Source organism: Phalacrocorax aristotelis, chromosome 6, assembly GCF_949628215.1.
Source record: "Phalacrocorax aristotelis chromosome 6, bGulAri2.1, whole genome shotgun sequence".
In the NCBI taxonomy this organism is placed as follows: Eukaryota; Metazoa; Chordata; class Aves; order Suliformes; family Phalacrocoracidae; genus Phalacrocorax; species Phalacrocorax aristotelis.
The window spans coordinates 57,843,873-57,910,313 of NC_134281.1; the positions used below are offsets into that span (position 1 = coordinate 57,843,873).

The 66,441-nt window shown below is 39.4% G+C and overlaps 2 protein-coding genes across 2 annotated transcripts; both read left to right on the forward strand.

Annotated features, from left to right (window-relative positions):
• The first annotated feature begins 415 nt into the window (after positions 1 to 415).
• EPHX4 (epoxide hydrolase 4) lies at positions 416 to 18,055 on the forward strand. The gene is made up of 7 exons (XM_075098112.1): positions 416 to 788; positions 3,556 to 3,641; positions 7,110 to 7,267; positions 9,332 to 9,460; positions 11,499 to 11,602; positions 12,540 to 12,688; positions 17,124 to 18,055. The coding sequence occupies exons 1-7, from the start codon at positions 552 to 554 to the stop codon at positions 17,356 to 17,358; spliced, it is 1,098 nt and encodes a 365-aa protein (XP_074954213.1). The 5' UTR covers positions 416 to 551; the 3' UTR covers positions 17,359 to 18,055.
• A 1,818-nt stretch (positions 18,056 to 19,873) lies between these two features.
• Positions 19,874 to 57,328, forward strand: BTBD8 (BTB domain containing 8). Its single transcript, XM_075098113.1, has 18 exons — positions 19,874 to 20,214; positions 20,291 to 20,476; positions 30,838 to 31,103; positions 31,994 to 32,111; positions 35,187 to 35,276; positions 37,457 to 37,537; positions 38,698 to 38,794; positions 39,428 to 39,516; positions 39,736 to 39,838; positions 43,591 to 43,773; positions 44,584 to 44,721; positions 45,823 to 45,952; positions 48,520 to 48,581; positions 49,652 to 50,288; positions 50,625 to 50,712; positions 51,284 to 51,423; positions 52,537 to 54,873; positions 56,224 to 57,328. The coding sequence occupies exons 1-18, from the start codon at positions 20,102 to 20,104 to the stop codon at positions 56,691 to 56,693; spliced, it is 5,328 nt and encodes a 1,775-aa protein (XP_074954214.1). The 5' UTR covers positions 19,874 to 20,101; the 3' UTR covers positions 56,694 to 57,328.
• Positions 57,329 to 66,441: the final 9,113 nt, after the last annotated feature.

Below are 66,441 nucleotides of genomic sequence, written 5' to 3' on the forward strand. Positions count from 1 at the left end.
GTTAGAATAAGTTAAATTTTAAAAATGATAGATGATATCTATATGTAATATAGATACTTAGGGATATTTATAGATATGTAGAGATATATGTAAGAAAATATCTGGCAAATATCTCTTAAATGTTAAAAACTATAAGTTTTGGGGCTGGAGCGCAACATTTGTATCTCGGTAGGGAATATTCACCGGAATAGCCAGTAATAACTGGAATTGTGATGCATTTGCAAAATCCCCTTTAAACGGGTAACGGGGAAGCAAGTCTTGCAACGGACTGAACTGCGACCAGGCAGCCGCGTCCCTCACTCCTTCCCTTCTCATGTAAACAAGGTAAGCGGGACCGAGTACGTGACCGGAGCGGGCGAAGCGCCGGCCTGCTCGGGCCGGGCCGGCACCGCCGCTGCGCCCGGCGGGGCGAGGGCCGCGGGGCGGGCGCGCCGCCGCTCCCGGTGCCGCCGCCGCTCCCGGTGCCTCCGCTCGAGCGGCTCCTGGCGGCGGCGCTCCCAGCCCCTCCCGGTGGCGGCGGCGGCGGGGACGGGGACGGCGACGGCGGCCCGATGGCGAGACCCGGCTGCCCGCCGCCCGCCCGGCGGGTGCTGGTGGCCGCCCGGGCGCTGCTCTTCTGGGCGCTGGTGTACAGCTACTGCGGGGTGTGCGCCTGCATCGCCGGGCTGCGGCTGCTCTGGAGCATCGGCCGCCGGCCCGGCCAGACCTTCCGCTGGGTGGTGCGGGAGAACCCCCCCGCCTGCCTCAACGACCCCTCCCTGGGCACCCACTGCTACGTCCGGATCAAGGTGAGGGGAGAGGGCGGGGGGTGCGGGCCCCGCTGCGCCCACGGGCACCCCGGCCCGCCTGCCCTCCCTCGCATGCGTCTGGGCGGGCTCCCCTGTGCAAGCTCCCCTGTGCATGCTGCCCTATGCACGCTCCCCGGTGCAAGCTCCCCTATGCCTGCTCCCCCGTGCAAGCTCCCCTGTGCATGCTTCCCTATGCATGCTCTCCTATGCAAGCTCCTCTATGCATGCTCCCCGTGCATGCTCCCCTGTGCAGGCTCCTCTATGCACGCTCCCCTCTGCAAGCTCCCCTAGGCAAACTCCCCTAGGCAAGCTCCCCTACGCATGAAGCCCTGCCGTGCCTGGGGGTCCGCAGGCAGGGCCCTGCCGGGCCCGGCGGTGTGGGGAGAGCTCGGTGGGCGGGAGGGGCGCTGCCGGTCCCCGGGGACGTGCCCCGCAACCTCCCCTGCCCTGCCCGACCCTCCCCGTTATTTACGAAAATAGGCGCAGTTGGAGCGGGGAGCTCCTTTCGTGCCTCGGGGTCCGGGGAAGAGGCAGGGGGAAGAGTCCCGTCCCTAAGGGTTGTACAGTTAAAGCCACCGGTCAGGTTTTATACTCGTCTCACATCTCTGCCTGTGGTGTGCTCCTCCACCAAATGCACGAAGTGCGGTTGTGTCGGCTTGGTTTCTTTCGTAGTTACAGGTGAGCAAAGAACGTGCTGCAAATTTTGTCAAGTGTTATTTTTAATAAAAGGAGCACAAAGATCTCAGTTCTGAGGGATCTGGGTGGGTGATTTTGTGTCACGCTGTACTAATATAAATTACTGAGCCTCCCGGTTCCTTATGATTTTTGATTCCATCATTACGAGGCATGTGCGTGCTTTTTTACTTATATGCCACATTCTTCCTATAGCATCAAGCAATAAATGAATAACAGTCTGTCACTTATTTCAGGGAATACGAAGCCCTCTTGCCGTTGGATAACAGGAGGCTAACATGTTACTTTCCAAACATGTGTGCTACAGACCCGTACAGATTTCAAGAAAACAAAAAAAGCATGTTTCAGAAAAGGTGGCAATGTCCTGTGTGTGTTTGGGGGGGCAGAAAAAGGGGACAAAAAGGAGCAACCGGAAGGTAGAGGATGGGCTTAGTTTGGGGCATGTGGCATTTAAGCTGCTGCTGTACCAGTGGTGATTGAATTTGTAGGAGGAAAGGGGATGTCCTTACAAGCAATAAATAGATTAAAATAAAAACATTGAAGGTAAATCCCTAGAGGACACTAACTGAAAGAAGCGGGATGGAGGAGGTCTTACCCAATACTCACTAAATCGAGAAGAGAAACTGTGGAAGGAAACTGAGAAACTTTTCTGAATATAAGAGGAACAAAGGCAGAGTGATACGGAGAATGGTGAAGATGGTGTCATGGCCCTAAGATTTACTAAGAAGAGATTGTTAAATACCTAGAAATGAATTGATACTTTTACCTCTAGGGACTTTAGTTCATTGGCAGAGGAGAAATATCAGTGCAATTTTGGGCAAAACTGAGCAAAAAGTCTGTATTATATCCATAGTGAGTATAAAACCCCCAGATGTTCCTTCTTCAGAGCCCTTTCAAGAATCAAGCTGTAAGTTAATGGTTTTGTAGCTGGTAAGTGACTTAGAAGTGCCAAGGTAGCTCAGGGAACTTGAAGCATCTCTGGCAAGAAAAACTTTCTCTATACATTTGTGATCCTTGGCGTGGTATAAGCTCTTGATGTAGAGCAAAGGCCTGGGGGTTTTCTTCTCTCTTTAAAATAGCAGAGGCGAAGCGCTGGCTCTGACATTTGTTCAGGAGCTGTACGACCTTTCTTCCTGCAGTTTCCTTCACATGACTTCTGAACAGCATGTTGTATTTTGTGAGCTAGCTCTTTCCCAACTTCTGTATCTGCTTCTGTGCCAGAATTGAGTAAACCCTCTAGGTCATAATTTCAGTTTATTTAAATTCTGCTGGATTTGACCTTGAGTTAGGCTAAGCTTGTGTGCATCCCTTCATTTCAATGGCATTTCAGTGTTCAGCCTCTGCACTGCAAACAATAAGTAACTTGCCTGCTGGTAATTCTCCTAAGACCCATTTTCTTAAAAGGTGCATCAGAAATCGTGGCTATAGACAGGGCAGAAGGAAGATTATAACATTAAGGCCTTCTTTTCTGAGGCGAGTCTAAAGCCTCGAACAGTAAAACCGAGCAAAACCCACTTGCTTTCTAGTTACTTAGTTTTGTTTGCCTTTGGTTCTTAAGAATCCATGCAGGCCTTTACTGTGCCAAAATGCAATGTGATGGTTTTAAATAGTTGCATAACTTTACACACTAACTGAAAGATTGAAAGTGCATTTAAAGTACACTCTGTCTTAAAGCCTTCCCATGAAGCGCATGACTGGTGTCTGTGTGAAAGCAAGGCGCCAGCTTCGACAGTGATCTGCATTTCCCAGTCACCGTGCCAGGCGGTGCTCTTTCAGAAAGGGTCGCATGCCCATGGCTGGACTGGCCCATAGTCACTGTAGCCTGACGTGTATTAAACATCGGCTTCCTGGAAGAAGCTGTGGCACCCCCGGGGGGGATACTCAGCATTGCTGGGGTGTAGCAGGTCTCAGAATCACAGAAGACTTCAGCTTCAAAACCTGACCATTTGATATTTTTGTTCCAGGGGCAATACATTGTTTCTTAGAATATTGTCTGAAACCGCATTCGTCCTCAAATCTCAGTGCAGCGGTTCTGTGCAGCAATAAAAACACACTTCTTTTTCTCTCGTTTTAGGATTCAGGGTTAAGATTCCACTATGTGGCTGCCGGAGAAAGGGGTAAACCACTCATGCTGCTGCTTCATGGCTTTCCAGAATTCTGGTAAAACTCCCTATGCACTTTTCTTGTATAAAAGAGGCTGCTTAAGATACCCGAGGGTGATCATCTCAGCTTAAGTATCCCCAGCGTGATGCGTCTTGTGTAGCTATGAGTTCTAACTAATGGCCTGAAGTTTTAGTAGGGAACGTTTTTTTAACTGCAGCATCCACAAAAAATTCCTGCAGGCTGATGCAGACCAACTATCTTTTTTGCATTGTCAATCCATTTTCCCCCAAGTATGTACACTTTTCGGCAAACTTTGGGAAGGAACTGCTAACTTTTAATGAATTTCATGTTTGGATAACATTTGTACTAATATGGCTGAACTTATGAATTACAGCAGAGGGTGTTAAAATGAAGATTCATTATATGTTGAGTGCAATACGGATTGCTGCATTTGTTAAAAATACTATATGTTAGTTTTTAACAGGGGGAAGGGAAGAAGAACTATGAGTTCTATAGGCTATTGTGCAGCCTAATTTCAGAATGCTACTCAGGGAGAAAGGTTCTATTATTAGCACATCATAAGATGAATGATGACTCAAACCCAATCCTAAATGTTTGTTTATAATAATGAAAAGCAGTCATGTGTCTAATGACTTAACCAGATTGCTCGGGCCGTCATTGCCAGGTTTAACTAGTGAAGCATGGCTTACAGAACTTGCACCTAAAAAACATTATGGGAATAGTGGAAGTCGTGATGCCAGTAATTCAGCAAGTTAAACGAGCCTTTTCCTTCCTAAGCTCAGATACGGAGCTAGGCTCCGCTGTCCGCACTGTGATCTTTCAAGCTGGACCCAGGTCATACCATGATAAATTGACCCAGGTAAAACAGAGGTCTGTTCTCTTCCCTTAGCAATTTCCTATAGATACTAACGGCCTGGAGGATGGTGGTAGAAAGACGTATTTATTTTAAGATAAATTTTCAAAGAAGTAGATTGTTCTAATAATAAATCACTATCTAAAAAGATTAAAAGTGTAAACTTTGATTAAAAAGACAGTTAGATGCGGGGTTGCGTATTCTGGGCAAACATGCATACCTTGCATAATGCATACTCTAACACAACAAGACAGCTGAGATTACAGCTGATTTCCCCTACAGTGGGAATAGTAACAGAAAATTTAGCATTTTCTGTGCATATTCTACTGGGATCTTGTATCTTATCTTCAAAAAGCAGAAGGCCATTCTTAGAGTTTAGAATGGTGAGTCATGCTTTAAGTGACAGTTAATGTATTGTATTATCTGACCGTTGAAAAGGAATGAATGAGAAACTGTTGTGTAGGTCACTGGGGCCACAAGTACCATAGTTTAAATAGCTGTTTTTAAAAAGAAGACTACCTGCCAATAGTCTATAAAATAGTCACACTACCGATACTGATGTTGGTTTGACAATTCGATCAGTGAAGACTTTTTTTTATGCAAGAATAGAGATTGTCTGAGAGCACAACATAAAATAATCACAATTTAAGAGATAATTAAAGAAGCATCAAATTTGTATCATTTGGCTAGCAAAAAAACCCAACCCCAAAACCAGATATGATTCACAGTTACAGTTCTTAATTATAACAAACCCTCTGCCTTCAAACATTTCAAGGTTATAAGTAGGACGACTATAACCAGACAATACTGACCTTAGTGAGTGAGTGAGGCTGTCTGAAGATGAAACATCATGTAAGAATATAATGCACCAGAGCCATTAAGTGCTTTAGATGCATAAGAACTTGAAAATTAATACCAATGTGATGGTAATACAATAAAAAAATGTTTGAAATTGGGCATAATGTGTTGAGAAGACAGCTGGGTACCTGTAAGACTTGTGTGTGAGCTGCTAAATTTTGTACAAGCTGCCTTTCAGAAGTAATGGGATCAGAAAGTCACAAAATAGTTTCCATTATTGAATCTTACAGAAATGAAAGCATCAACCAGCATTTCCAAATTCTCCTTGCAAAGCAATTGTCCATAGTTATATTTCAGATCTGATGAAAGGATTTCTTTGAATATAAAACCTACCCATTTGGTAGGTCAGACATTTGGTGACTGATGGACTGTTGTGAAAACAGAAGATGAGGATAGCAAGTCGACACTTTGTGAAAACAAAAATAGTTTATTTATTTATTTATGGGCCTTGTTATTCCTCCTTACTGAAGTATATAGGATAGCTACAACAGTTACCATGGCAAATTCAGCTTCCAAGCCATTGTATAATGCCTTTAAAAACTTCATTCCTGGAGATCTCAGCTAAATCTTTTATTTGCATTATATGGCAGTGAAATGAAAAGGTCCTGACTGTTCTGTTTATATGAATACAAATGTCTATAATTAATGAGTGTTACTGTAATATTACTTGCGTTCAGAATCCCTAATAGGCTGGAGGCAAAGCTGAAGTGGAAGAGCCAATGGTCTGATATAGACACCGAATTTAGGTAGAATTCTGTGCACCGCTCTTAAGATCTCTGACGATCCAAATATAATTTATCTGAGATTGTTGAAACAAGAGCAGAAGTAAAATCTAGACCCTAGCACAGAGGGATGCAGCCATTATTATATAAGCCTAGAAGGAACATGTTTTTTTAATATCTTTCCATTACAGTATAAGATAATGCCATGTCTGTCTTGGTGCTGGCTGTTCTGAAATGTATTTGGTTTCAATAACAGTTGAAGGGCAGGTAGTTCTTGCAGGGTAAGACCCACCATTTTCTTGTTATTTTTGCTTCATAACATCTGGGCACCACATACTATTACAGGATAAGGAATAGCCCAGGCCTTTGCCCAAGTTCTTAATTTTTGTGTCTTTTAATTTGTGTAGTGCTACCACTCTTTCCCATAGAAAGACAAACAATGAAATATTCTGTGTGGTACCAGCACATTGAGAGACTGTTCTGGAGCAATTCTGCTAGTATAGAGACCCAGATGAAAGTGTACTTTATATAAATCGTATGAACTTCACCAAGATCATTTGTTGTTCATTGTATTTCTTTCTTTGGTTTATTTAGTGTATGAATTATCTGACATTCCTTTTCTGAAAAACAAACAAACTAACATGCCTTGAGGCACGTTCCCCTACTCCATGAACAAGCTAGGGAGAAAAGAAAGCTTTTCAGACCTTTCTTTTTTGATGATGCTATGGCTCCAAAGATAAAACAGGGTAGTCCTCTGTGTGCTCTGTTTCATGCCTGCTTCCTTGGTAGCAAAGCAACTATGCCAGACCCCAGGAACTGTTGAACCAGCCATGCTCCGGCCATGTCCCCTGTCTGGCAGCTGCGCTTCCTTACTGGGGAATTCAAGAAGGGAGCACAAAACTACTATAGCCACAAAAGACCATCAGCGTACCACAGAAAGAAAAAAAGAATCTCATTGCAAACAAAGCCATGCTAATTTACCCTCAGCTATTTGGGAGGAGAAGCATTGGGTGCATTTTGATATCATGCTGCTTGACCTTATAACTCCAACTTCTTTTTCCCCTTTGTTAGGTATTCTTGGCGCCATCAATTGCGGGAATTTAAAAGTGAATATCGAGTGGTGGCCCTGGATTTGAGAGGTTATGGAGAAACAGATGCTCCTTCTCACAAAGAAAATTACAAGTTAGATTGCCTGATAACAGATATAAAGGATATTTTGGAATCTCTAGGTGCGTTAGTAGAAGACAATCTACTCAGCTCATAGGTGACTTGATTTTCTGGGGAAAAGAAAATGTAAAGAGCTACCACTGATTTTTATTTTTTTTTAAATTGCATTTTCTTTAATATCTACACATTACAGATATGTATAGATATAAATCTAAGAATACTGGTATTTTATGGACTATTATCAATGAAGAAGGTTTGTTTTCTAATTATGATGTGTATGTCTGTATAAACGATATGTAAAGATGATTTTCCATCATGAGTTTTAAAAGAACCCTTCCCTATGTGCTCTGAAATCCAGCAGTACAAACCTAGGGCCTTTTTCCCTAACAAGGTCTTCACTTACTCCTAACCATTGCACTTAGTGGATAATGTTCTGAATTAGAGTCTAATAGCACTTCCAGACCAAAGAATTTAAATCAGGTGACATATTTCTTGCATAGACAAGATAGAATAAATATTGTGGGCTTTATAAAGATGATGAAGTACATCTGCTGTATTAAAAAAAAAAAATCCCAAAATACTACTCCTGCACAGTAGCCAGTTCTCAAGAGCTGAATCACTCCCTCTTACACAACAGTGAGAAGAACAGAAGGGAGAGCAAAGGACACATCGCTCCCTGTGGCAAATACACAGTGGAACGGTCTAGAGCCTGAAGCAAGTCTGCAAAATTTGCCCTTCCAGCCCGGTTTGAAGCATATCTGTTCTGGCGATAAATTGTAACACCTAGTGAAGGGTATTTCCCTTCCATACCAACAGCAAGACAAGGGATTACACTGTCATTCTCTGGATCATTTTAATCCCCTGGATACTCTATGGATAGTGAAACACTGTACTGCATTTCACATGAAGAAATAGTAAAGCAGTGATTCCAGTTCTAAGGTTTGAACTTACGATTTGCCTTGCTTGTGATGTTTGAATGTTGTCAAAAGATTGGGCAGGCAGTCCCCACTCTGTGTTCACATTTTCCAACCTTTGCTGGTTGTGCTAATCTCCATGGTAATGCCATGGTTATGCTCGAGAAGTACTCTCATCATAATGCAATTCAATAGGGATTTAAAATTTTTTCGAAAAAGTATTTCTGAGGTTTCTGATCTTTGTTTGGTTTAACCCCAGGTTAAATTCTTATGGAGAACTTGATTATACCTGAAGTGCTCCAATAGATCTCTATTCGAGAGGGGTTATAAGGTGCTTTCACAACTGTGTTCAAATTTATGTCAGAATTCTAAACAGTTTAGCTTTTTATACATTTCAGTTGTAGCATATGTGCTCAGCAGTACAAACCTCAGTGAGGAGAGTGATGGTATCTGACCCTGTAGTATGTATTCCAGCAGTGGTTAAGGGGGGAATGGTTAGGCTTTCAAAACCAGTCATGATTTTTCTCCCTCCGTTTATTGCTGTTAAATTACCATTTTTACCGATGGAAGAATAAGTAAGTGAATGCCAAGAACTTTAAAAATTGCCATCAAAACAGCATATGGTGAAAAGCTACAGGCCTGCTAAGTATATAAATGTGTGTAGATATGCGCTATATATATATAGCTATTAAATATAACACCCACTTTTTGCATAATGATGATGTTCAGTGCTTAGATAACCTCCCATATTTAGAGAAATTCATAAGGATCAGTTTTGTTCGGGAAAGGCTCAGGAGATTGCTCAGTCTTTCTGTCTGCAGCTTCAAACTCCAAACTCCCTAAACATGACAAATATACACGCATTATAGTGACAGCAAGTTGAATTGTATATCTGACCCTGCATCGGCCAAGATGTGAACAGGGTGGCTGTTTGGATACTGAGTGACTTTGGTTTGACACTGAGGTAGTATAGTTAGAGTGTTTTGGAAGTCCAATTAAATAATTTTAAGTATTTATTAGTTTTTTAAACTATAATTGTGCGCTGTTTTTTCTGGCCATTAGTAACGGAAGCCATGCACTATTAAGTAGTGGCATTAATAAATGTGCTGGACCACCTGTTCTGCCCAATAATGATTTTTTTGTTGTATGTGATAATTTGTATGGATACAAATTCCACTGAAATAAAAGCACAAATCTCTGTTTATGTGGTAGGATACAACAAGTGTGTGTTGATTGGCCATGACTGGGGAGGAATGATCGCTTGGTTAGTGGCTATATGTTACCCTGAAATGGTGACTAAGCTGATTGTGGTTAATTTCCCTCATCCTTCTGTGTTTACAGGTGAGTTTTACAGCACTCTCTGTTAATCCAGAGTATCTGCATTTTCATTAAGATTGTGTTTGCTTTGAGGTTGCTAAAGAAGAACCGACTGCTTGCCCCTTCAGGTGTTCAGTAGATAAGCTGCCAGTACTCAGCGCCTCTTACGTTCTGGGATGCATTTTAGGAAGCAGTAAGGTATCAGGTATTTGACTTCGGGAAATGATTTATTGTAGGAAGTGGGAGTGCTTGCAGCCAAAGTTACTCATGTTTTTCTTAATCCTTAAAGGTCCACAAACATAATTTTCGTATACAAGAATATGTTTTATACCGCTTTGGCAGAATAAAATTCCCTGAACACGGGTGTATGTTGCATTACACCTAGGTTAAGGCCTCACTGCATTATTAAGTCTGCATAAAACAGCCTTTGTGTAAATGTGAATCAGACATTAGTATTTAATCCCAATTTAGGTGACAAGCAACAATTTATGATCTTGTACAATATGCATTAGAACAAGACAGCCTTTCCAGGCTAATTACTAGAGGCCCAGGAACGTACTAGTAGCGAGCTGAAACAAGGATTTAGGTGCACTAGCAAAATTTGTGTGACAGGCTTTGATCTTGTCTACTACCCACGACTGCGGTTTCACAGGGATTAGATCAACATTCAGAAATTAAAATGGAAGTAGTCTCTTACTAATTTTAATTTCTTCAGTCACTGACCTTACCCTGTTTCCATTAAAATGTCACCCCATTTCCCATTTCCCCAGAAATAGTTAAGAATATTCAGTGCAGCTTTAATTTCCATTTTAGTTGAATGTAAACCTGACCTTAGACCACTGTGGAATCAGAACCATTTGCACGTGTTGTTCTCACAGAGTTCTTGGGCACCTTCCTAAGATATTAAAGAACATTTTGCCAGGAACTTAAGCCTCACTTACCCAAGGAAAGGCCTGTCACCACCACCTGAGCAAGCAGGAGCTTTTTGCTGTGTTTTCACTGAGAGCAGGAGCCAGGCTGTATAGAAGACAAAGACATTTTATTATAGTATTTCTTAGTATTTGCATATTTGTTAAAGTACAAAATCTGTTCTGTAGCTTAATAAAGTCTCCCTGCATCAACTTTGTTCTACTGTGGATTAAATGAAAATACACAGCTGTGGAGAAAAGTAAAGTAAGCAGTGCTGATGATGGTCCATCAAGGAAAAATATAATGAGTGATGCAATTTAAGAATGTATGAGGTATGAATTCTTAGAAGATAGCTGACACTTCAGTTTACTTTGTTTTAAAACCCATTTTTATTCACTGTCAGATTTAATATTTCAGAGATTATCTCCTATGTTGGGAGTGCAATTTTGCCTTCCTGAATTTGCATCTGTAAAGGATAGGTTCTAGACTTCCTAGTACCGGCACGCATTCTGTGGTAGCTTCAAGGAAGTTAGATATTTGAATGTCAGTGTTGGCTCTTGCAACTCACTGGAGACAAAAACTTACAATTAAAAAAAAAAGAAAGACTTAATAGAAATGGGGCTGAATCGTTTTCTTTTGTGACACTATGTAATCTTGATTATGGTTCTTGAAATTGCCAAGACAAGTGTTAGAAAAATTCTGTACTTTTGTGAACAGGATTGATGCTCTCTTTAGAATGGAAGTGGATTAGCATCTACAGATTTCTGCGCATCACATCCTTGATGAGAGAAATATTTGAAGACTTATATCTATGCCTCTTATTCCACAGCTGAAAAAATGCTTTGGGCTAGCTACACAAATAGATCTCTTAAGTGAAAACCTATCATGCGATTAAACTCTCCAATGTCACTGCCCTCGCCTAGGCTTTGGCAGGCTTCTGGTTTGCTGACTGTTTCTATTAACAGATATAAAAGAATTGTGTTTTAATGGCCACATCATATACTTACTCCTGAAACAATAATCATCTTTTGTCACACGGCATGCTCTAACGTAATAGTTTTAAAACATTCCTTTAAGTTTAAAAAATAGTAATATTAACGGTAATTTTGAGTCATCAGTTTTCATTTTTAATTCATGGGCATTTTTGTTTCAGAATACATTCTACGACATCCATCACAATTGATTAAATCTGGTTACTACTTCTTTTTCCAAATGCCATGGTTTCCTGAATTCATGTTTACAGTACATGATTTCAAGGTGAGCAAAATGAGTGCTCGTGTTTATATATTTAACTGTGAGTGATGGAAGAATTGCCACCTACGTTGATCCCTTCTGATTTAGTTATAATTACTGGAAAAAATATGGAGCTTTCTGATTTTTCTTCTTAAGCTTTACGTATTTTTATAAAGTAGGGTATAAGTACATAGAAACTCTGAGATTAACTCTTGCTTTTGCATTTCTGGGAGGCATTCAGGTACATACCTTTAACCTCCAGCACTACAGTGCATTACTTCACCTAGACAGTCAACTGGTTTTACTTGTGCCCACACCAGTGGGACACATGTGGCGCCTGGGGAACTCCTGCTGACTTATCTGAAGCTCCTGTGTGCAGTGGGACATCCTCTTATCCCTCAGAGCCTGCTACAGGGCAGGCCGCCTGGGAGTCTGAGCATCAAATTCAGCCGCGTGATTAATTCTGCCTGAGGAACCAACACGGCCAACACCTTGTATAACCCTAAAAAATAAGTATAAGCATACAGAAAGGGAAAAAGCAGCTGCAGGCGTGCATCCTCCTACATGCATACAGCCCGGTGCTGTAGGCACACAGGGGACAGCAAGCTGGGGAGGTCCTGAATCATTCTCCCTCCCACCCTGTCAGCTGCTGGGGTCCATCCCAAAGGCAAGTATGTACCTGCGCTTGCCTTTGCCTGTCACAGGAGGCAGGTCAGGGTGCAGAACTGAGTAACTTGGTAATACCGGTATTCGCCTGTACTTGGTTATTCTGAAGTAAATTATATCAGAAATAAGTTTACCGTGTGCTTTTCACATAGCAGTCTAAAAAAAAAGCATTTAAACCTTTCTTTATACTCTAAACAATGCATAAACAGATTTTAGAAAGGTGTGTCCTATTGAAGGAGAGAAATCACATTTTCCAGCTACGTTATGGGGTGGCTTTTTATTCTTCCTTTTGTAGGTTCTGAAAAGTTTATTTACCAGCCAGGCCACTGGAATTGGAAGGAAAGGCTGCAGATTAACAGCAGAGGATATTGAAGCTTATCTCTATGTCTTTTCACAACCTGGAGCATTAACTGGACCCATTAATCATTACCGAAATATTTTCAGGTGAGTGGACCGTTCTGAAACAAGGTAAAATATTCTAGAGACCCCTGGAGGCCACACAGGTTATTGCATCTTCTGCTCCTAAAGAAGGGAAAACCGCAGATCTGTTTCTGGAGTCTCAGCAGGTAACGGGTGTATTCAGTGTCAAGCCGTGTGACGCAGAGTGAATTGTATGATTTCCACACAAACCAGTGACACCACGAGAGTGCAGATAAGGAAAGTCTTTGTTTCAAAATCTAATAAAGCCTAATAAGCCCTTCCTCATCCACAGAACCCATGGCAATCACAAAAATCCATCTCTAATATCTACGATGGTAACATCTGTTAATGATTTTCCTTACAGCTCATATTATCAAATAATGGTCTCTATGAAGAGCTTATTATTAGATAATAGTACTAGATAATATGGCATCCAAGTAGGTTGCCCTCACTTGTAACTTCACAAAACCACATCTGACTTTTATTGTGTTTGGGCTGTGGGTTTTTTTTATAAAAAAGGTGGGGTAGGGTTTTTTTTGTAACTAAAACCAACCCTAACTTGGGTTTTGTTGTTCCTGCATTGGTCTCATCAGACTCCCTGGCGGCAGAAAGCACATATAGCAGGGAGCATGCATAGACTAAAACTGAGAGATAGTATCATAATAGGAAATATTTTTGCAAGCTTAATTTTTATTTTATTTTCTCCAGGGGTTTTCTAATAGTTTTAACTTTCCTGGGAGGAGTAGACTAGGCCTCATAGACTGACACTCCCTTTTTATCTACCAAAAACTTAACAGGGTCAGAAGGTCTTTAACTCTGCAAATAAGCTACTTAGGATTTGTAGCCCTAACTTGAAGGACTGTACCAAGAAGAGTGGGTCTGAACTCTCTTTTCCTTTACTGCCTCCAGTTTGCAACAGTGCTAAATCTCCTGCATGCTTCTGTAACACAAGACCAGCTTCCCAATATTCTTTAAAAATTACAATTCTTTTCCTTCCCTAAATTCAGACAGTTGATTTTTGAAGAGGATTAACTTTTTTTAGTTTCCACTGGTTCAAATTTAGTGCCACCTTTTCTGCTTATTCTGTGCCTTCCACGCTATCGCTGTCAGGAGAGCAGTCAGCAGGGAAATCCTGGGAGGAAAATGGGAATCTGAGCTAGGTGCTGTCTTGTACAGGGTAAGAGACAAAACTGGAACAAGAAAGTAGGGAGATGACATATTTTCTTCTAAACGAGATGATACCAAACACAGACACTAATGGGGAATGAATGAGATGGCTGTGCTGGTAACAGTATACTTATTTAAAGGTACACAAAGAGTGGTGATGGCATCAGCTGGGATGTCCAAGGGCAACGGGGAGCTGTGCGGCTGCACGGCGGCTCCCTGGCCCTGCCACTGCACTGCAGGAGCCCCCAGGGTAGGGCTAATGAGGAGCTGGAGAGGCAGGAGCGACCGGAGCCTTGTTTGTGACATTTTCTACAGCACTTGGCATCAGCGAGTGTCCGCGTTAGCCAGATGCTTCTCTGACAATAACAGTGAAATATCTGTGATAGCTGATAGCTGAATTGCTGTGGGATTCAGATGAGACGAATGTAAGAGTTGTGTATGTTTAAACTATTGTTTAAGGCCTTTTCAGGCTCAAAAAAAGTGCCTAGTATCAGTTATTAATCAGAAAGTATCTTCACAGCTAGTAATTCTTCTCTGTGTGTGTATGTTTGTGCATTGTTTGCTTCATTTTTCTAATGAAAGTATACCTATACTGAATTCAGAGAATATTACAATAGGCGCTATCGATCAGCCACAATGCAGCAGGCTTTGGACTGGAAGGAAAAGATTGGTCTTTAGCTTATTCAGTTCTTGCCATCAGTTCTGATGGTCACACCTTACAGGATGTGAATCATTAAATATTAAAACTGGATTGAACTTTTTACTTCCTCTCATATAAGCCATTGAGCAGCACTTAGATGCTAATGACTTGTTTTCACCATAAGTCCCAGTGGGCTGGCGCTGGTGACCTGCGCGTTAAAGGTTTCCAACTCATTACTATCCACCTGGAGTTTCATTCTTCAGAGCTTAATTTTTCTGGAAATTTATTTCCAAAGACGTGATTGAAATCACCTACTTCCATCCATCACAAACACCAGCTTGTATAAATAGCACAGCAGTCATTCCCTTCACTATACTTCAGGTACAAACACTTCTGGAATAAAAATCCTAAAGCTTTTTGTATCATGCTTGGTTGAGAGAGATGGGTAAGCAGTTAAAGCTTGAATTTCCTCTGATAGGCCATTTTTTTATAAAGTGGGATTGCTTCTTTTATAGCAGTTAAGAAGTACTTCAGTATTTGTTTACAATAATAACTAATTGCTGGTCAACAGTGCTGTATGAAGGTTTGAGTCTGTTTTTCAAAGACTTAAACTTCCCAAGTGGAAGGTCCCTTCCTAAATGTGAAATTTGCATGTTAATCCTTATTAGAGGAGATTTCTAGAGACTTCAGGCATGGTATAACGTGCCATATTCCAGACTGAAAAGAAATACAGTATAGCATATAGGCAATGAAAAATGACAGGTTGTTTATCTCTTCAGTGTGAGTAAAAAGCCCAGTGGAGTTTTCCTAAGTGAGGCTACAAATCTTGTATGGCACTTAGCCACAAAAGAGTAACAGTAAACCCTACAACAGTGAAAAAAAAATACACACAAAAATAGCAAAGAGATCCAGGATACTGGATTTAAAATGTAAAGAGATTAGCCTAAATGTGCTGAATCAGATCATCATATTATCAATTTTTAAAACTCGTACTATGAATAAGCTGTGATTCAGTAGGTTAGGTCAGTTTGTTTGAAAAATGAGATTTTAAATCCACTGCTACAAAAGCAATTTTAAAAATGTTCCTAATTCATCAATCAAAATGAAATTAAACTACTGTTTAAAGTGACCTTTTGTTAATATTTCTTGACATTAAGTACAGATGAGGAATGTCTTCAAAGTCTCCATTTCTTTGTCTTATCTAAAGTAATGCATGCCACCTTCTTCCCCTTTCCACAGAGCATAGGCTCTTGACTAGCTCCGAAGTTTCAACCTAGCACTTCAGTTTATCATAAAAGTGTGTTTAGAAAATCTTCTTTATACTTTAATGTTTTAAAATAAGAATGTTTGAGCATTAGTGTAATAAAGATTTGTATCTGATCCGATGGAATCTGATTTGAATTGTCACAGCTAGTCTATTACAATATCTGGCTAACAGGCAATTCAAGCACAAATCAGATAAACTTTGCAGCATCTCTGAAATAGATGAGCTGGAATAAATTCTGGTGGGTCAATATGGTTTAGGTTGAAATAGTCTTTCGTTTCCAGCTACCTGTATCTTTCCTAATGTCTACCTTTAATGTGAGGAAATATTTATAAAATATTACATTTAAAGTAATTGTATTAAGAAAAAATAATAACTTTTTACTGAAAGTTTAAATAGGTCATTGTGGTGGTATATTTTTAATTAACATTTTACTTTCTAAGGGCTTTTCCTCAAAGTGTCAATAAAATGTCTTGTAATGTATTTATCTTTAAACACTTTCTAGTCTGCCAAAGCTCTGGGTTGTGATGTTGCAGTTTTAAAGAGATTATGACTCCATGAAATTAAAATTTTCAAGGAACAGTTTTCTTTCACTGCATACAGATGTAGGTGTGTAAGTCCAAGGCCTTCAAAAACATACTCTAGCTCTTTGTAAAGAAAACCCTGATGCATTTTGAATGTTAGCATGAATTCATAGATCAGTGAATGTAACTGACTTCAGCATTTCAGACAACGATGTTCTACAGAATAGCTTATTCTACAAATATTTTTCTTTTTAGCTGTACTACATGATATTTAATTTCAAGTAGGTCTGAAACACTCTAGCTGGTATCTTCCAGAGTGTCCAAAAATGGCAGCCCACCATTTCAGAGACGACCATTTTTTGGCAAGGCAGTTGAGCTACTCGGGTAGCTAGATGCCTTGAACACTGCGGTCCAAATGTGATCCGAAGCATCATGTTTCATTAAAACCTACTTGCAGTAAATAATGGAGGTTCAGAAATTTGCCATAGCATTCATCAACCAAGGGAAAGCCACTACAAAATTCTGGCCGTGTTGTTCCGCATTCCCTATTACAGAGATCATGGGGCTCCTGACCTGTGCACCATGCCGAAGCATCATTCATGTTCCAAAAATATGACTCTCTTGCAATCAACTGCTGATTACGTGATAGGAAAAGTATCTTCTGACAATTTTACCATCCTTAAAAAAATTGAGGTACCTTGAGTCACAGGAGTGTTTTCTTGGTATTACAGAAATATCTTCTTGGAACCTAGAAAGCTTGCAATGAGATTCGCTGTGTTGATTTCAAAAGCTAAGCTGGCTGAAATCTGTCTTGGTGATTTTTGTGAAAAAAAAGACCTAACTAAGTGTGTTTTATTTTTAAAGCTGCCTACCTCTGCAGCACCATGAAGTCATCATGCCAACCCTGCTGTTATGGGGAGAAAGAGATGCGTTTATGGAAGTTGAGATGGCAGAAATTACACGGATTTATGTTAAAAATCATTTCAGATTAACTATTTTGTCTGAAGCCAGTCATTGGCTCCAGCAGGATCAACCCGACATAGTGAACAAGTTGATATGGACCTTTCTAAAGGAAGAGACAACAAGAAAAAGAGAATGACTGTTTGTCCATGTTTTAAGGGGTCTACGTAAAAGCTTTTCAGATTAAAAAACCTAATTGTTATCAGGGCCATATTTCCAGCCTGCCTTCTATTTCGAGCTCTGTTAGGGAAGTGTTTTCAATGTACTGTACATTTGGACACCAATGTTACTGCTAAAAGAAGAAGTGAGTATGAGTATATACGATACCAACATTGGTTTTACCTGTACACTTGTATTTTGCACATAAAAACACCTGCCTTAAGATATATATGTATTTGTACAGAAGGAAAATCATGGAAGGTTGCTTGATTTTGTTTTCTCCCTTGCTTTACAGTTTTAATGTGTGGTGCCTTTTACAAATTTATAATGAAACAATAGAGTGGTGCCATACTGAAGAAAGTAATGAGTTTTCATTCTAGGTTCACCTGAATTTTTTTTTAATGTATTTTACCGTTGAACAGTGACTAACTCTTTTTATTATCTATATTTTAGCATACCAAACGATGGAAAAATTTCTGGGCACATTTCTAGTCTTCAAGTGAAATGATCTTGTATTGTTGAATGCAGCTGCTTTGTGCGATATGTTTTTCTTTCTTGACTAAAAAATGGGAAACCTGTACACTCAACTTGTCTGAACAAGAAGAATGGAAAATTAAGATATAACATGTATCAAATCCACCTCTGTCTAATAAAATGCGACTTACACTACCCCTTTATCTGACTTCCTATGGGGAGATTTCTTACTGAAGCTAAGAACTGGGTTTGAAGCGTCTGTCCACTGTGCAGCCTTCCTCATGCTATGGTTGTTGTTTTCTCTTGGAAATAATGCCTCATTGTTGGCATTATCCTTCCTATGTTAGCAACTACTGTTCTTGTCTCCAAGAACTGCTGCCAAGTTCCTGTGTTTATAGGAGGAAGAGACACAGTGATTATGGAAACAGAGGGTAGAATTAACTCGCATGTGATGGCAGGGGAGAAGAAGAGTGGATGCTAACTAGAAAGGAAAAAGCAGCACAGAAAAGCAGCAAGTCCCCAGAAGGGGTGAGTCACCTGCCTACACGATTTCCAAACGCTCCACCTGCATAGCACATGTGTTGCCCTGGGAAGAGGCAAGGATCAACAGCGACCCATCAGAGGAGGCATCGGAGCCAGGTGGGCCTGAAACCAACTGTCCACACCAAGAGTAGAAGACAATTATTACAAAGCCCCAGGTCCAACCCTACCGTGTGCGTCGTCTCTTTCAAGCCACGGCCTCCCGCACAGGTACTTGGCACAGTGTCTGCCGACATCTCACTCGACATAATCCTCACAAGAAAGTGGAGCAAGGGGTGCTGTTAGCCTGTGGCCGGCAATCTGCTTCCTTTTGTGCAGGTCGCGAAATCTGAGGAAGAGTCCACTCGGTATTGTGATAATGGTGTTGATCTCGCCTTTTCCATCCATGGCTGGTACCTGCCTTTCAAGGATATTTTTTCCACAAACGTTTTCAGTGTTCATTGATTGAAGTAGTTACATGCTGCTTTTACTTAAACTATGAGGTTGGAGAGGCTGTTCCTTGTCTCAGAAGGGTGTTGTAAAGCAACTTTTATCATCTAGGCAGCAGTTTAATTTCTCGGCAAGAAAGGTGTTGCTGGGGACTATGGTTTTTCCTGAGGAGCACCTGCTCACTGGGACCTGCTGGCCGCCAGCCCAGCCACAGCAAGCTGCCTGCCGGAGCTCCGGTTTGCAGGCTGGCTCTCCTTGTTCCCTCTGACAAGTGTAACGGGCCATCATCGCAAGGCAGATTCTGCTTGTCAAACAGCTGGCGCCGCTGTCCCGGTTGGAGCATCACTGATGAATTTGGTGAAGTGTTTGGAGGGGAAGCCATATGAGGAGCGGCTAAAGTCACTTGGTTTGTTCAGCCTGGAGCAGAGGAGGCTGAGGGCAGCCCTCATCGCAGTCTCCAGCTTCCTCACAAGGGGAGGAGGAGGGGCAGGAGCTGATCTCTTCTCTCTGGTGACCAACGCTAGGACCCGAGGGAATGGCAGGGAGATGTGCCCCGGGAGGGTTAGGTTGGGTATTAGGGAAAGGTCCTTCCCCCAGAGGGCGGTGGAGCCCTGGCACAGGCTCCCCAGGGAGGCATCACGGCACCAGCCTGGCGATATTGAGGAAGCACTTGGACAAGGCCCTCAGAGACACAGTGTGAATTTTGGGGCTGTCCTGTGCAGGGGCAGGAGTTGGACTCGATGATCCGTGCGGGTCCCTTCCAGCTCAGGGCATTCTATGGTACTACGATGACGTACAATCGCGTCACTCTTCGGTAAGAGCGCGGCAGGGACATACGTGCCTTGAGGGGGGCCGGGGGAAGGCGCCGGGGCCTGCCCGCCGGCGGCCGGCAGGGGGCGCCCTCCAGCGGAGGTTCGGGGGGCGGGGCCGGACGCTCCCTCCCGCTGGCCCCGCCCCCCCGCAGAGAGGGACCGCCGACTCCCCGGCCGCCAGTGGGCTGGAGAGGGGAGGGGCGGGGCCAGGCGGAGCGCCGCTGGCCTTCATTGGCGGAGGCCCCACGTGGCCACGCCCCCCGCGAGGCAGCGGGGAGGGCGCGGCCGCCGGTGCGGCGGGGCTCCCGCGCCGGGCCCTGAGGGGGTCCCTGGGCTCTCCGCGGGGCAGGCCTTGGCGGGAAGCGGCGCGGCGGCGGGCAAGCGCCGTCCCGGTTGTTTTCGAGGGTACGGCGGGCGGCCCCTTCTTCGGTGCCGCCGTTAGGGGACCGGCGGAGCGGCTGGCGGCACATGGCGCGCTGCGGCGGCGGCGGTGCCGCGCCGAGGGGCCCCGGCCCGGCGGCGGCGGAGCGGCGGCAGCTGAAGGAGGCGTTGGCCGAGCAGCTCCGGCGGGACCTCGGCAGGTAGGCGCGGGGCCGCGGCCCCCCGGGGGTCCGGGGGGCGGTGGCTCCGGACGACGGTAACGCTGCCGTCCCGCAGGCTGCTGGCGGAGGGGACGAGCTCCGACGTGACCATCCGTGCGGGCGAGGCGGCGATGCGGGCACACCGGGCCGTGCTGCTGGCGAGGGCCCCGCGGCTCTTCGCCGGGCTTGCCGGGGGGCCGCCGCCCCGCCAGGTGCTGCGGCTGGACGGCGTGGGGCCCGCCGAGCTCCGGCGCTTCCTGCGGTGAGTGCGCGGCGTGCCCGCTGCCTCCTCTCCTTCTCCCGGCACTAACACCTGCTTTAACTCTTTCCCGTTGCAAGCAGTATCCTCGCGTTTGCAGGACCTCCCTGTAACTTATCTTCCCTCTGCCGTGGTCCCTCTGCTGACAGCCCGTGAGTGCGCTCTCCCCTGTAGCGTGTTTTTGGATGCTGTGTAAAGGGTCTGTAATAGAACAAGGGAGAAAGCTGCAAAAATCGTGAATGTATCCTTTAAAATTGCCTGTGACTGCTAATACCCTCGTTAGCATGATCACCTAATGAAAAACAACGAAGAAAAAGCACTCTAGTGTCATGCTAAAAAAAAAAAAGTTCTGGATATGGAAACCTAGGAGGGCTTCATCAAGTTAGATGGAAGATGCATCAAGTTATGAACTGCGTGGTCATTGCCAAAGTCCTAACGATCCACGGCTTAAGCCAAACAAAGCACAGTGTTACCAACCTGAAAGGAGGTTGATAGGGAGGTGGGTGTTGGTCTCTTCTCCCAAGTTACTGTGATAGAACAAGAGGAAATGGCCTCAAGTTATGTCAGGGGAGGTTTAGATTGATTATTAGGAGAAATTTCTCCACTGAAAAGAGTGGTCAGGCATTGGCACAGGCTGCCCAGAGAGGTGGGGGAGTCACCATCCCTGGGGGGGTTCAAAAAAACATGTAGACGTGACACTTCAGGGCATGGCTTAGGAGGCTGGGGGCTGTTGGGTTGATGGCTGGACTTGATGATCCTAGAGGTCTTTTCCAACCTTAATGATTCTGATTCCCACTGCTCTGGGATCCCAGAGCAAGGTGGCGTGCCACACCGTCTGTGCAGTGCGTGGGCTGGTGTGAGGGCCAGCGTGTTTTCCCATTGCCAGCTATTAGTGTGTATCCAACATCTCACTGGTCTTGCTCCAAGCCTTTGGTGAGCGCATCGGGGTGCTGGCTGGTGCCACCACCAGACCTTGCAATCCTTGCCTGCAAATGCCTCTAATCCTTTCAAAGAACTGGGCAGAGCTTGCTTTTCTCTAGCAAAGCTGCAGTGGTGCCACCTACCTTCTGTAAAACCAGGTTGACTAGAGCCCATCGGCGCTTTGGGGCATGCACAGGAGCACCGTGGCAGGCGCTCTGGCATTGTAGGTGAATTCAGGATGTGCCTAGAAAATGTATGCACGTGCAGGGTCTTGAGAGTGTTGACAAGAAGAAGGGGAAGGTGTTGCAATTTTCAAGTTTAGTGCCTAAAATGTAACCTAGCTGACTTCACCCTATTGGTTTCGCGTATTCTCTCCTTAAATTTGTAAATGAGGCAGCAGATGACTAAAAATATGTATTCAGGATACTAAACTTATGGTAAGTATGAAAGAAAACTTTCTGAACTGAGAGTAATATCTAAAATGCAGAATCATTGTAGTGGAACAGGCTGATAAACTGGCATTTGTTAGGTTACTGCCAAAGTCTGACAGGAGCATTAGCAAAACAAGTGTTAAGAAACAAAAGAGCGTGGTTTTTGTCTCTTACTTTTGTTCACTCCATTATTACTTTGATTTCGTTAATTTGCTTCTTAATCACGTAAGTGGTAGTACGGAAGACTTTCATGCAAAGTGGTAGTACAGAAGACTCATGCAGAAGCATAATAATGCAAATTTTAAAAATTCCAAATTATTTTAATTTGTAAATTGGGAAATAATTATTGGGAATAGTTATTTTGATTACTTATATACTGTTATATCATTCTTTGTTTTCCTAAAGTAAACGCTTAATATGCCTACTGTTCATTGATACTTGCTTTCAGTTTTGTCTGTGTTGGCTGCAAGGCAACTCTCTAGAGTCCTGCATGTTCTCCAGAAAGCATGGTATTGCAAAACACCTTTAAACTCAAAACAGCTCATCTAATTATAAACCTTTTACCTTTCCAATGTCAGTTTAGATTCTTCAGATGAACCTGCCTGTATATTCTAAGCTATGTATGAAGTGCATTTTGCAAGATGGTGTTTTGGCTTTTTTTAAGCTTAGTCTTTGGTGCTGTTGATACTTCAGCTTTTGAATCCTCTAAGCTAGCAGATTCTGCGAGAATGTGTCACAGAATGCACTGGAGTTCGACCACGGTGAACTGCTTTGGACCCAGGAAAGGAAGCAACTTCAGTTGAAAAGAGCCTAACTTCACTGCTGGAGTGATGACTTCTGCTAACGTCTGTGACTGTTGAGTCTAAGCAGTTTTTTTACTGTTCAGATGCAAAGGAATTGGATCTTCACAAATCCAAAACAGTGCCTTTAATTACAGCTTGAGTTTGACTGAAAGGTAGCCTAGTTCTTGGAGCACATGAATTGCCATGCGGAGTTGTAACAAAGACCTGTAGCTGCAGCTGAGCTTCCGAGAGAAAGCTGTTGTCTTCTACAAAAGTTCTAGGTTTTCTGATTATAAATACTGTTTCCCTGCAGAGTAGGAGTAGAATACTAGTATAGTACTGAAGAGCTCATCAAAGCTGTAACAAAATCTCATTCCTCTTCCTGTTTATATTTAGCTGTTCTTTCAGTTTCCCAAGTAAAATTCATCCTTCCTTGGGGATTTTTGGGATTTTTTTTTCTCACAAGCTGTATCTGGTGTGCGTCTCAGTGAGACACGCTTCCTTTGGGCCTCTGTCTGTCTCAATCAGGACAGATGCAGGCTACGTGTCACTTGTGTGCTGAAGGCTGTGCAGTTCCTCCTGCCAAACTTCTGAGCGTTTTGGAGCAGGATGAAGGACATGGTGAACTTCATGCTGATCCTTCTGCGTAGGTTCAGCGCAAAATGGATGAGTAACTGAGCACTGCTTCGTTTCCCTCCCTATACTTACACTGTCTGAGGACACCAGCAAGAAACTGCTGGTCACCAGGGAGCACAGCATCCATATTGCTGACACTATTCACTCTACGCTTTTGCCCTGTGAAGCTAATGTAATATTGACTCTGCCCTCCAAAAGCCTTCTGTCACTCTTCGTAACACAGCTAGAATAGGGTCAACAATTGCAAGTATGTCCAAGGTGGGAGACGACTGCTCAAGCAGGGTTCTGCAGTCTGCCTCGGGAAGCCAGCAACTTGGCATCCCTGAAGGCCAGTAGTCTGTCACAGATCATTAGATCATTAATATCTTGTGTTTTGAGAGGCAAACTGATTGTACCCTTTCAGTCAGAAAAATATAGCTTTAGAAATAAAAATGTAGTCAGTATTCTCATTGTCTCCTGGTATTTGTATTAAAGGGATGTGATTTAAGAAAGGACAGAGAAGGACATGTCATGATCATGTAATGATCATGTAATGACAGTCAGATCCAGCTAAAAAGCAATAAATACGGATCAAATGCAAAGGAATACAATTGTCATTGTGACGTTTACTGCCATGGGGGTTAATTTGCAGCACTGGCAGTTGATTCAAAGTAGATTGGCCAAGGCTTCGACCGTGTTATGTTTGTATAGTTCTGTATCAGGCAGTAGAGGATGCTACATCTAGCTGAAGTGCAGACGAAAATGTTTTTGAAGGTAAACTCCTAGACAGTGTGATGACAGTAACTTCTTTCTGTAGACTCTAAGTGCGCTTGTCCTTTGTAGAATAAATTTTAGGCTGTAGCAACTGCTATTAATACAACATACCCTATAGCATTGTTCCAGTCTCATCTGTCACTTAGTCACACCTCTTGCAATCTCGTTGTTGCTCATGTCTGTCAGACTCTTTCCTGTGTGAAGGGTGGGAAAAAAACAAGCCAGAAGGTGGGGTACCTGTTAAAATTATATGACATCAGGCTGACACTGCAGAAGATGATAGCTCTATTTTCAGCTTGACCCACTCTTGCATGTGAGGCTTTCATAAAGCAGTTGCACCAAGTACAACACAACTTCTTTGTAAATATTTGTTCATTAAATAAAATTCCCAGTTACAGTTCTATAACATTGGGTTACAAAGTAGTGAGAAAGGGAAATATTTCTTTAAACAACTTGTCCATGAGATTATTCTTACTGATTTCTAGATTGTCATAGTCCCCATTGGATACTGGCTATTTTGGAGGAAACAAATGTGGCTCTGCTCGTGTACACTGAAGTGCATTTATGCTTATGCCTCAGCAACCTTACCCTTAATATTTAGGCTTCCCCATTCCCCTCTGATGGGTTATGATTGCAGACCACTATTTCAGAAGAACAGCATGCCTCCCATGTTCTTGAAATTTTGTGGGTTGTGCGGTTTACTCTGATGTGATCCTTCCCTTTTATCCTCTATCGCTCGTGCCTGTTGATGTGGTGTACGCTACCATACAGTGTCTTCTCTGCATGACTGATTCATATCACTTGAAAACAAGCAAACTGCAAAAAGGGCTTTTTGTGGTACTTGCGGGTGCATTTTGTGGCTCAACAACTATTCTTTCCCTTGCACTAAGACGTAAAGGAGGAATCAGCAATGCAACTGAAAAAATCGTCCCTCCCGAAACAAATGGAATTAGCAAACCCAGCCCTATAAATATGGGCAACATGGGAAATCTGATGTGACTGTCTTAAACTTTGTGAAATGATAAATCCTGAATTGTGGAAGTTAAAATGCTCTGTAAAGCCTTATCTCCAATGAACAGTCAAAACTGAGAGGAGGCTGAGGACAAATTATTGTGAATCGAAGTGTTTATTTCCCAAGTTAAGGGTGAAGGAATTTGCTCCTCTGAATAGCTAAGTTTTCTAACTCAATGGCTTTCGTTTGTTACTGCAGCACCAGGTGAGTTTGTTGTGGTTATAAATATGAGCTAAGCTAGTCATTGAGAATAATTAGACTTTGCTAAGCCAGGAAGGTGGGAGGGAGGGAAATAAGTAAGATACTACATGCAGCTTGTAGTTCAGACTTTATGCTCTATCCTGTTGGGGGAAGAAAGCCTTCACCACGATGACTTGATTCTTTTAATGAAAACAGGCTTTAAACACATGCCAAACAATGGTGACCTTATCTCCTTTCCACACACATAGAAACAATGAGTTTGTCTTATTTCTTATTGGAATCTTTTTTTTTTAATCCATATTTATATCTAATCTCAATTTCTCAGAGGAAGTTGAGAAGCTAAACTGTCAAGTTGCAGTATATTTGGTGTGTGTGTGATATTAACATCTTGCTTTGGAAAACATAGAATCTTAATGCCATGGATTTATGCCTCAAGCAAAAAAAAATCAATTTATGTGAGAAATGGGTAGAAACCTTTCACTGGGACCATGATTGCTGAAGGGCCAGATTCTTCTTCGACTGAAATGGATAGCTTTCATAAGAAATAAGAAAATTTAATTGGCATCTGTGTGAGGCAATGAAGCAGTTGATGTTGCATCTCATGAGAAGAAATTTACTGAAATACTTGTCTCAAGAAATCAATTAAGTTAAACTAACCATCTCAGCTGCAAAGATTAAGCAGATGGTTCTTCTAGGAAATCTAAAGGGAAATAGAAGAATCTTAAGTGATTAAGCTAGGTCAAAGTTATGTGTATGACATGCCTAACCTGCGCTAGCAAAGATTGACTGCTATAGGTGTATTGCTGAAATATTTTTGCAAGTCCACCAAGATTAAATGCAGTGCGTGAGAGCGTTTGCTGCAGTTGCGTTTCCTAGAGACATCAGTGCATTAAAACCGTGGGCAGAGAGTGGTTCAGTCACTTCCTACATTCTCGGTGGTTTTTTTACTAACAGAAGTTAGCAGATATTGTTTTTATTTTGGCATTTAATTGTGATAACATAGCTTTGTTAAAGTAAAACTGTATAATATGGTATTTTATATGTGTACAGAAGGTATTTCAGTGCTAATCTGGTTACTACCTGAAGTTCTGGTGTGTATGTGCTATACCAAGTTGCTATTGAAAACAACACACAGCATCTGTACAACTTGTAAATAAAACAAAAACATAATTTGTTTTGTCTGTTTTCACTAATTGTATTATCCCCTACACTACCAAGTAAGTATCCTGTTTTGGGCATCTGTACTTGTCCCACCAGTCTAAAGTTACCATAGTATCTTTTTTTTCAGGGCAATTAAACTGATGCACGGTCAAACAGCAGAATTTCCCCTTTTCGTATGTGTCAGACTCTTGTGCTGACAGTTTCATGCTATCCATAGTATTTATGATGAAGTTTCTGATTTTACAGATTTTAGCATTAACAATCAGTCTGTGTTGCTAGCTGATAGAAAAAACACATCAAGATAGAGAAAAAATACCTGTTTCTCTGGCCTTAATGGCTTTTGCTCAGGCCTGCTTTGTAATCTCTTTACCAATGCTCTGCAAATCTGGGCATATACGCAACATATCCATAACAACGTGCACAAGATCCTGTCTGTTTAAACAGCGAGTGTCTAAGAAGTCAAAAGCGCTTTTCTGGTGACCTCAGTGACATGCGTGTACGTGTACGTATAAACTTAAGGAGAAGATGGCAGATGGGCTCACAGTGAAGAGCTCTCACTCCAAGCAAGTGGAAGCTGGCCTAGGGAGCATTTTGAAAAGTGGATGCTTAATTTGTTGAGAATTTTTTATTTGTATTTATTTATTTTGTTAACAACTGCTTAGGGACAATGGGCGAGGCTGTCCTAACAGCTTTCAGTAGAGTTTGGTGATGATGGTGTTAATTCCAGTGACTTCCGGTGTTTTCAGAAAGAACAACAAAAATGGGTTCCTCATGCTTTTAAATATGGTATTTCATTAAAATAAAACCTGCCCTTTCCACTTCCCTTCTTATTTGTGTTGTCTCCAGGGTCATTAGTGGCATCCAGCATTTCTGTCTGGGATTTTGTCAGTCTTGCAGAGAGCAGGTGCGGCCCACAGTAAGGAAATGTATCTCTTACCTTGAAGGACCAAAGTAGCGGATCATAACTCAAAATTCTTTTTTGACCCAAATATTATCTTAAGATTCTTTGTAATCATGTTTTTTATACTTTTAGTAAGCATAAAAATGTCTTGCTGATTCTAGTCAGTATTGGCTTTGTGGCTGGTCCGAGAACAGAATTGTATGGTTGCTCTTCTGATGAGACTATATGGTTTTCAAGACTGTCAAGTATCTAAAACTGATAGAAATAGATGGGCCTTAAAGACAGCTGTAAGCCTAAGATACTTTCCAAAGAATTTAGCCTAAGTGATTTGGAATGAGAGGAGAGAGAACTTCAGGACAACTTTAAAAACAAGACTGAAATCTTTCAAGGCACAAAAGTAATTTTGGTTGGGCTACTTCATGTTTTCTTAGTACTTTTCAAGCTACCCACGAAGTACGTGCTGTTTTTCAAAGTGCATTTGGAGATGCCTGCGTAGGCTATGCATTGTTATAAAAATAAAATAACTCCATGCTTATGTGTTCTAGGAAGCTGTTTGGTCACAGTGAATACAATCCAGCACTTCCCTGATCATCATCAGGGATGTTGGAAGAACTGGAACATTTTTATGCCTCCTTAGATTGCTTGATGACTATGAAAACTGCGTTCTTGTAAATACTTAACTCAGTTCAAAACCGTTCAAGCTCTAAGACTTCCTGATGATACCTCTATCTGATTCAAAGAACAACTTATAACTTTATAGACCTGTAATCTTCTGCGCTTTAACGTATTAAGCTAAGGCGTCACATTGAATGATGCCTACTCGAGGTCTGGAACAGTACAAACTCTTCGTATCGTACTTCTGCAGTAAGGGTCCTGGTTTCTTACAGCAGCTGTGTTTTAAAGACATGGTATTACATAGTCACTAAAACACCGGAGCTCCAAGGTCTGAGCTATGCATTTTGCTGTGGATGAAAGATTTTATTCATGCAGGAAGGTGCCATTTGATGCTCTGTAGAAGACAGTGTAGAAAACTTCACTCCGCCTTTAGAAATGAGCCTATAAAATAAAGGGTGTTGCCAAGCAAAGTTTTCAATAACAGGTTTTAGAAAACTGCAGTATCTTCCCTTCTGGGAAGAACATCTAATGGATTTTAACTGAGATAAAGGAGAATTTCTAAAAGATGTGCTAAAAACATCCTTGCTGTCCATGAAGCAGAATAATGGATGCCTCCATGAGTCTTTCAAAGTAGCAAATTTACAATCTGTATTAAACAGGACTCTACAGATGTTCTGCTGAGTTTCTGGAAGTAGTAAATCCAGAACTGTGGACATCAACTGAAATAATCAAGGATCCTTGGCTTTTTACAGGAGAAAACGTATTTCAAATAGAATAACTTTTCGGAATATAGAAACCAGTTCCTTAGTCCTGGCTTAACAACGTGCCACTGGTTTTATTTACACAGTTCCTGGTTGTGGTAAGGGTGCCATTTTTATTGACTTAAGCCCTAGTGGTAATAGAATTGCATTCCTGAGGTTTCTTATGTAGATTATCTGAAAATACCCCAAGGATTCCCAGGAGATTGTTGTCTCATTGCCTAGTTTATCATATTCCCTATGGATATGTTTTTTCAGTTACTGGCAGAGAGTAAGCAAGAACATTAAAATAATGAATTTATGGCAAAGCAGTGCATCTGTTGCCACTAATTTTCTCTCTCCTTCAAAGTCAGTTTGTATTGTATTTACATGTTGAATATGCAATAGCTCTGCAGCAACAGAAATGTGAATAAGTAAAGTTCCAGTGGAAATTTAACACGTTACAAACGACAATTTTCTTTCAACAAACCCTTACCTAGGGATCTTCCTGCAGTTTTTCACATTGTGGTATTTGCTTACATCTGCTCAAGATGCAGGGATAAAGTGTGAATGATCAGATTTTGTCTAGTAGTGGCATTCTCTATGTGACTTTAAGTGATATTTCTTGGGATATCTGATATGGAGAAACAACTCGAAGACAGAACTTCAGATTATTTTAGTGGAATTTTGAAGTCTCTAGGTTAATTGGGTTTCTGCTCTGAATTTCTGTTCTTGAGTCCTGCTGCCATAGAGCTGTAGAACACAGATGTTAAGTACTGAGGAGCACAGAGAATGGGGAAAACGTGGAAGTCATGGTCTTGAATTTTCTAAAGAATTGCAAAGTTTTCCTGCACCAGTAAGCAACCCGTGGTCTGTTCGTGGTAATATGGCATGTTATTAGTTGTCTTTCCCTCATGCCATGGAAAGCACTGTAAATATGAAAAGCAATAGTTGGTCAGACCAAGTTCACAGGTTAGGAGTTCTGAAAGCACGTACCTTACAACAACCTTAAAAACCCATGTAAAGAGGGTCCACTGATCTTACTCTTTGAATGTGAGATTTTATTACTCCTGTCACAGGATTTCCTGGCCCTTGCTTTCAAAATCTAATAAGATATTAAAATTTCCATTCCCTACATCATCGTTTTTTGTCATTCTCTCTTGGTGAGAATCTATCACACAGACAAAAGTATTTTACCTAACTCAATCCTTTAAATACAGGACTTAAGCAGGAAGATGATTTCTTTGTATGCTTTCTCTGTCCCTTTAGAAGACAGTGTTCAAACAACATACTCAAATTACTGTGTTCCCAGTATTAACAATAAAGCCTCTTTGCCAGGGAATGGGTGACTAAATGGCAATCTGTAAGTACATGTCTGCTAAATCCAAAGTAACTGTAGCCCTTCTGTTAAACTTTGCTAACTTCATCTATATGGTATGAAACTACTGATAAAGCGTGTTATCTGTTCACATTGAGTTTTTAAGGCTCCATTAAGTTGCTGGAGTGCGGTATCTTTCTATAAATATGAGATCTTCAGTCGCAGACTGCGGGCTTTGTTAGCCTCTCCAGCTCTTGAGCCAAAAATAAGCTGATGAAACAGATGGGAAAGAGGGAAGCTGGAATTACTATATAGGCAAACTGAAAGCTCTTGGGTAATCTTAACTGCAAATTTTCATGCTTTCAAGCACTTCCTTTGAAATGAACATTTATATCTCTAATAACATTCATTTATATCCCTATACTATTCTTCTAGTTTTGTACTTGTAACCTTGGTGTTAGGCTTTTATGTTCTTGGGTTTGTAAATTTGATTATACTAAAGGGCAATCAGGTGCCTTTTCTAGGTCATACTAACATTTATAAATCAGTCATCTGTCTGACAAACAGCTTGCTTCTCTTTTACCCTGCGGATGATTATATAGGTGAGCTATAAAGAGCAGACAAAAGTTTCTTTAATTAAAAAAGCAAACTGAGGGAGACCTTTGTTCCTTTTAACCTGATACTACATTTTACTCGTAATGCTTGTTTATGCTTATTCAAGCATTGCAGAAATAAGTTTTCCAGAGATACAGTTTTAAAAAGGCTTTTTTATTATTAAGCACTGTAGATTCCAGCTTTTCTGGTCATGAACTTTGTTAGACAAAAAAAAAGGTAATTTTTAAATTTGTTTTGATCAATGAAAAAATTACAGGAGTAAACTTAGTGTCATCTTCTAGGCTTGTATATTCATCTGATAAAAATCTTGAAGCTGAGGAGCTGGCTATGATGAACAATTATTTGGAACCCAAATTAATAGAAGAAAACAATGTTGCTGCTCTTCAGAACACTCAAACAAATGTAAACCGTCTTGGAGATGGCAGAAGACCCCCTGTTGATCAGAGTACTCCAAGTGGAGCTGTGCAGAAAGAAGTTGCTTCATCTTGTACTGAAGAGGAAATTCCAGAAGTAGTCGTTGATGCAGAAAGCAACAAAGCCACTACAAGTAGGTTTGGAATTATACTTTCGCTTGTTTATTTATGGTGTTTTATTTCTTTTAAAAAATTATCCAAAGACTTAGACCAACGTAAAGATGCAGGCAAAGATTAAAGCTATTGTTATAACACAGCTTACACGGATATTCTTTGCTATGGCCTACCTCCATTGTTTCACACTTTGAAAAAAATGAATTGCTGCAGAAGTTTGGCCGGAGGGGTTCCCGGCCAGTGTGACAGGACGTGCCAGACATCGAGCATGTTCACAGCATTGTGTCCCATCTTTTCTCTGTAATACAGCAAACTTAGGTCCTCACCATGTGGGACTTCCACAGAGCCGAATCCCTCTCTCCATTCCTTTCATTTTTCTAGCAGATTACACTAGTTCCAGTGTTGTATGAGGATTTTGTAATCTTTCAGAATCTTCTTTGTGACAACTGTGAATGAAATAAGTAACACAAGGAAGTGTGTAACTGATCTACACCAGAGGTGCTGGCTGCTACAGCTGTGTCAGTAAGATAGGATCAAGCAACAAATCTCTTCAGGCAGAAGCTTGTAGCACTACATGACCCTGAACTTCAGGGTCTACTTTAATGCAGAGGGAACAGATCTCTGTCAAAAAAATGAACAGGCTACATAATCTTATGAAAAAGTAACTGTAGCAATTCTATAGATATCAAACATGAAGCATTGGTCAAATTTCCGATATCTCAAGTCAAAATGAGAAGTAAAATGCAAGGCCTGGAAAACCTTTTAAGGAAAATTCTAGCTTGAGTATCCGATATTAAAAGATTTCACAATGTCAGATTCTTCTTTTCAAATATTTTAAGTTGTCTGTGTACTGTCAATAGTCTAGTCTACACCGGACAAAGTGAAAATAGCTATTTCTCCCCATCTGCAGGTAATTCCAAACTAGAAACTGCATCTGTCTTAGGAGAAGATTTACTGATGCTCTACAAGAAGTGCTGTTGTCCAGATATTAATATTTGCATAGAAGGCAAAGATTTTCAAGCTCACAGGTATGTAAGCATTTACTGTAAAGCTTTTCAACAAAAATCTTCCTAGTATAAAACACTGCTGGTATTGTATGTGTGCATATATATATAGAGAGAGTAAATTATTGCTGGTGCTGTTATCTAGCTTTGAAATGTTATAGTTTTTAGATCTTAATGTGCAAAGTGGCCCTATGTATTTATCTCATTAATGGCAACTCTTACAAAAACAATTGCATTTCTAGCATTTCTAAGATTGCCATTGTAAACGCACATCATGAGTATATACTCATGTGTAAATACTGTGTAGGTTTTCTTTGCTAGCCTTTCTTAAATAATCTGTGCTTTTGGAAGAAAATGAAAAATCTATTAATAAACTATTCAGCTATTAATGCTGAACAAAATTATCATACAGGTAGAAAATTTCTGGAGTAATAACTATAATGGTTTTTTTCTGCTCTTCAGAATCTGTGCATACAGAAACTGATTTTACTTTCATTACTTCAGTCTTGTAGATTTAAAGATTGTCAGCAGCCTTCATTAGATCTAAAGTCCAAGACCATTTAAGAACTTCAGCTTATTGGACTTCTGTAGCTTGAGAAGGCAAATTAAAGCATCCGTACCATTCCTTTTACCTTTGATATGAGTCTGTTTGCACTTGGGATAGCAAACTACACAGCCTGTATTTTGTTCCCATTGAGTATGTAGCTAACTGAGAGGAATTATAAAAAAGCCTCCACTATTTTTAGTATTTTCTCAACACAAAACTAGTGGGGAGGGTTATATTACTGACATGACAAACATCTTTACAGAAGCTACATTATGATAGTGTGTGTGGAGGGCGTGGTTTTATTTCTTTTAAATAATAGAACTGGGATATATACTAAATTCCCACAATGTAGTGTAGTTAGGCATGTGTTTTTTCTTCTGGCCTACACTACAAGAAGACATGTTCTCAGGTCCACAACTTCGAGAAACAAATAATTTAATGCAAAAAACCAAAGTCAATTGAAAGATTCCATCAGCAGAGCTTTAATTTAGGCCACTTACTGCTTGGAAGAGTGTATCTAGTCTAACTAGCATCAAAAAATACAGCGGTAAATCATAGAGAAAACAAGGATGTTCTGAAACAGGCACAAGACTTGCTTGTTTTAGTACTGCCTGGTGTGAACAGTAGGAGTGAATAAGGGAAATCTAACTTTGGGTACGACTGTGGTGAAAGCACCAGTAGGATTTATTTATTTTACGGTTTTTCTAAGTTCTCAAACAGGAGAAAGTTTCAGCCCCCACCCTCTCCCACCCACTTATCTCAGTATTCATTACTTTCTCATGAAGTTCCAAGAGATTTCACAGTGTGAGCAGCAGCAGTAGTGCTTTCAGAGGGTTGCCAAGTTATGCCTTCCTAGTGCGGTGTTGTATTCTTGCAGAGCTCTGAGTGGAGCAAGTCAATTTGTTCAGTAATAAACTTGTGGCACAAACCATGACAGTAGGAAAGCACAGATAAATTTACTTCACATTCATTTGCTATCCCCCTGAATTTTATAAGATAAAATTTTATAAATGTATACTTAGGTAATACGTACTTGTCCATATTCTGCTGCGTAGCTGTCTTATTCAAAATGAGCCTTTGAAGTATCCACTTCAACTATGCCCTTGCAGTTGATCTAGCCCTGTTCATTACTAACACTTATTTGGAAGAAGATGGCAAAATTGGCAATTGCATATTTCATATCTCCGTGATATTGTATTATTGTATCTTAGAAAAACAAGATCATGCATGTAGTCAGAACTTCACGTACTCAAAAGTTGCGATGTAATACCATTTATGTGTGGACATATTTCAGTAGACATGAAGCATTCTGTAAAAGCTTCGTTATTTTTATTGCTGGATGAATCACAGGAGGAAAGTGCGAGAAGTTCCTAATTTAAAGTATTGAGACTTCTGAAGTGGGAGGAGGGAAGAGAGATGAGAGATTCCAGAATATATAATGACTAGAAAAGAGACCATAAATAGCATTCTTCTTACTTCTTCCTACGCAAAATGAGAGTACTCTGAAACGTCTTGAGAGCCAACAAACACATGTAAAAGAAAGGATTCTCATGCCTAATATAACACTTTGCTTTTTCTGCCACAGGAAATACATGACATAAAGTAATTCTATAAATAATAGGAAGCTTACTAAGTGTTAGGAAAAAATGTATGTATGAGAATATTATCTATGGCTGCAGTAGCCCAGATAAGAAATCTAAAGGCTAACAGTGTAACTGGTGTAAGTCTGGAAGGCTGAAATCATAAAGCAGTTTTCATCCCCTATCTTTTCTTCCTTTTTGCCCTTCCACTTCCACCTGAAGAAGCTCCTGTTGCAAAGGTCTTTTCATCTGTTTGTTTTTTTTTGAAGACACTGATACTGGTTGAGATACTGAGCCACACAGACTGCTGGTCTAGGGTTTCTTTGTCGTCTTTGGTGGAAGTAGCACTAAATCAAATTAGCTCCTTTATGGCCGGTTATGCCTTTTAAATATACATGGGTAATAAGTCTAAACAGAAATAATTGATGGCTCTTCTCAAATAGTGCTGGGAACACACATCGTACTGTTGTATCGTATGTTAGTACCAAGTTTGTTTGACTTCTAGGATGTGCTGGTAGGTGGCCAGGCAGTTTCAAATAAAAGAAGTTTTATGTTTGACTTTTCATTTCAATAATAATACATTTTGTAGTGTAAAAAGAATTTAAGAGATTCAGGATATAATTATTTAGCTAAAACGGGGCTGTCTAAACAAGATTATTTATGGTTATTTGGTAAATGAAACAGAAGAAACCTGCAATTTTATATTGTATAGAAGAAAAATGCTTGTGATAATTTTGTTTGTTTGAATGTCAAAGTTATACTAGAAACAAGCTTTAAGTGAGAAATTTAGAGTACTCTTTGTTTTTTTTTCTTTAGCATATTTTGAAATTCCAAACATACTGGAAGAAAAGGCATGCGGTGTACAGATGACACCTTAATGCATAAAGAGCAAAGATTTAAGTCAATGTTATCAGAGAGTCTCATAATAAATATTTGTATCTGGTGGAATAGTGTTTACTTTTTCTCTCTCAGGGCCATTTTATGTGCCAGATCTAGTTATTTTGCTGCTATGCTGAGTGGAAGTTGGGCTGAAAGCTCCCAAGAGCACATCACTCTTCAAGGGTAAGTGTTGTCTTTGCAAGTCGTGTGGGAGCAAAGGTAGGCAATTTGAAATCACTGCAAATATGTAACAACTGTGCTGTGTATAGAGCCCTGAAGATTAATCTGCTTTGACACTTTTCTTCAACCTGACGTTTCCTGAGTACTGTTTTGACTTCAGTATGAAGCAGCGTGTGTAGTGTATTTGTTAATATTGTCAGATGGTTCGGGGAAGAAGTCATTCTCATCAGCAGAAGAGTACTAATCCTTTCTTGCAGAGTATATTTTAGTATTCCCAGTCTATTTTACAATTCCCTTCTCTCACTTCATGTTATACATGGTATGAAGAGCATTGTGAATGTCTGAACAGTGTAATTTATTTTCATCCCTGTTTGTACAGTAAGATTATATCTACAACGTAAAGAAAATCACATTTCTTAAATAGTGTTTAGTAATGATATTTCAGCATCATAACACTAAAACAATTTTTACTAGCGTCCTTGTTTGCAGTGGCTTTCTGTGAGAGCTGAAATAATGGAGTTGTCAGTGTAGGATGAACACTTAAGACTTTGTAGATAAACTGAGGACTGCGAGGTTAGTTCTTTGCAGTATCAGAAAAATCAATTGAAATATATTCAATTTTCTTTCAAAGCAAACTGACACTGATACTTGTACATGTTAGCTTTTTTAGTTCAGGTACGATGTCGGCTGACTCAGCTTTCTTCAGAAAGAACTGTGTACCTTACAGTGCTGCAAAATATAATTGGTTTGTGTTGATATAAAATTGCTTGGCCAAGCGATGCTTTCTCATGTTTTCATAATTTTAGCTTTTGTCAGTGTAATAATATTGCTGCAAAATCAGGAAGGTTATCTGTTGATTTGGCTATAACTTCCTAATCCTTATAAAGCAATACACTTTTAATTTAATTCATTCCTTAGCTTTTATGCTATACTTCGTATGTTTAGATAGTCAGCCATTACTCTGGTATTTACACTTCTCTCCCTGTAATTGCTTTCTATATGGCTAAGAAATTTTCATCCTTATTTTTCAGTAGAGGCTTTCTCCTGCGAAGTACTTAGTCTTTATATGAGTATATTCTCATGCTAATGTCTCAAAATTTCTGTTACTAAGAATCATACCCATTTATTTTACCTTTTCTAGTTCAGTTTTCTGTTTGGTGCAGATTTCCATGCAGTCTTTTTAAACAGTCATAAATAAAGTGCATATGGCTTATTCTGAAATAATGAAAATTCTGCCTAAGATAACAGCTGTCAAGACAGTGGGGAAACTCTTTCTTGCTGATTTTATGGCTATCATGTACTAATACATAGAGAGACAACTGTGCTGATTTTGTTTCTCAGGCTGTGGCAACCTTTTTTTTTTTCTTTTGTTTTTAGTCATCAATGTCTGTTGCTTAAACATGTCTAATGCTTTAAAGGGTCTTAGCTCAATCTGCATGACTATATTCCATTTATACTAATGTGCATAGCACTGGTGAGTTCTGAAGATTACACACTGAGACATACATACGTTAATGTATTGTTCAGGAGACCGTGTCCACCACTTAAAACAGACATTCTGTGCCTTCCCCTGCTATGGTGCTGGGACGATGCAAGGGTACAAACATAACTGTGTGTAGAAATTCCATATTTCTTAATCTGAATCTGGGCATAAAGACTCTTTCTAAATATTTTGAAATTCAACAATCCCACATAGCGTTGTAGTAAAACTATGAAATGTATTTTTATTGTGGGAAAAGCTTAAATGTAGACCTAAAATAAAAAATTAAAAATAATTATAAAACAGTTTTAAAATATGTAGTTGCTTAATAATTGACTTATTACTAGTAAAGAGTTTGGACATGATGAAAAAATCCTTTCTGTATATTATCAGTGTAAATAGATACTAGTATTAGTCTGCTTATGAACTAATTTCAAATATTTAAAATATTACAAAGTTTCGGCAAGCCTATCGAGTAGCAAAATTCACCCCAAATATAGTAAATTTTAGATATATTTACACTGCGGTAACCTTGAAAATAGCTTTAACTTGATCAGACCATTTACCTTCCACTCACAGAACGGCTGGATGATGTATCAGCCTTCTGACCGACTTCCTTTGGCAAAAAGATATGGTGAGTTTTATTGTGAACATGCCTTTATTTGTTCCCCCCCCACCTTTTTTTTTTTTTTTTTTTTTGCAGCATAAGCCATGTAGAAATGAGTGTCATCTTGCATTTTATATATGGAGGTATTCTGGACTTCCCAGACAAAGTTGATGTTGGGTATGTGTCAACTTCTGTTATTTTTTAGTTGTAGTTTGTGCTCGTTCTGTATTTTCTCAGTTAAAAGTCAAAAGAAAATTCTTCACATGGTATAAATAAGACAAAGATGTCAAATATAATGATCATTACACCTCAACATACTTGAGGAAATTCCAAAAATAAAACTCTTGAAGAAATCTTATTTATTTGGCAGCTACTGGAAAAGGTGGGCCAGGCATTTTTGGAGTATTATATAAGGAAAGTGAAGAACAGGAGGGTGTTTTATAACACAATAATAACCAATTTGACTATAGCTTTCTTTTAGTTTTCAGAATAATATGTACAATGTGTGATAATTTACAATAGTTAATATTTGGAATTTATTTTTAAATAATCATTTGAGTTTATGTTAGGGCTAAGTAGTTAGTCTTAGATCCATAAAAGATGAAATACAGTAACCAATGTAAATGTTGGCATTTTCTTCTGGGATAACTTTTAATCAGTTTTACACGTAATCCTGAATTAGTGAAGTAAATTCTGAAATCTGTGAATTATTCCCTGAAACCATTTACATATTAGCTGTTGAACTCTGCTGCTAAGTATTAAAACACCACAATTTCTTAGTGTTAGAAATTTTCAAAGCTTGTCTAAAATAAAAATATGGAATCGATTATAATATGGCCCAATGTCAATGTTTAGGTCATGAACATATACAGAAAATAAAACTAGGTATTGATTATTTTGTAAAATAATTAATAGTTGGCTCACTGTGCCTTTTAGTGTTTGGAAGGGACATAATTCTCAGATACATCTTCAATAACACTTTATGTAATCCTTGGAAAAAAATTCTACAAAATGCCAAAGCTCTGCTGGCACAAGTATCTCTTTCACTTGCTACCCTTAAAATAGAGAAACCGAGAGTCTCCTGAACAGTTTCTCAGCCAGTGGCTGAGGCCTACTTTTATATAGACCAGACCCAGTGGTTGGGAGATTATTACTAGGCCGATACGTGTTCTTGTTCGACGATTATTCTTTGGCAGGTTTCACACTTGGTTAGCAATCTATGTCTGCAGTAAATTCTGACTGAACAAAGACGTGAAATTAGCATGTAAATTGTCGCGTAAGCAAATTGCATACATGAAAGTGATTTTTGATTCCTGTTGCTACTGCTTTCTCTTTAGTCGCATGTTGGGCATTGCGGATATGTACGGGCTAGATGGGCTGAAAGAAGTGGCTATCTACATTTTGAAAAGAGATTATTGCAATTTTTTCCAAAAGGTATGTCAGTTCTCATGCTACTTTGTGAACCGTAAAGCCTAAGAAGAATTTTCATTCTATTACTTACACATCATATGGACGAGATACTTAACAAATGCGTGGTCAAGGTGTTAGCTTAATTCAACAGACCCTTTTCTTATGTGTAAATCTGTTAAATTCACTGTGATCGATGATGGGAGTAAGACCTGTGGTATCATCCACCCATTTATAGAAGTTTGTAAACCACAGCTGATGAAAAGCAGTATTCCACATGATAAGTTCAATATGTACATGGAGTAGAATTTAATACATTCCATTGTATATGTAATCATTCTTAATATGTATATGGAAATACTATATAGTTGCATATCAGATTTTATGGGCATGTATTTAGAAAATATTTCTGTTCAATCAAAATTAGTCTAAAAACAACTGCTTAGAGTTGAGCATTTCACGCATTAGGCTCGCTAGGCTGCATACTGCTTCATTGACATGTGTGGAAGCAGATGTCTTCCCTATTCTGCATAAAGGCAAAGAAACTTAAATACCACGGTAGCTAACAGTACTTCTCTTTGAACTGAAGATTTTGTAGTTCTGTACAGTTTCTGTAAGTCAGAATGTACAATAATTGTGATAATTTGCTAATAACTCCAGCCTGTTCCTGGAAAACAACAACCTGTGCTAGAATGCATGGCTATTGCTCATTCTTTGGGAGTGGAAAGCCTATATACTGCTTGCATGAAGTAAGTAAAATAAAATTAATTTTGGTTTATGTTTTTAATTTCTCTGCTTTCTGTTGAAATTATTTTACTTTGTGAGATTGGATTTATGTGAGCATTTAAAATGTTCACATTTTAAACATTTTTTTCCTTCACAATACTTGAGAAGTATCACTGATGCTAACAAGCGAAGACAGAACAATTTTCATCTTCCTTACCTAAGAAAGGCTCTCTTTTCAACAGATGGGTAGGAAAGCATTTTGCAAAATGTTTGTCAGAGAGAAGCTTTGCCAGTTTACCTACTGAACTTCAGAACAACTGTCTTGTTATGTTGATTAACTCTTTGGTAAGTAGTATATAGTGTGCTTTATATAAAAATAGAGCAATGTAATTTTTTTCCTAATTTAGCTGTGCAATGTAATTTAAGAGATAATAAATAGAGTATTTTAAATCTGTAGTACACTTGTACTATGTAGAAGTTCCCATTAAAATAACAATTAAAACCAGATTTGGACGTGCAGATGTCGTTGTTATGCCTCATGGCACACAGTCTAGTGATAATCACATCAAGTGCAGCATAATAATGCAAAATAAGTTTATGAAACACAGCTGTGACATCATAGCACAGCAGTACATATTCAGATAGTGAGGAACAGCAAATTGCTGTATCAATTTCTGTGTTAGGTGGTGGCATACGTCATTTGTGATGGCCTTTTCCTCTTTGCCTATATTCTTATTTGGAAAAAATGTACTTTTTGTTTCAGACTTGAGGTGATCACTGCCTATCAGTGATCACAAATCATTTGTTTACAGGCAAGCTGACTTTTCAAAAACAAAGTAACAGTATAGCATACATATCTTCTACTTCTCAGATAACAGTACTGAACTGGTCCCCTCAAAGCTCAGCATTCATTTTGTTGTGGCACATATTTACATTGTTCCAATTCAGATCTGCCTAAACTTAAATACTTCCTAATTGTGTTTCTGTATAAAACTACCCTCAGAGCTGACTTAGAAGTAACTGATTTGAACTAGGCCTGTTAACAGGAATTTGGTCCAGTAATTAGCCTGTAAATATACGGAATTGTAAGAGGTATGAAGAGTAGGGAGGGGAGCTAGAGGTAAACTTGTACAGCTGCTGCCAAGCGTGACTGTATATGTATGTGACTGTAGTGTGGACTGGCATACACAAAGTTTAATCTAGCTAGTTCAGGTAAAGCTCACAGGATGATTTTACTTCTAGCACACCCCAGACAGCCAAGTATGTGATGTCTCATATATCTCATGCTGAAGTCCTTGTCACTGTATTTCTGTTACTGTTGTTATCCAACCTAAGTAGCTCAGGTATGCCTACTGACACCGCCAAACATACCCCAAGTTCAAGAGATGTACTCTTAAATGGTTCTGGCCAAGAACTGCCCCTCGCTGAAGGGGCTGTGAAGGCTTCTCGGGGCTGTTTGTTCTCAGGCCTTCTTTGATGAATTACTTACCCCATCAAGTGCTGAGGCCAGCAGGTCAGCTGTGAGCGGCGGCTGCTGCTGCATATTCTAGTGAAAGCCTGTAAAACAAGATATTTCAGAGCTATGTGGCTGTACCAAGGGAAGCTAAGAGTATCCACAGTTATAAAAACCAAACAGTTCTTCTACCAGAATGCATAATTTCTGACAGAATAAAGATAGTAGCTGTGCTTTCAAGACACTAGGTGTTCTGCCATTATATTAAATCAGTATACTCAGTTGTTCCTAAATATATACATACATTTGTATGTCATGTATAAATATTTGAGAAGTTTCAAGTAAGGTTTTCAGGATTATACATCAGTTCATTCTGGTTCATAGTTAACACCACCACCCATCTCCAGACTAGCTCAAGTGTGTAGTGTAGACAAGAGTGTGTATAGACACAGTTCTAGGCTCCCCTCCAGGCACCCTTATGCAATCTTACCAGGACAGCTTAAAGGTAAACCTAAACCACTTCAGTCCTTCCTTGCCCTCTGTGCCTAGTATAATATATCAAGATGCTGTGGTTACGGTTTTTGTTGGACTACATGAGCTATCTTTAAGCTACCAGCATTCGCAGCATACCCAGCTTCTCCAGAAGACTTTTGCAGTCTGGACTAAAGTGTGCTTTGGTTCCCACTTTACTGATTTCAGATTTGTGTTGGTGGGTCTTTGCAAGATTCACTGGTATTTTATGGACTGCAGCCTAGAAAGCTTTTAGAATTGCAAAACTGAAAAATAAAGCATGAGCCTCTTCTGTCCACAGAACAATTCTGGTGAGTGATCATTCAACTCTGAGCTCTTGTAGATGGTGGGACTTGATGATCTTAAAAGTCTTTTTCAACCTAAAGGATTCTATGACTCTTAAGACAGCCAGTCCGAAAACTTGTGGAACTCCCAGTGGAGTTTTTCACAATCTGCAAAAATGCTTAAGGTTGCTCAAGGGAGAAAGAAGAAAATGTCTAATATTAATTTTGCAGGGGCTACCGTATGTTTTACAATCCTCTCTGCTGCTACAGTTCTCTGCTGTGAAACAGTTACACCCAGTTAAGAAGCGAGACTCTACTGATAATTTCATTTACCTATGTTGGAAATGTAAAAGCTAGTTAATGTAAAGGGGCAGCCCTTTAGAGGAAGAAAAGGTGCAAAGAAAGGGAGATTGCTGATCAGAAAATCTCTGGGAAGCCACAGTGATGAACGCAGAAACATTAAAATGGGAGTGCAGTTCAAAACACCGTTCAGGTACTTATTTCTGGTGTCTCAACCACGTGCAAGAAAATAACCATTTTTCTTAGATAAGTAAAGTAGACTCCACTTTAGAAAGGTTAGGAAAAAATACAAGGGAAGTAAAATTCAGTTAGAGCCACTCCTACAAAGTGCTGGTGTAATTAGAAGTCAATGAAGGCATTTTATATTTCACTGGAAGTGTCTAATGGGAGTAAATGCTCATTGCCTCGTGAGCAGGGGCTGAATTCTGGACAATTCAAAAAGCTTGTAATTGAGTCCAGTGGGAGCACGATCAAACTATAAGCATATACTTAATCCTTAATTTACCTTATATACATAGAAGCAAACTGGTTTTGCCCACAGATGAGTAAAATAATAAAAAATAGAGTTGAACAATGGCTGGCTAGATTTTATGTTTTAACTATGCTATGCATGAGGAAAATCCTCCCTGCTTTCTACTTTGCATAGGACAAACATGATTATAATCTGAATTTACAGTAGGGTTTTTTTGTGTCAAATATTTATCTGAATTGTTGCTTTCTCCAGTCTTACTGATCTCACTGCATAATGTATCAGTGACCTGCTAGGTCATGGTTAATAGAGCTTTCAATCCATTCTGATGTGGATAATAATAAATTGCAAGTCCTTTTTAAGTGATGTGGTAGCCAGTAGAAGTTGCCCTCAGGCACCATGCTGATGAGGCAATGCAGATACTTAGGCAAGTACGAAAGAACCAAAGGCACAGACCAGGGGAATAAATACTGGGAAGTCTGTTTGCTTGGTTTAAATGTAACTATACACATAAGTTATGTCTCTTAGAAGAACCTTAGACAACAAAGAGGCTTAGTTAATTATCTGGGAAGACAATATTTGATGTCTGACTCCTTTAAATAAAGCACAAGGATTCATAACTATGAAAATGCTGGGGTATTATATGTACCCCAAATGCCAGGCCATCCACTCTCACCTAAAACTTTCACTTACCCATTTAATTCAAGAATTTATTACGTTTTTCAGTGACCAAAAAGGTTTTTCTGTATTCAGTTTCTGCAGTTAACACTTGCCTTGTTTTGTTCAGGACTGCAGTATGTAATGACACACAGTTGAAAAAATACAATAAAAGCTCCCGAAAACTTTACTGCCTAACTTCAGCAGGCAGAACAGAAGCAGTAGATTTTTCTTGTTCTGCTTTAGTTTCGAAGGTAGGTACAATGCTCAGAATTACCAAAATGTAAATTTATTTAAAGAAGGGAAATTAATACATAACTGGATCCATGTGTAAGTGTTCAGCAACTGAACAGAAACTCTTTTACGAGCAGCAATTTTTCAGGTGATTACTTGGCAACAGGCTGATTTCTGGTTTTTTTTCAAGAACCACAAGAATGCTGCTTTCCTTTTGATGGAGAGTGACCGGCTGATCAATAGTCTTCCCCAAGTGAAATGGACAGAGGCAGCTGTGGCCTTGGCATCGAGGCTGCAAGAAGAATGCCTAACATTTATCGTGGGAAACTTCCTACACATAGTACAAAGCGAAGGCTTCTCTAATTTGTTGCAGGTAAAAGTGCCCTCAAGTTACTGTATGCTTCGAAATAAATTAAATTATATCACACTTGGGATAGTTCAGGCTGTTAAATAATCAAAATAGTTTCAACTTTTGCTTTAAAGTACAAATCTATGGAAAAACAGAAAAATAAATTAGTGCTAAGTTTTTTGAGGGGTGGGATTTCTTTTTGGTATTGTTTTAAAGCGTATTAATACTTTGGTACGCAGGGCTGATGCTGCGTTCGGGTTAGATGCCTCAGTTAAGCAAAAGTTCCAGTGAATTTAGTGGGACTGTTTGTGTGTTGCAAAGAGGTAAGTATATCCATAAGCTTCAAAAAAAGCTTTTGGACCCCTAGAACAACAGCTTGTACTTACAAGAGTGACTGTACTGCTAATACTCCAAACATCTACTGACTTTTGTTGCAAGTTGCAAGAACGTGCCGATGCTGCAGGTCCTGGTGAGAACATACCTAGTCATCTAGCTGGTTCATTCTTCCCATTAAGGATTTTTTTAAATACATATAGAGGATTTAAAGAAAAATAAATAGGGAGGTGTTAAAACATTTTCTCTTTGAATCTGGGGTTGCGTGGGACTGTAAATTCATCGCAGTGTGCTTGTTCTTGAAATTTGGGTTAGCGAGAGGCGTCAGGATGGCTTGCTAGAGGCCTGGGGCGGAGTGGGGTTGTGGAATGGATACAAAGGAAGATGCTCAGCTCTGGAATACCTCCTGCACAGCGTGATAGCAGATCCTCTCTGTCAGTAATGCTTTTGCATATGAAGTACACTCTTGTTTTAAACGGCTGTCTTTTGTTGTTTCCTCAGGCACAGGCAATGAGCAGCAAACCTGACCTTCTAGAACTAATTTTTAATGCAATTGAAAAAAGTATTAATAATGAAAACAGCTGCTTTCTCCTTGTAGCTGTGGATACGTTGTTGAACTCCACAAATGTGAAAGAGATGGTAGGTTTTTCAGTGTGCAGTGTTTGTAGCAAAAACTATTCTGGTATTGTTTCATGTAATGGTTCAAATCAGATGATGTGGTTTGAGCTCTGGCGGCTCAGTCCTGCAGTTGGGGTCACACAGAAAAGCGTTGGCGTAAATCCAAGGTCCTCGTGGAAGTGCAGAAAATTTGGGCATTTGCTTACTGGATAGTAACACTTTTTTCTCTTAAAGAGAGACACTATCTATGGCAATTAAAAAAAAATTATTTATTACTGAGAATGTAAGTCCTGTGGGCACCACTGCTCTGTTATCTTTACTGTCGCTTTAAAGTTGCGATGAGAGAAAACTTAGCAAAATGTTGCCTCACCTTAAACTTACAGGGGAAGGGAGCTCATTTTCTTTCCCTCTATGTATCTTTCCCCCTCCCCGTTTTGTAAGTTATAGCTATGTTTGCTTTTGTTTAAGCTTGTCCTCAGAAGCAAGGATTGCCTCGTAATCTAGTGTGTGTTTTTTGGATTGGGGGGACGTGTCAGTCTCCATGTGCGTAACATACTGTGTGTATCTGCACAATCTAAATAATGATATTTAAGCTGTGGTTGACTGTAATGCTGGGGATAATTCATGAATAGTATAGTATGACATACTGATTAAAATCCAGAATGATGCTACAGCAAAGAATGAAAAATAAATGCAAAATGAATTACTGCAATCTGGTGCTATTGTAGATCATCTTGGTAAAAGCAATGAAAATTTAATCAGATACATTATTTTTCCCTAGAGTATTTGACCTTGTTGTGACACAGCTGACAGTAAAGAGCTATTATGGGGTTCATTTAAAAAACAAAAAAAGAAAAAAGAAAACGGAGGAGAAAAAGAGCAATGTGGTGTTTCTAGTGCTGTAGTATGCCTTGGAGTGACTTGGTTTTAAAGTATTGTAAAAATTACTGTGGTGGGCAATAATCCTTCAAAAACAGCATCTCCATCTACCAGGCCATTATAAAATGTAAGTGATGACATCATTGATCTAGCTTAGGGAGTAAGTAGATTCTGAAAGGAATAATGACTGGTTGCTATGACAATATGCCCCTCGCCAGCTGCTGATTTGTTCCTTGAACACAGGGTTTTACGTGCAAGATCCAGGCTCTGCGTGATAAGCTCTGGGTCTTCCTGGTTCAGTCTTTTTATGCTGTTCGTCACACAGAAAGCTGGAAGCTGATGAGGCCAGACCATCAACAGAAAATACAAGCAGGTATGTCTGGCATCAAATGGCATTAGGATTTTTTAGCAATCTGTTTAGCAGATAAAATGTAGGTGGTATTGTAGAGCCAGTTACAAATGAAAGCAAAATTTGTGATGCTCTAGCTTTTTGAAGTGGTATTTTAGAACAGAAGCATGATAGCATGCCTAGCTAGTTTCAAACATGGAAATCAGTAAGTCATTTTCTGTGAAGTCTCCCCTGCTTTTCTTTCTAGGAGTGTATATAATAGGAACCAAAACCACGTAGATTGATTCTATTCTTATTTACAGCTACTCTAAATTTTCGAAAATACTGCAGTAGGATTAAAAACCTTATCTGTCTCATTTTTAAGGAGATAAGCACTGTGCACGAATTAAATTTGCACAAAGCAGATTATTCGTCCTATGAATTCATTTCTATCCTTTATCGTTTTCTACATAATGTGTAAATGTTGCCCCTCTTGCATAATGCTTATCTCATGCACTGTGAGTAAATGCAGATAGCCTGACTTCACAGTTGATTGGTATTGTGATATTGTGTGTGCTACTGCGGAGAGCCCCTAAGGAGCTGCATAGTGTGCTCTCAAAATTTTAACAGGCAGCACTTCCAACAAAAAGGAGTTTTTGTTCTGAACGTTCCTTTGTTTTGAAGTACACAAGTATTCCGAGGGTGTGGAACTGATGATGGAGTTCGGGTTATAGTTGAGTATTAGCTTCGACAGTACAGTGTTATTAAAGAAAAGAATGTGTCGAGGACTTCTCTGAAATCAAATCACTTTGGATTCAAAGGAGAAGTAAACATTTTTGTGTCCTTTGTGTTGAAGACATTAGTAGCTAGGGTATGATAGTTATAAAATTGTTTATGCCTGTAGATAGATGAAAATTTTATTCTACAATTACATGCTGAGAGAAGGATGCAGTGACAGTCTTTCTAAGCATGATTTAGGGATGTAGTCAAATAGCATCTCACTGCTACTGTGTAAAACAGGTTTATGATTTCTTTCTGGATTATAAAATCCTTCAGAAGATGGCTTTAGAAACAAGGGTGGTTGGGGTTTTTTTTTGTTTTGGGGTGTTTTATTTTTAGGATGATCGTGTCCTTATTGTAAGTAACATTTAGGCTGTTTTGCACTAGTGCTTTCAGTTCAAAAATATATTTAAGACCAAGGTGTGCCTTAGTTGTCCTAACTCCATCTTCCCAGAAATTGTTTTGTTTTCTTCCAGGTTAAATTATAACTCGGAGCTAACATACATTTTACATGTAAATAGATAGGCTGAAATGTTTGCATAAATTATCTGGTTTTAATGACAGGCAAAGCAATCACACAAATACTGGTAGACAAATTTTAATCTTCAGGTGAAATATGTCTAGGATAACTTAAATTGACTTTCATCTTAAAGATTTCTGGTGGTGGTTTATCTTCTAGAGATTTAACCTATATAGCATTAGAAGGCTATAATAGAGGAGGAAAAATGCCAAAAGAAGACAGATGAGATGATATTAAGGGTTTTTTCGTTTGCAACATGTCTTGTGTTTTCTTAGGCACAAGTTTATATGGATTTTGTCTTAATATTTTGGTATGTATGAATGTGCAGAGTCATTGCTAGAAAAAGGATTAGATCCCTGGGGTGCCATTTTCAGCATACCTTTTGTGTGATTTTTACAGACCCATCTAAAAATTATTTGTAGTATCTTCAATAAGAATTGAGCCAAATTTTTGTTTGTGTTGCACACGGATACATTTTTTTTATGTATCAGGAGTGTGTCAGAACATGAGGCACTGAATGCTTAAATTTTTAAAAATATTTTTTGCAAAACCCTTTTTCAGCTGCAACAGTAATACAAACAAAAAATGAAAGCTTATCGATTCTGGGTCTGTACAGGGTCTATAAATATCCTTTTTGTATTCTGCAAGCGGAATTGATTTAAAGGCTTTATTGAAAAACGCTTCCCTCCCAGAGCAGACCAGTTAAAAAAAAAAGCATTCACTGCCTGAAAATTCCACATGACAATCACAGGGATAACTCTCATGACATTACGCTGCATGCTGTCGAAAGAGGCACTATGATCTTACTGTGTACATTTAGATATTTTGACATTACCACTTTTGAAAACAAAATCTAATTTACTTTAATGTAATTAACCTCCTCTTTGAATAGTATAAATAAATACTCTATAGTACATCACTTAAGTCGTTAGTACTCTAAATTTGAAGGTCTGTTTTTTGTAAATTGTGTATACTTTCAAAGGCCTCAGTGCACTGCAAACTTTAAGTGAGCTAAGCTTGGATAAACAAAAGTTGTGTCTTACTATGGAAATAGGGAAACAGAAGAGTTAAACAACTTGCTTATGGCCATGTGACCTCATTACAGATACAGCATTTTTTGTTCTGAACATAAAACCATGTATTTCCACTTAACATTTGCCATGTCACCAAAATTAGCCTTCCTAGAATAATTACAGGACCCAAAGAACTGCTTTCATCTGATTTCAGATGATGTTAATTGAGTAGGCTGGATCGTTTTCTGTCTCCCTTCTGTCCTGCTAAATAGTAAAGAAACTGCGTGTTCTTTTTACAGCTGCATTTGACAAAGGTGATGACCGAAGACTTGGCAAAAAACCTGTATTCACTAGTTCTCAGGTAAACATTTATATCCAAACATTAAAAATATTCGGAAGCTTGCAAACAAAACTATTTTCATCATGTGTTTTAAATTCAATATTAATTTTTCATATTATTCAGTGGCACTTGCTTTTGAAAGATTTGTATTTTTTTGGTGAACTGTTATTTCTGCAGAATCAGTAATGTCCATTACTGGAAACATCTTAGGACTCAGCCTATGCTCTGCTACATTTCCAAACAGATAAGCTCAAATAAAAGACAGGAATTTGTTTTCAGAATCTCACATTCCCCTGTTGCTACGTAATGAAACTGATCTGTTTCCCAGAGCAAATGGTTTGCTACTGAACTAATGAATCTCTGCTATTGTCACAAGCCACCGCAGCACTGAATCTTTACACTCCCTGCCCCGAAACAATATTTTTTAGTGCCCTCAACAACTCTTCTATTGAGACTCACACGCAGAAATACATTGCTATTTGGTAGAAAAACAGTATGGGTTTCACGTGATTTGAGGGTCTTGGATACATTGCAAAGACGCTAGTATCTCAAAGATTCTGTTTCATGCACTTAGTTCTCCATGTTTCGGTTTATATCTTTACCTGAGAGAGAGAATGAATATTATCACTTATCTGGTGGATATACTGTTGGTAATGGTTAAAAACATCACATGTATCACAAATTAATTTTTGGCTTTATGTTTGTAATAATTCATAGTCTTTATTCCTCTTTGGATAATATGCACATGTAATTAAAAAGTTTTCGTACTTCAGCAGACACTAATAACATAAATATTACAGAGTCATTTGGCCAAAGTAAAAGTGAAACTCTACTTAGATGTTTCGATATCCTCCATATAGAGCAGTATTTCACATGAGATTTACTAGGCTCTCAAGTTATTTTTGGTACCTTCATATTTTTGAAAGCCAGCAATCTGAGCTAAAATATACATTTTTTAAAAAAAATTCTTTCAATGCTGAATCTTGTTGCTTTAGATTCATGTACTACTTAAAGTTGCTGGATTATGGATAGTTTGGTGTTATAAATGTCTTCTGTTTTGTTGGTTTTTTTCCTGATGCTTTTTTTTCTAGCTAAACAAATCTATTGCTGAATCCGTTGGTATAAGGAGTGCTTCCTGGACAGAACACAGCAAGAAAGATTGCTTGGGAGATTCTTCCACCAATCAGGATAAAATGAAATCTGATGGATTAGGAGCATCTGGACATACATCAAGCACCAACAGAAACACTGTTAATAAGGCTTCAAAGCATGAGGATGTAAAGGGGAAAGATGGCAAAAAAATAGTTTCCAAGATTACTAAGGATTCAAAACCTGGGGAAAAAGCTGCTTCACCAAAGGCTAGAGCTGTTATAAAGACAAAAACAGAGAATAATGGAAATGTGAAGGCTGAAAGCATGCTTACCAAGCAAGATATAGAAAAGACATCATCTGCAAGTGGACAAAAAAATTCAGGAAGTGGCAAAGGACTAAAGAACCATGAAGGAAAAACTGCAGGTGCCAGACCTAAAGTGCTGACAGTAACCACAAGTGTGCAGATCAAACCAAAACCATTGAAAAAAACACCAGGGAAAGAATCTCCCTCCCTAGTAACCGTGGCAGGAACTTCCAGCAAGTCAGCAAACTCAAGCATAGATATCCAGACTGCCAGCGAACAGGCAGAGGAACCCAAAGAGGATAAATTGGTAGAGGAAGGGAAAAAACAGACTGGTAAATTTTTCTTTTTTTTTAAAGTCCCCTTCGGGTTTGTCTCAGGCTGGTCATACACTGAAAACCAACCTGGGAAGCTTTAAAAATCTCTTAGAGATTGATAAGAGTCGCCTCCTTCCCTGTAAATTAATATTAACTTGAGATAAGAATGTTAAATTTGTTCTGTTAACTGACTTTATTTTATGATCAACTGATAGCCATATAAAATGGTAAAACTTTTACAAGTTTAGCACCTATGCTGTTTTCAATAGCTGATCTTCATATATTACGATTTTTTCAGTACTTATATGCAATGCATTTCCCCCCATAATTAACTTTGAATTTACTTTACATTAGTGAAAACAAAGTCATCTGTGAAGACACCAAATGGAGTCACCTCCAAAAAAAAAAAGACCGAGCTTGAGGCTAATATCACAACAAGCGGGTACGTTATAAATCAATATGCTGTTTTATATATATGTGTGTGAATGTGTATGTTTGTGAAAAAAGTTTGTGAAAAAAGTAAACTATTAAATTTACTGTTAGGTCAACATGTTCTTTTTAATCTGAGAATGGTTGTCTGTTGCATGTATTAGCAAAACAGTTTGAGTCAGCTATTGGAAGCATTGCTGTAGAGATAAAATTGGTTTGGCTTTTGTCTTGGATTGTTTCATGCTAATAATTTTTAAATTGTTATAGGTCATTCAGAATTCTGTACCCTGGAACAGTTAATGGCTACACAAGGTGTTGTAAGCTTATTTCTGGGATAGCTTAGATTAAACTGGACAAGACGACAGCTGAAGTACTGTGAAATGGTTCATTTTTATATATGTGTGTGTATTTATAAGTATACATACACACATACAGGTTTTACTTCCAAATGGATACCTTTTAGGTTGCATTTTCAATGTTTATATATGTGTGCATATCAAAACACATTTATTGCTTGTTTAAATATAATTAAACACTGCTAGATCTTAAACTTGGAAATAATGGATGTAATAATTTATTTGCAGTCTGACAAAAAAATCAGCTGTAAAAGGGTGTAATGAACAAAATGTACAAACTGTTCTAAAGAAGAAAGTGAATGTGAGTAGCAATTCTGCAGCACAGCAAAAGGCTCAAAACACACCCACCAATTCTCCCAAGAACCAAGGTAAAGTTTCACAGAGCAATGAAACGGTCTCCCGTTATTATGCAAAGCTTTGTCTTCTCTCTCTGTCTCAGAACAAGCATTTGGCAAAATCTTGCGAACAATTCTGTTTATTTTCAATATTTCACTTTCGGTGACAATCCTGAACTGTAAAATGCAAATTAATGTGGGTCAACTTCAAAATATTTAAAAGATGTTCTTCACTGCCAATTGGTGTTTTCTTCTGTCTGTTTGATCTGCTTTGCAGAGCCTTTTATTTGCTGATCCCCTGCACTTCTGCACTTGGAACTGTGACTGAGTTCAACAGAAATTATATAGGTCGAGCATTTATAATATCCATCAAAGATCTGGACTGCAAACTTCTTTATGAACTGTTAGTTTATGCCTCCTTTTTTTGGTGACCCCTGCAGGGGTAGCCCTACTGATACTACCTACCACACAAATACCTGATTTCAACAGCTATTTATATCAAGTGTGGGAAATGGCATTGTAGACCACAGAGATGAAACCCTGCCTTGGAAAGACACAAAGCGTTAAGGATGGAGCTCTTTTTAATCCCATTTGGATGTAGCACTTACTGGGGGGGAGGGAAAGAATATTCAAGTTATATTAAGTACATTATGGTATAGAAAACACAAGTCCTGTCAATTTGTGGTCATTAAAGAACTTGCAGTATTTTCTGACTGAGCAGGCATATTAGTTCTAATGTGATTAGAATACCAGAATTAATGTAATTATTTTCCGCCTACTTTCATTTCCTCTACAATATGAATTGAATACAGTACTCGCTGCTTCCTGTGCTAAGCTGCTGTGCAGTGCTTCTATGCACTATTAGATAGCTGCTGCTTTCTGCTGCAGTGACGACTGCTTCAGTTACAGGCTGAGCGAATTCCTTTATACATAAAGTGCTTTAGTTTTAAAGATGGCATGTAAATGGTATTTTTGTCTAGTGTTTAAGATCTCGGTTCTTAATTCTTTAACAAGCCTTTAATCGTTTAGTTACATAAAAACTTGAGTAACTTGCTTCTCAACATTAACACTAACATAAATGTGGTCAATATGCTTTGACTGGCATATACAATCATTATAGTCTTTTTTTTTTTTACTGTTTGTTAGGATCTCAGGGGGAATCACCAAATTCACTGAAATCAGGAATGTCTCCAAAACATAACGAAGAAAAAAATGTGTTACAACATCTTGTTCAGACAACACTCCCAGAAAAACATCCTTCAGCCAAGAAGAAGAGTGTTAAGCAGTCGCAAACACCTGTAGCAAAAGCCACTGCAAAAGTAACACCTAAAACTCTGACTCCATCAAAGCATCCTGAGATTATGAATAATAAAGACCCAAAACCAAAAACAGCTGGGCAATCTCTATTAAAATCTCAGTCTTCTGCCCAAAAACATTCAAGGAGTGAATCTCCTGTTGTGCAGAAGAATGTGCACACCTCTGAGCACAGAAGTTCAGGGCAGAAACTTGAAAAAAACGTGGCTGATGCTGTGACAGGTCAGCTTCATGACAACGATGAATGCTGTTCTGCAAAGCAAAGTGAATCTTTAAAATCTGTGATGGAAAGTAGCAGCGAAGATAAACTGCTGGCATCCTGTCAACCCAATAAACAAAAACTATCAGATCCTTCTGAAAATGTGGAATACAAAATACAATCCAAATCATCTTCTCCTGTAATTACAGAAGAAACTATTTCTAAACTGCACGTTTCACTGCAAAATAAACCGGAAGCAAGACAAATCTGCGGAGATCAGAATGGAATTAAACAGACTGAAGATACAGAGAAAGATAATAGAGCTGAATTTCACTGTCATGCACAGTCTCCCAGTGAAGGATACTCAGACTTTTCCAAGGAAACCTATCGAAAGGGTACTGCTTCAGGAGAACCAGTGACACATTCAAAAGCAACAGAAGCCTGTACTGAACAAAGTGATAAATCAAACTATGAAACAGGTCTTAACAATGGTGAAAACACTTTATCTAGGACGATAACCAGTGAAGAGGATGAGACATCATCTCCTCAGATTCCTATGGAAGGATTCCTCACAGCTGATGAGCTGTGTGATACATCAGCCTTGACCGAATGCAAATCAGTTACAGCAGATTTAGATGATGTTTCAGAATGTTCCACAGAACAAATAACAGAAAAATGTTCTCCTAGTTACACAGAGCCTACAGAAATGTCAGAAAACCATGAAAATGCAGAAATTCCCTTCATGGACCACTGGAGTACTGGTGCACTAGATCCAAAAGAGAGTCCTGAGTCGGATACTGGCAGTGCAACCACATCCTCTGATGATATAAAACCAAGATCAGAAGATTACGATGCTGGGGGCTCTCAGGATGATGAAGGATCCAATGAAAGAGGGATTTCTAAATGCAGCACTACATTATGCCACGATTTTCTTGGAAGAAGCAGCAGTGATACAAGTACACCTGAGGAACTAAAAATTTATGACAGCAGCCTAAGAATAGAGGTGAAAATGAAAAAAGAGGGTTCTGATCTCTTCCGTGTTAATTCAACGAGTGATGATGAAATACCAAGAAAAAGACCTGAGATTTGGTCCCATCAAGAAAGTGCAAGGACCAATACCAGGGAAAGCAAAAGTTCTACTTTTGGCAATGCACAGTTTACGCAGGAAGCGGACCAAGTTTCTTCGTCCGCTGATGAAACAGAAGATGACAGATCTGAAGCAGAGAATGTTGCAGAAAACTTTCCTCCATCAAATGTTCCTACACAACAGTTCCAAGGAATTGATAATTTAGCTTTTGAAGATGCAACAGAAAATGATGCTACAAATCAAGACTTTCCTAAAGCTAAAAATTTCAAACGATCTGTTTTGCTTTCAGTAGATGAATGTGAAGAACTGGGATCTGATGATAGAGTGGAAACTCAGACTTCACATCAGCATTCAACAGATTCTCTTACACCTTCAGAAGTATTTGACGGCGTTTCTCAAGAGCACCATGAAAAGACTTTTTATTCAAGATACTCACTGGAAGTTGGAGGTGGATTCCTGGATTGCAAACAGCATAAGGAGAGAGACAATAAATTGGATAAAAGTGAAAGTTCTCTCCCACATCTTCATGGCACTGAAATCCCAGGGAAGGAGAATCAAGGTGCTTCAATGACGGAACAAAATTGCCCAGAGAAAGTATATTCAGCAGCTAGTCCGTGTCCAGGAGAAAAACAAAAAGTAAATGTGAAGAACGAGGTGGCTAGTGAATTTCACCAGTGCAATAAATACTTAGACAATGATGCAAAATCTCAAGAAAGACCCTGTCATTTGGATCTTCATCAGAGAGAAACTAATTCTGATGCGCAAAAGAGCAGCTCTGCAAAACCTGTAGAAGCCAGTAAGAATCAGATACTGACTCAGGAAGATCAAGTGAAAGACAGTCAACCAGCAACTACTGAGTGCGCTAATACTGATTTACTTCCAGGTAATGTACAGAAATAGAAACATTCAGTCATTCAAAAACAAATTAATAGGGAAAGCTTTGGCAATTTGTCCGGGATTGAATCCTGAACTGAAGTAATTTTGGCTGAAATTATATTAAATTTAAATATTTTTAAGTATTTCACTTGGGTAGAGAATGTTTGTCTGTTTGAAATATCCGTCAATACCCTGCTGTTCAATGAGAAACCTGACTACAAAAAAAGAGATTTTATGTAATGCTAAGAGAAAGATTGGATGCAATTGTCTGTACTTGAGTTATTTTTGATCCAATCTAACATTGACAGCATCACCTTTTGATGGAATCTTAGTATTTGTTTTGTCTGCTTGACAACATATAGTATGTCTGAATGGGATGTGCAATAACTACAGTAATAACCTTAACTAAAGCGCACTGAATTGTTTACCTGAACAGCTATATGCATTATTATTGTAACTTATTTATATATTATACACAAATTTGGAGCCTTTTCCCACTGAATATAACTGAATATTTGCTATATACATCAGTGGGAGCAGGTTTGAACTCTGATTTAGAGCTTATGAAATGTCTAAAATTCTAAATTTTACCAGTAAAAGCATATTTCCTAAAAGAGAGATTATACTTAGAACTAATGCTTATATACAGAAAAGTTCTAACTCGTATCACGTAGCTAGATGAGTATTTGTCTAGTTTTGTGTTTTGTCTTCTTTATACTGATAATTCAGTCTGTTTATCCCATCAAAAATATACAATAGCATTGATTACAACTATTGTGTATTCAAGAGTAATGAAATGCTGGTGATGATCTATGTTCAGCCAGACCACAGAACAAGAAGACATTAAAAGCTGTACTATTTTTTTTTTAAGTTTGCTTGCCCTTGCCTGCAGCTGCCCTTGCATGTGCAGTGTAGAAATAAGCCTGTGGATAAACGATTTTGTTTTTAATTCTCTTCTAAGCTGACATAGCTTAAGTCACCATTCAGTAATCATTCTCTATTAATTCCCTCCATGCACCTCCTGGTCTAAATTTAATTTATGTAGTAAATGAGAAATTTCATGTGCATTAAGTGTATATTTACATTGTCATTTTCTGTATCAGAAACTTAATTATGGAGGTTATTGTTAATTACCAGTGGTGATTGCTGCTTTAACTTAATTTATAAATCATACTTTGTTTTTTATATAGGAAATAAATGCCTCAAATTTTGTCAATTTTGTATAACCCTCCATTCCCCCCCCTTTTTTAACCTGGTTGGATTGTCCTTCCTGAATGAGTTAAATTTTGCTCTACACAGCCCTGAGGGGAGGATCATCTGCAATTTTTACATTGTACAGTATTGTGAATTATTTCAGGAGACATAGATGATTATGACACAATGGCACAAACCTGCATGTATGAGCATCGGCCTCCAAAAACCCTTTCTCCAATATATGAGATGGATGTTGGAGAAGCAATTGAGCAGAGGATGGATTCAGAAACAGCAGTTCTAGATGTGGATTTTGAAGATCAGCAGTTTGCAGAACAGGACTGGACTCTTCTCAGGCAATTGTTATCTGAGCAGGACTCAAATATAGGTTTCAAAAACTCTGTTCCTGAAGACCTTAACTTAGCACAATGTCTTATCAATCAGACACTGTTTCTGGCACGAGATGGTTCAAATCCTCAGGGTACATCACAAGTCGACACATTCAGTAGGTGGACTGAACTAATGTCTCCACTTGATGATTCTTCAGCAAGCATTACAGTGGCAAGCTTTTCATCTGAAGACTGTTCGTCCCCTCAAGGGGAATGGACAATTCTTGAACTGGAAACCCATCATTAAGGTGATCAAATATTTGCAACTGAACTCCAGCCTGTTCCCCAAATCTATTTTTGATGAGTTGTTTCCATACAATAATGAAATACTGCATCAGTCAAGAACGAGCAGTTCTTGATACTGAGGCAATCTTTCTGATATAATGAGGTAAATATGTTAATTTATAATCTAGATTTAATCATAAGTACAATAATTTTTCAAGACTTAAATGTATGTCTTTTCTAAAAATGAACTTTGAGCACGTATTTTCTAGAATTGTTAGAAAAATTAGATGACGTGAAAAAAATAATCTTGGTTTCCACCCTCCCTTTTATCTTCCTTTCTGACATTTAATATTCTCATTGAGCAAGACTTTAAAGATAACTGCACAATTAGTAGAGCTATTCCCCTCCTTTTTCTCCCCCTCTCTATATGGTGACTTCGTTTTACAACAATAAAGATTCAGAATGGTTGTGTCGAAAGGTGATGCCTGCCAACGCTGCTTTAAATGATGGAAACATGTTCAAAGAAAATGTTTCAATATGAATCTGCCTTGGGCCTTATTAATATGAGCAGCTTGTTTCATCTGTTTCTTCCAGATTTGATTTTTGTATTTTTGGTTTGTTTTGTTTAGAAGTTTCCAATAAATTTTTTAAATGGTCTTTCCTTTAAATATAAGACTTCAGAGGGTCTGTGCTATAGGAAGAGCACTGTTTCTTGGAAATGCACATATTTAAGTTAATATTTTTAATGGCATAGTGCATGAATTCAGAGGAGTTGGTAGAATGCTGCTCCTGTTCTGAAAAACAGTATGTCTGGTTTCTCCAAAAGTATACCTCAGTCTGAAGTCGTGGTCAGTGTTACATCAGAAGTCTGACGTTGACTAGAATTACCCTCAGGCTTCAATTCATTACACTTGCACCCTTCTGACGCTGTCTGAGGCATAACAAGATTCTCAGGAATTTGATTTTGTTCGTTCTCATAGATGCTACATTTTTGGAGGGGGTAATGGGATCCTTCCATCTTCATTAATACCTCTAGTGTAGCTTTTGTATTGAGACTAAATGTCAACAAAACCACTTTTCTAAGAGTGAAATAGGATATACTTCTCAGATCTGCTCATTCTGCTGCTTTTGGCTGTTGATTTGGGTGTGGACAGGACTGTTCATTGTCTTTTCTGATTTGACAGGGGAGGGAATGAGAAACTATTTGTAATTCTTACCAAGTCACAACTCCTGAAACACGCGGGGTTTTTTCACTGCCAAGGTTAGGCCCTCTAAGTTACCTGCGTTATGGAAATAGTAAGGCTTGGCTTTCGCGCAGCTTAATACCTAAACAGGAAGTATTCTACCTCCTCTTAGTCATTAACAGAAGTGCCTTCAGAAGTGGGTGCCATACTCCAATAAAAGGCTACTAACATTTTTGTTGTTGTTAAAACTATTAAAGATAAGTACACAACTTAAGCTAGCTGTAACCACTGATGATATGGTCAGTTTTGCAAGCTTTTGCACAATTCCAACAGTGCACCTTAATTTTCTTCAGAAACTTAATTTCTTTTTGTTCATAGTCAGAAACTCTCAGTTGCGTGGAAAAATGAAGTTGCCCTAGCATCTGACGAAAGAAGTTATGACTTTTCTTATCTTTGGACTTGACATAATAAGTAGCTCCGAGGCAAAATAGTTTATCTAGAAATGTGCTTTGTTGAACTTCTGATACAGAAGTAAAAGTGATGTTTTATTTTCCCTGAATTAAATAGAGGAAGAATTTTATCTCATTCCTTAATCTCAAGGCAGGAAAAAAAAAGGAGAGCCTTCCTTTCTCTTTATGGCAGTGAAGAAGGACTCGAAACTCATGGAAGGAATATGTTCAGTCTCCTAATAAAAATCTTTCCCCTACTCCTTAGCAGCATAAATAGTCTGAGGTATTTTAATTCAAAATATTTTAAATGTAATATGCTGTATTTACCCCTGTCTTCATATTGAGTGAGTTAGAAGAATCTTTAGAAGTGCAAACCGTCAAGAAAATCTATTTTTCACCTCCAAGTTTACAAGTTATATTGGCAGTGGATGATCTTTTGGATAGATGAAAGAACTATAGTATTAGCAATAGTAAAAGATGAAAACTCTAGAGGAGCTCTTACAAAAGGCTGAGGAATGGTGTTTTCTCAATTTCTGTGTAAAAGACTAGAAGTTCTTTAAAATAAGTTTAATCAACTTGAAAATCCTGATGATATTCTGGTAGTGGGCATTCACGTGTTAAAATGAAATGATGGAAAGGAGAAGAGAAAGGATTAGGAGTAGTGACAGAAAGTGGAAGAAGGGTCCCTTTTGTCTATTCTTCGCTTTACCCATATTTTTATCTTCCTACTGAATTGAAAAAGTAACACTGAAAAGTGGCACACAAAGTTCCATGTTTGTCATATAAAATACAATCACTTACAGGGGTTTTTTAAATTTTTTTCTTTGCATTTACTTTTCCAGTTGTATGAAAATTAAATTAGCTTCCCCAAGTCCCCAGTGATGATGTTGCAACGCCTTTAATAGTTTTGCAGTGGACCAGTGATTAGGACTTGGTGTATTGTTCAGCTGGTACATAGGCAGCCGTAGAATTCAGCTTCCCACAGCCAAATAGTCTCTGTAGAACTAGCAGGAATAGAGAGCGGTATTGTTTTTAATTCGCGTTACCAGAGTGCCTGTGAGGCTTAATCAGACCAGCATCCCACTGGCTAGACATTGTACAAACACAGAACAAAAACATGGCCTTCCCTCAGAGTGGTTATAATCCAAGTTAAGACAAAAGGCAAAAAAAAAAAAAAAATGGATGGAAAGGTAATATGTGGGTGTCAATATTTGTCTAGCTGACTAGCAGTGGTTTCAGCACACCACCAGTTTAAACATTGTCATTCTTTTATTCTGTATGCATTACAAGAAGGGGAAATCGGAGGGTGAGATTTGGAGGCTGGATAATGAGGCTCCAGCTGTAAGGATCTATATTGCTGACCAGCCCTGTGTGTCATCTAAACTCTGTCCCTGCTTGACCTCGTTTAGTAGTCTTTCCTCATTCAGGAGGGTGTTCAAGCTTCAAGCAGGAGTAGGTGGCTATCTCTTTAGTAGTATCAGCCACTTGAGTTCTCGGGAGTCCTGCTCATGCCTCCTGACAGTGATTTTGCCACTGTATTGGCCTCTTTTGCAAAACATGAGAGAATGGATGAAGGTTTGTTTGAAAACTGCATATACACACAATCAAAGCTGGTGTCCTGGGCTCCAAGTGAATAGTGATTAAAAGGTCCTGAATGATCTCTAAAGTAAAGACAAAGTACGTACGTCTGATGAGACAGTGAAAGGGCATCAGTGAAGAAACTAAAGAAAGAGATGGCATAGTTAAAATAACATTTAAGAATTAACCTTTGCAGTAGTATTTTGAATGAGTAAGAGCACTGAAATGGCTTTGTCAAGGCCTGAGAGGACAATGTTGCAGCCAACAGGTGATACTGATAGCTTACACGAGCTGCTTATGTGAATGGGTAAAGCTGTCTGTCCTCCAGGGAGGAAGAAGGAATTCAGTGAAGTATCAGTGAGATCTAGAGGTGAGGACTTGGAAATCAGCATTTGAGATAATGACCCTGGTTTTGCCTACCTTGAATGACATGTCATGAAAGTGAAAAATAAGGAAGAACGTTTTATGTGTATGGATGTATTAAAATAGGCTAGACCTCCAAAAGGGGATGTCAATAGGCATAATTAGTTTTTTTGCTTAGAAAATTAGAGTCTGGACTGGAGAAGCAGCTCTGCAGGTTTTTTATGTATAGATGCTAGCTAAAATAGTGTTTGTGGAATAAATCACTGACAGACATATTGCAGAGGGAAAAGAGAAGGAAACTGAGGCCCAAGCACTTGGACCACTACAGGAAACTGAGGAAAGTGGAGGTTCTTCCAAGTGATCTGCTCAAAAAAAGCATTAGGGAAGCAAAGGAAACAAAGATGGTGACAGGAGTCAAATGAGGCTGACAGGATATAAGGGAAAAAGCACCGTTGGCTTCGCTGAAGGTGGCCCACAAGACAGATGAGTATAAAATAGCAGTTTTGGGGCTGGTTAAGAACATGTTCTTAAGGACTGTGATTGAAATGAGACATTGGCTTTCTAAGAATGAAAGGCAGGCAGACGCCACGTGGTAGAGTATGACAGAATTGCAGGAAGGAAACTGAGCTTAACCATTAAGAGAGAGGCGATAGTTAGAAAAGCATATCAGCTAATAATATCTTTTGGTTTGGTTTTTAAAGGCATGGGATTATACCATATTTGTATACAGCAGCAAAAGAAATGAGGAGACTAAGACCTAAAGTGAAGATCCGGAGAGATAAGTATGCATGAAATGAGATCAGCAGGCAGTCTGGGCGGCTCCCACAAGTCATCAGATAAGAGCATAAGCAAAGACAAACATCTGCTTTTGTGGTAGGGGTAGTGGAAAGGATGCTCCATGTATTAATCATATTTCTCGTAGAAAAACTTGCTGTATAATCATAGAATTAAAGAAAAATTACAGAAAAACGCAGGCTTGAAGGGACTTCCAAAGGTCTCTAGTCCAACCTCCTGCTAAAAGCAGGGGTAACTTCAAAGTTGGGTCAGGTTGCTAGGGCCGTATCAAGGTCCACGGAATGTAAAACGGTAATAAAGGCAGTAGACAGGAACATGGTGCTCACAGGAAACAGTTATTTGACATAAAAAATATTCTCATTATAATAAAACTACTTTGAGTCTTGTTGGAAAAGATTAGTAATGTAGTACAAGAAATACGGCTTGCCTGCAGTATTTTTAAGTTCTGGATGATACGTGACAGAACTGTACACATTTAATAATCTTATTCCACGCTTTGCGTTTTAAGGTTTTAAATTCTTTCAAAACTACACTGAATATTCGAGTTTGCAATTTTATTATTTTGGAGGAACTAGGGGGCAAGAGAACCTCCCATGTTTCTCACACAAAGGCTGCCCATAGGATCTGTCCCTCTAGCATTGTCTGTCTCGGTTTCTTTCAGGGAATATGTAGAAAAAAATTAATGCACCTGTTCTAGGTACAGATTGCAGGAGACTATTTTAAAACTTTGCATATATATTATTGCCATCTGGAAAATAATTAGTAGCATGTTCATTCTACTTTGCTCCAGAACATCTAAACATTTGCATGAAGGAATTAAGAACTGCTATTATGTTGTTCATCTGTTGTTCAGAACTAAGACATTTAGGAAGTTGTTATTTTGCTTCCACTATTGTCAAAGGAAAAACTCCTGTTGACCTCAGATGAAGCAGGTTCAGGGCTTACCTATATTAATTGCATGTACTAGAAATGCTATTTTTCCAATATACTGTTTCATAGTTTTCTAGTTTTACTCTACTAATAACATTGTACAGTTGTAGATGTGACAAATTGCAGCTAGAAAGACTTCAATTTAGGAGTCATAACTGTATGCATTCTGTTAATATATCATGACTGGGATGGTTTAACGTTTGTACATTGATAGATGACATTCTTGCCAGGACTGCATAGGAACTGAGGACAAAAGACATTATGAGAAATAGCAGCTTTGTTATAATGGCTGATTCCATGGAAATGGGCTTTTGGATTTGAAATCCAATATAATTAGACGTTTCATCTCTTGCAGATGATCTGTACTGGTTTTCAGCTCTCTCTCCTGAGCACACGCTACATACATTATTGGTGAAAAGTAAGTTTTAATGTGTTCAATTTTGGAAAAACCACAGCTTAAATCTATTCTTTGCGTAATTTAAAACAAAGCTTCTTATTGACAACTACTACGTGTGTTCAAGGAAACTAAACCTGTGACAGAGGAAAGCGATTTATATAAAAAACGGATATCAATTGGGGAAAAGTACTGGGTTTGATAATTGTGGGGTTTTAACCTTTGGTAGCTAATAACTGAAGAAGCTATACAGTGCGTGCATGCGCACACACCTGTTTATTTCTTGCATTTGACCTTCCCTTCATACTTGCTTTGCAATCTATATGGTATAGTCAATTAGGCCACACGCAGTTCTGCAAACATGGGAGTGAATCCACTTAAACATATGCGGATTGGCTTTCAGGTTAACATTCACTTTTCAGGAAGGGTAATGGAACTGGCACTGGGGGCAGGCACTGTGCATACTTGTGGCTTTATATGGTACTCAACTTAATGAGGTTCTAATCCTGATGAACCATCTGGAAGGATTTAAAGAATGGAATAATTAATAATGGAATTCCATTATGTTGCTTCCTTGTTCTTGATTTATTGATGAGGTTCCCAGCTCAGAAGACTGTTCCATTAGAGAAATCAAAGGCCTAAAAAAATCTAAGTTTTTGTATTACATGCAACAACAGATGTTTCTCTATTGCATAGTAAAATATGAATACTGAACAGATCTTCAGTAACTGAAGCCTCAATATTTGGGGGGAGTATAACTGAGTAACTAAATATATTTAACAAGGATGTTGATGGTCAAAATAGTGTTTGCACGTTAACGGAAGATGGCTGTTAACTGGATTAGAGTGCGTTTTGTGGTAAGCCTGAACAGAGGCTCACATGTACAAATCTGGGGACTGAGCCCAATTACCCAGGGAGCCCATTAAGCTTTATATTTATGCACAAAAGTAAAAGTGACTCTGACTTTTTCTCAGCTCCCACTGAAGTTAGTGTGAATGGTATCAGATGCGCATTTATAAAAATCAGGATTATTTTAAGTGTCTGAATAGAAAGACTGGTAACCCGAGTAAAAATTTTGGCTCATGTACCGTCTTTCCTAACTGTATAAGCCAGTTTTGAGACTGATCTCACCAAATTACTTAAATCTACAGCATCCTCATGTATGCAATCCTTATTTAGTCATTTGTGTGATCTTCTTACACTTGTATTTAATGAAATAATTTTAGTTCTTCACTTCTCTTTGTTTTACCACCCTATTTTGAGTGTGGCATGGCATCCTGCCAATCAGTAGAATTGTATCAATGTGCTTAAGATAGGGCAAACCATATGTACATGCCAGATTCAGAGTAGGTAGTGTAAAAAATTTTGTTACCTTCATAGAATGAGGTCATTTTCATGTACATGAGCATAAGATCTACCTATAAGTCAAACTTCTTACCTGTAACAAAATGTCCTCCTGTATCTTTGTGGTATAGAAGGAAATTTAATCTCTATTTTCTGGATTATCGTGTTCTAGTAATCAAGATTAATCCTATATATAATGGGATGCATTTGGAGAAAAGTTTGAGTCACTGCCTGTAGTCCATGGCTTTATGGTCCTAGAATATTTTGACCTCTCAGTCTTTGGGAAGGTGACGGGGGGGTGTTAAGCTCTCAAACTGAATGCTTGCATGTTTTCCACCCGCTTGCTTTTCGAACCTAGATAATTAGGTGGGGCCTAAGTAACCATATTTCCGAATGACTGCTTGTGAACACAGTCTTCTGTTTCCAGAAACTCTGTACGGTTGCATAGTCCCACAAGGTTTCTTCCCCATGCTACATACTGAAGATTCTTAGTTGATTTCTGTATGATGGAAAAATAATAAATCCTATGTGTAACTTGAATGCGGAGTCATTGTACTTCATTGAATGTGTGGGCTGCTGCCATCGATTTTTGTGCTTTGTAAGTTGAAAAAAAGTGTTACTTTCCTCTTCTGTCTGTTTAGTGGACCTTCACTCATTTTTCTCCTCTAAAAGGAAAAAGCTACTGGGTTTTTTTAGATCATGTTCTTTATCAACGATCTGGATGAGGGGATGGAGTGCACCTTGAGCAAGTTTGCAGATGACATCAAATTGGGCAGGAGTGTTGATCTGCTCGAGGGCAGGAAGGCTCTGCAGAGGGACCTGGACAGGCTGGATTGATGGGCCAAGGTCAACTGTATGAAGTTTAACAAGGCCAAGTGCCGGGTTCTGCACTTTGGTCACACCAACCCCAGACAACGCTCCAGGCCTGGGGCAGAGCGGCTGGAGAGCTGTCTGGAAGAGAAGGCCCTGGGGTGCTGGCTGACAGCTGGCTGAACATGAGCCGGCCATGTGCCCAGGTGGCCAAGGAGGCCACCAGCCCCCGGGCTTGTGTCAGCACTGGTGTGGCCAGCAGGAGCCGGGCAGGGATGGGGCCCCTGTACTCAGCAATGGTGAGGCCACACCTCAAATACTGTGTTTGATTTTGGGCCCCTTGGGACAAGAAGGACATTGAGGTGCTGGAGCGTGTCCAGAGAAGGGCAACGGAGCTGGGGAAGGGTCTGGAGAACAAGTCTTATGAGGGAGCTGGGGGTGTTTAGTCTGGAGAAAAGGAGGCTGAGGGGAGACCTTATCGCTCTCTGCAGCAACCTGAAAGGAGGTTGTAGTGAGGTGGGTGTTGGTCTCTTCTCCCAAGTCACTAGTGATAGGACTAGAGGAAACGGCCTCAAGTTGTGTCAGGGGAGGTTTACATTGGATATTAGGGAGAATTTCTTCATTGAAAGAGTGGTCAGGCATTGGAACAGGCTGCCCAGAGAGGTGGTGAGTCACCATCCCTGGGGGTGTTCAAAAAAACATGTAGACGTGGCACTTCAGGGCATGGTTTAGGAGGCCTGGGGGTGTTGGGTTGACAGTTGGACTTGATGTTAGAAGTTTTTTCCAACCTTAATGGTTCTATGATTCTATATGTCATTGGAGAACAAGAAGGGTGATGTGTGCGAAGATGAACAACCAGTTCTTATATAAAAATCTATAGAGAAGGAAGATACCTATGCAACTGCTCTATAAAATCAAAAAATGGGACTGATTTAGAACATACAGGGTATGGCCCAGGAGAGCACAGAGAAACACTAATTTGATGACAGATTTTGCCTTGTCATAAATTAGTTATTCATCTAAATGCTTAAGCCATTATCTTCATCATATGGGACTTCGAATCCCAAGATCCTTCTATTCCTGCCTAAATGGGGTTCTCTGCTCTGCTCCCAGGAGTTGTTTGATATGCTGCCAGACACAGCCCTAGCCTTTCTCTTGCAACACCTGTATGTGAAATGCACCATGTAGGTATGTGGAAAAGGAATGCTTCTGAGATGTAAATCTAAGACTAGCAAAACATCAGCAAGTGTCACTGCAGAGAAAGCTAAGTAAAATAAATTTAGCTCATAGCATCAGGTAGCACAGCATCCCTCAAAGTCACTTTTTGGAAGGGAAACTATGAGGGAGAAGAACACTCTGAAGAAGACACAATCCAGAAAAACCTTTTTTCTTCAAGTCTGAGCTCTGTTTAATTAGCTTTCTGACATTAGGCTCATAAAAAAAGCCAAGTCATGTAGTGAGATTTGGACTCCAATGGCACTGCAAAATGCTACTACCAGAATTGTCCTTAGGGCAGTTCGTAGCCCAGGGGCTCAGTATGTCCCATTGCGTAGGACTTGGACCAGGCAAGTGTTAGGCCAGGGTGGCTCTTACACAGGAGGCAGTGGGGTCTGTTCCCCTCAGAACTTTCTAACTCAGGAGGACTCTTATTTTTATTACAAATGTGAACTATTGTCAAATATAATGACAGGCAGAAATATATTAAATTTCCACTATAACTTTTTGCCAACTGAAATTAAGATACATAGAATTTATATAAATTAAAATGTAACAACTGGAGTCAAAATACTGACAGGAAGCAGTTTCTGTTAAGGTTTTAGTTTTTCTCATTGGCCTGCACTTCTCCATCACTGTACTTTGATGCCTCTCAAGTGGGCATTTTGAGTTGGGGGGTGGGGGGTGTCCAGCTTCACATACGATAAA

Excerpts from the sequence above, each read along its gene's own strand:
- EPHX4 (XM_075098112.1), top strand. The coding sequence starts at position 552 with ATGGCGAGACCCGGCTGCCCGCCGCCCGCCCGGCGGGTGCTGGTGGCC. Across the intron at positions 789-3,555 it reads ACTGCTACGTCCGGATCAAG|GATTCAGGGTTAAGATTCCA; the intron begins GTGAGGGGAGAG and ends CTCTCGTTTTAG. Across the intron at positions 7,268-9,331 it reads GGATATTTTGGAATCTCTAG|GATACAACAAGTGTGTGTTG; the intron begins GTGCGTTAGTAG and ends TTTATGTGGTAG.
- BTBD8 (XM_075098113.1), top strand. The coding sequence starts at position 20,102 with ATGGCGCGCTGCGGCGGCGGCGGTGCCGCGCCGAGGGGCCCCGGCCCG. Across the intron at positions 37,538-38,697 it reads CCAGACAAAGTTGATGTTGG|TCGCATGTTGGGCATTGCGG; the intron begins GTATGTGTCAAC and ends CTTTCTCTTTAG. Across the intron at positions 39,839-43,590 it reads TTATGTTGATTAACTCTTTG|AACCACAAGAATGCTGCTTT; the intron begins GTAAGTAGTATA and ends TTTTTTTTCAAG.